Source organism: Henckelia pumila, chromosome 1 (assembly GCF_033568475.1).
Source record: "Henckelia pumila isolate YLH828 chromosome 1, ASM3356847v2, whole genome shotgun sequence".
Classification (NCBI taxonomy): Eukaryota; Viridiplantae; Streptophyta; class Magnoliopsida; order Lamiales; family Gesneriaceae; genus Henckelia; species Henckelia pumila.
In genome coordinates, this window is record NC_133120.1 from 9308708 (window position 1) to 9380796 (window position 72089).

The following is a 72089-nucleotide window of genomic DNA, read 5'->3' on the forward strand; positions in this document are numbered from 1 at the left end:
GGGCTTGGCTTGTTGGGCTTAAGTTATGGATTGTGGGCTTTAAGGAGTTAGAGTCCTAACACAATTATAACTTAACCTAGTCTAGAAATTATCTATAAATACATGTAGTGGGTTCGAAAATTGTGTGTGATTCAGTCTTAATTTTCGAACACTGCATATTATTTTCTAAGGGTTTTTCGAAAATCCTTGCTCCTTTTGAGAAAATTCGGATTGTGATTTTTGTGAAAAATTACAATTCTGAATTAACAGATCATATCTGTTTATTCTCTACGCAAAACTTCTGATTGATTTCTAGTGCAGTCAATCAGAGGGTTTTTGTTTTCTGTTCGTGGACCTTATTCCGGTGATTGATCGTGACGCCATTAGTTCCCGGGATTTATAAGAAGAGCAGATTAAATTCTGTTGGAGTCCATAATCTCGTTTCGAGATTTAAGGTAAAACATTAATTGTGATTATTTGTTTTACTTGTATGAATTTAATCGTAAAAGTTTTGATACCCAGATATGGAATCGTTCCATATTAATAAAAATAAATTTTTAAACTTCCGCTGCACCGGATATCAATTCTAATTGATCTGAACACCGTTTTCCAACAGTGGTATCAGAGCCAGGTTGCTCAGATCAAACAATTAAATTAATCGATTGTACAAAATTTTTAAGCCTCGGTTTTTGAAACAAAACAAATTTTTAAAATAAAATTTTTGACGGGCAAAACACGGGCAGCGATTGTCGCTGCCCAGCCCGAGCCCCGGTCGGGGCACGGGCTGCCCGGGATTGTCCCGGGCGGCCCGGAAAATTAAAATTTTAATTTTTAAAAATTTTGAATTTTTTGAAATTCGAGAGTTTGATCCGATCGAAAATTGTTTTTGATTAGATCACGAGGCATCGGATCGAATTGTTCGAGTCCAAAATTTTTAAAATTGATTTTTGGATAAATTTGAATTTTTGGAAAATTTATAAATTTTATCCGTTAAATTAAATTTTATAAAATTAATTATTTTGGTATAATTGATGATAAGATATGATCTTATGGATGGATAAGATAAAATATGATTTTATCTTTTAATTATGATGCCACTGCATGTTTATCCAATTATTTTAATTATTGAATTAATTATTGGATAAAAGGATGATCGATTGCCATGACCAATATTATAGGTGTATGTTAGGTGATTTACATTTGTCTTATTGTTGTTGGTGTTTATTAATGGGCTTGGTTTATAGCCCAATATGATTGTCATATGTAATAAAAGTGGGCCTGGTTTATGGCCCGTTCCCACCCCTAAAAATGTATCACATATTTGTCATCGAAATTTATTGTAAATTTATTAGACTTAGTGGGAGACAAAGTTTTGAAGAAATGGTGGGCCCAGCAGACAATGAAGACCGAAGAAATGTAAATTGGAAGCACAATGTAATACGATTGCATTGCATACTTGCATAACACCTAGGATTGGACTTAGACTCGTGATTGGCAACCACGGGTCGATTAGTAAATGGGATCGATCATCCTTAAATAATATATGATATTATTGATGTATGCATGTTAGACATAAATTCTATGAATCCCGCAAGCATACATAAATTGCATGATGAGACAAATTTTCAAAATAAAATCCCTCATTTTAATTATGATTTAAAATTGATATCAAGATAAACAAAAGGGAATTTTAAATATTGTTTAAATATTCCTACCTTCCATCAACGATCAATGTATGTGATGCTACCCGCGGATACGGTCCGGCTCATATTATTGGGGGGGCCCGTTCATCGGAAAGCTGTACATTGGATCGACACATGTTGTAAGTTGGGTGGAACTCCCATGGGATTGGCTCATATTATTGGGGATCCACATGGCGACCGTCCATCACAACTTAATATTGATGGGTCATCTTGACATGTCACAATAAACGGCGTCATATTATTGGGCCCTTATTGGACATGAGGTAAAAACATAGAGGTTGCTTTGGAAGCAATTGGGCTCTACCTTTTGAAAATTATAATTGGCTGATATTATTCGGGACTATAGTTTGTCAATTGGACTCCATGTTCCCACTAAAGAAAATGTTTCTCGTTTTCACTAGAGGGTAGTGAAATCGTCAAAATAGTGGGAGTGTAATTCATAAAATGAAATTCGCCATATTTTATGTCTTAGTAAATTAATTGAACAAATCATTGATTATTGTCTGTTTCCTTTTCAGTATTTCATTACTATGAATTCGTGTAATCCACTACTCTCAATTCTCGATCAAAACAAGTTGACTGGCGCTAACTATACGGAATGGTTCCGTAAGTTAAAAATCATTCTAAATTCGGAGAAGGCTTTCTACGTGTTAGAGAAGCGTCCTCCGAAGGAAGACCCGACTAACACTAGTCCGGAAGAGTTGAAAAAGCTTGACGATTGGTGGGACCATGATGTCAAGGAAAAGAGTTATATGCTAGCATTAATGTCTGATGAACTCCAGAGGCGATTTGAGGATGCGGTGAATGCTGCTGACATTCACAGCGCAATCAAGGAACTTTTTGGAGCTCAGTCAAGGGCCGAGAAATTTGCGACTGTCAAAGAGCTCATGACTTGCCGCATGCGAGATGGGACTTCGGTCCGTGAGCATGGGGTACACATGATTGGGCTCATTGAAAAGTTGATAAAACTCGAACTGACATTAGAGCATGAACTCAATGTGGACTTGTTGCTTCTTTCACTTCCTTCGTCGTTTGATGGATTTGTGATGAACTTCAATATGAACAAGATAGAGGCCACCCTTGAAGAGATGGTCAATATGCTTGTGACTTATGAAGCCACACTAAAGAAGGATAAACCGGTACTCTTGGTTGGCTCCTCTTATAACTCTAAGAAAGGACCAAGTGGAAAGGGTAAGAAACGTTCTGCCCCGCCCAAGAAGATTGTACCAAACAAGAAGGGAAAGGCCAAGGCTTCAATTGAGATAAAAGATGAAAACGTTTTCCATTACTGCAAGAAACCCGGTCATTGGAAACGTAACTGCAAGGAATATCTCGAACAGTTGCGAACTGCAAAGGGTATGTTTTACATTGAAATATATGTTTCGCTTAATACTTCTTCTTGGGTATTGGATACCGGATGTGGATCTCATATTTACATGTAGCGGGTTCAAAAATTGTGTGTGATTCAGTCTTAATTTTCGAACACTGCATATTATTTTCTAAGGGTTTTTCGAAAATCCTTGCTCCTTTTGAGAAAATTCGGATTGTGATTTTTGTGAAAAATTACAATTCTGAATTAACAGATCATATCTATTTATTCTCTACGCAAAACTTCTGATTGATTTCTAGTGCAGTCAATCAGAGGGTTTCTGTTTTTTGTTCGTGGACCTTATTCCGGTGATTGATCGTGACGCCATCAGTTCCCGGGATTTACAAGAAGAGCAGATTAAATTCTGTTGGAGTTCATAATCTCGTTTCGAGATTTAAGGTAAAACATTAATTGTGATTATTTGTTTTACTTGTATGAATTTAATCGTAAAAGTTTTGATACCCAGATATGGAATCGTTCCATATTAATAAAAATAAATTTTTAAACTTCCGCTGCACCGGGTATCAATTCTAATTGATCTGAACACCGTTTTCCAACACGCGGGCGCGATGAATGTCCTCTCGAAGAAGACTGAGAATGATGTCGCTGCGATGGCTGCGACTGCTGCTGCTGCGAAGGCTGCTGCTGATACTGCTGTGGCTGATAGATAGTGGTCTGAGAACCACCAACACTCCCCGAACCACTCACTGTAACGGCCAAAGTGGGACAATCTCGTTTCATGTGACCCTCCTGGCCGCACTGAAAACAAACACCAGTGATATGTGGACACGGTTCTGGGTGATGCTTCCGTTTGCACTGACGACAACGCCGTGAATCACCAAAACGATGAACACCGCCAGATCCGGAAGAAGAAGAATAAGTACCACCCTGTCTCTTAAAAGACTGGGCCCTTGGACCCAAAGAGCTAGATGGTCTGGATGCAGAAGATCCGAAAGTCCTGTTCCTCTGCAGACTTTCCTCTGCCTGGTGACAATTGTTCACCAAATTCTCGAAGTTCCTCTCTCTGCCCACGACAACCAACTGATGAATGTCAGGGTTAAGGCCCTGAAGAAATAGATCGTGCATTGTCTCTGAGCTACTCGCAATATGGGGACTGAAAGAAAGAAGCTCAAAGAATTTTTGCTGGTACTCATCAATGGTCATAGTACCCTGTCGCAAACTCAGCAACTCGCTCGCCTTCGTCTGACGCAAAGCTGGAGGAAAGTAATGCTTATCGAAGGAAGACTTAAACTCAGCCCAAGTAGCGGTATCCCTGGCGGCAATAAACGGAGTAGAAGTAGCTCTCCACCACCTCTTCGCATTTCTCTCTAGAACAAAAGCTAAAGTCTCCATCTTCTGGGCTTCAGTACACTGATACTCCCGAAAACAACTCTCCATACGCTACAACCAGTCCTCAGCAACTGCAGGAGCCTCGCCACCCACCAATGGCTTAGGAGCCATCTGAAGAAAACGGTTCATACTAAAACGCCTATGATCCTCATGATGATGTCTACGGTGATGTTTCCTTGGTGGATCACCCCAACGACCACCGCTAGCCTGACTCTCGTAATCATCATCTGCCATCTGTCAATAACAACAGACAACTCTTAAAATCCGCTTTACAAATTCCCAGTTGCAATGCGCTCTGATACCAATGAATTTAGCGACCCTACCCGGATCCACTACCTAATCAGAGTGATTAGAGCAAGCAATAATAATTAAAGCGTTAAATAGCGGATAATTCCAAAGTACAACAAATCCAATCGGCAGAATACAACCGACGATAGAAACAGTGTATAATTCTTTATACAACCAAATCTGCACGGTAGCAACCTCAACCCTGCTGGGGACCACCAGGACCGTCCAGCCTCAGACCTGACCCGCCATAAGGTGTCCCAAAACACGAAACATAAAGGGCGTGAGCGACTACGCTCAATACGGAAGCAATGATATAAATACAAATATGAGCATGCACATGACTTTAAAAATCAGGGTTAAATCACTTTACTCATGGCGCCTGGAATACACAGTACCGGGCAAGAGAGCGACTCCGCGTGGTACTCGTATATTCCCAAGACACGAATCATCAGGAAGAATCACCTCGACTGATAGAAACTGTCATGACTCACATCATACCCGATGTAGTCTCCGTAAAAACATATGCATGTGCTAAAAACAGTAAAACATAGCCAATACAGCACATACATCATGCATCACACATATATGTATAAATATCATGCCGGCTATCTCGGTCAGTACTTACGTACCTCTAACACTGCAGGTCAACTCCTAGCACACCCGTCTAGGTCCAAAGACTACAAGTCTGCTCTATTGCGTCTACACATGCAAAAGTCCATGCATTACTATAAACGCTCTAAAAGCCTTAACTAAGCTATTTCATACTCTTAAATATTTTTAGGAAGCCAAATTATACCTTCGTCCATCGTCAGCCCGCTGGTGTAGAATCGTCTCAAAACCTAGGCACACCTCCGCTACGACGCCGAGATCGCTAGGCAACTTTTGGATTCCCAATAGGATGCCTAGAACTCCGTATATCTAAGTAAGAAGGTTCGAAAACCAGAGGAAAGGAGGGGAAATCGGTGCACAGAATGAGGGCTTGGACCCCTTATTTATAGACGGCGATCGGAACGTCCGATCCCTCATCGGAACGTCCGATCGCAAACGGAGCGTCCGATCGTGACATCGGAACGTCCGATGTCACCTCACGTGCGTAAGCAGTGACGTCATCTTGCTGACGTCGGTGATGACGCCATCTCTAGCCAGAACGGAACCTCCGATCCTCCAACGGAACGTCCGATCCCGATCGGAGCTTCCGATCCGTACTTCGGAGCTTCCGATCCACTTCGGATAATTTTAGGCAAAATTTAGTAATTAATTTCCTTAATTACCTTGATTAATTGCGGGTCACTACACTTATTTACCGCTTTATTTATTTTTCGTCATTTACTTTATTTATTACTGCATTTATTTTTTATTGCCCCTAATTTTTCTGCTTGAGTTTTTGCAAAATCATTTTAAATTGCTAAAGAGACCAATAAAACCTAATTTCCCCCACCCCCATTAGGTTATAACAGTACTTTCAAATCTTCCGGACCAAAAGAGATGGCCAGGCCTGTCGACACTACTTGATCATCGATTTCCAGGGTTGTAAATTTTTAACTGCTGGTCTTCCTTGCTCTGTTGGAATCTCCATTTGTTTGTCCCCCGAAAATCATGTTAATAATTCCTCTCATAGGTGGGGGCGGTCCTTGAGTGTTTTCGGACTGGTTTTGGTTCGGGCATTTGAATTTTCTCTGTTGGTGGTCGGGCTCCCCCCTTTGCTCAGCATGATAAGGACCATCCCGGTGTCTCTTGGTCTGCCTATATCCTCCCCATTGTCAAACCGATATGTTTTTCATCCCCGGTTCTTGCTGAATTATCCTCTCTATCTCTTGCTCCAACTGTCGACACTCATTGGTAATGTGCCCATATTCCTTGTGAAAGTCGCAATACCTATCCGATTTTGGCTTTCGGGGTCCGTGCTCAGTCCACGGAGGCCTCTATATGAGTTGCTTATGATCACAAATCTTGAGGGCACGGGACTTGCTCATCCTTAGAGGGGTGAAAGAGGCGAACTGCCCCAGCAGTTCGGATCGGGGTGGTGGTCCGCATCTCTGGGACATAACGGGAGGCCCGATATTTTTTGGGCTTTTGGGCCTGTCCTTCCTCTTGTTTGATCGAGATTCTTGTATCTCTTCTAATTTCACGTATTTTTTAGCACGAGCCAGTAATTCTTCATACGTGACAGGCGGATTTTTGATCAATGATTTGAGAAAATCTTCCGTAGTAATCCCTTGGATGAAGGCACTGATAAGCAAATCAGTCGTAGCTGTTGGCACCTCCAGGGCCAAATCACTAAATCATCGAATATACGCTTGCAAGTCTTCTAGATCTCATTTTTTGATAGAAAAAAACTGAAGGTAGTTGTGGGATGCTTTTTACTACTGACAAAGTGATGTAGGAAATCTTTGCTGAAGTCTTTGAACTCATTAATGTCTCCTGGGCATAGTAGGTTGAACCACTGTTGTCTTGGCCCTATCAACGTAGTGAGAAAGACCCGACACTTGATTGGGTCGGAATATTTATGCAACATGGCGGCGTTCTCAAAATGGGACAGGTGCTTCCGGGTCCCCTTTTCCATCGTATTCCCCTTTATGCGGAAACTTGAAATTTTTGGGGAGTTTTGCCTCCAATATCTTCGGGGAGAAGGGAACGTCGCGAACCGGCGTGGCTAGATACCCAGACTGATTTTTCCTCAAAAGCTCCATCTCCTCTTTATGTTCCTAATCTCTTCTAGTTGCGCATCTTGATTGGGAGGAGGCTGATTGGCCCACTCTTTGTCTGCTAGTGCTCGTTCCACAGAGACGGAAACCGGCTGATTGAGTACCGCCGGATCGACAGGTGGATTTCCTCCATTCTCATTAGCCATCTCAACTCTTTCTTCTTCAAATTCCCACAGACGGCGCCAATTGATGTTACCAAAATTTTACCTCGGGTACGGTCTAGTAGAGCGAATATTCAAAACTTCAACAAATCAGGTCGGGTCAGGTATGACGTGACTCTGCACAAACAGAAGCTAGGTTAGGGAGCACCGAAATTGTTTTCGGCATGACCCCTCCGGTGCCTAAGTCAATGCTCAAAAGATGAAGAGAGCAATAAAACAAGAATAAAAGTGAGTGAGTATGTGAACAAAAGTGAATGTGTCAAACCATAAAAAATACCTAGTATTTATAGAGGTTGGAGGGGTGAGTTACCTTGTTACATTAGAATTCTTGTTAGGGCAAAATTTTACCCAAGGTAGGAGACTAGAATAGATAGGACTCAGTCACAATGATGGAATTTGATTATTTTTGGATTATCCTTCTTGGTTATGGATTATCGGGTTTGGGTCGGACCAAACCCAAATTTTTTGGGGGCATCAAAATGTAATAACTATTTACATAAATATATTTTTTGGGTATCAAAACTCAAGGAATTAAAAAAGTAAGTGTTATATGAGTTAAAGATATTGTTGTCATTTTACTAAAATTAAGCTTGAAATCAATTTTTCTCCAGATACTCAAATGTTAACATGTATTTATTTCGTCCCGATTATATAGTCCTGATTTTTTCACAAAAATTAAAAAAAATAATTGAAAAAGTAAATTATATACAAACTATTTTATCCATATTTAATATATCACTTTAAAATAAGAAAAAGTTCTCACATACACTCTCTTAATCTTTTTCGGAATTGGATACGTTCAAATTAGAACACTTTTTAAGCCGACTCTCTTTGCAATTGACAAGAAATCACAAAAATAAATTCGACTATAATTAAATTTATGATGAAAATATAATGGAAATAATTATATATACACTTAATTCTAAAAAGACATCCAAATGATAATTAACATATTTTGTTTTTTTTTAATTAAAAAAACAAATCTCATGCATACAATATATTTTAAAATCTGGAACAGAACCAAGCCTTCTGCTTCTCCATCCTCGGCCATTCATATTTGTTCCTTTCTCTCTCTAAACCCCATTTTTCCCTTTATGCTATAACTATTAGTTGTACAACTTCTATGATCAACAGATCCATCAAGAAATTCATGAATTTCTTCCTCTTCAGATCTCGATCGACTTATTTATTTCATGGAGATTCATGGAGTTTTCGATCTCTTTAAGTATATCAGGTTTGGAAATTTCTGTTCATCTTACCAAAATTTATTTATTTTTACTCATATCCATGTTGATTACATTTTCAACTAGTGTATAAATAGATAAATAGGTAGAGAATGGAAAAAGAATATGTTTACCTGTTATAATTTCTCTCTCGGTCGAAAGGAGCTGTGCACTCTTAATTTTTGGGGAATTTCGGTATCTTTAATTAATGCCGTCAATTTCGATATATTACATGTCCCTCGTTTATGGGCTAGCTACATCGTAAACTAGTTAATTCAATAGATAAATAAATCTTTGATTTTATTATATAGTGAACAAGTTATGTGGTCTTGTTATGTCACATTTAAAATAGTGTTTTCAAAAGTTAATACGGTCTATTTCGAAATATCACATGTCCCTTGTTTATTGAGTTCATCAAGATAGACTATTGGACACTCAAGATAAATTAATCTTTGATTTTATTACGCATTGAGCAACTTATGTGCACATTTTAGAGATTTTTATTAAAAATTAATATCGTCCATTTCGAAATACCACCTGTCCTTCACAAGTATATATTGGCTAGAAACCTCCATCCTAGCTCGATATATTACACTTAAACATGGATTGAGAGATCCTCATACCGGTTTTCATTTGTCATTTTTGTAATGGATGAAACTTTATCCCAAAATAAAGAAGAAAAAAGATAATGAAATTAGCTTACAATTGTTTCATAGGTTGGAAATTCCACTTGTCTAAACACATAATCAGTTCCCACTTGTCTAAATATTTTTAACAAATCCCACTTGTGTGGGAATCCAACAAAAGTCTGAATATTGGCCACTAAAATTCTATTAAATATTATGATTCGTGATCTCAGTTAGACACCTGTCCCTCCGTATCTCCATTCATGGCCATTTTCTAACAAGAAAAAAGCATTTTCAAAAGGAGGGAAAATAAAAGATTTTGGAATATGGAAATGTTATTTATCAAACAATAAGTTTTTAAAAATATCCCATCTTCACCATGTATAGATCCTGCAGAAAGATGAACATATTATTTAAATTTTGGAAATTCTACATATGCCCTCACATTCACACATGGAGAACGAGAGTAATTTTTTATTTCAAAATGTGCCCATAATCTTATTTTTCAGCTCATTTTTACCATCATCCACACAATTGTTATTTTAAACTCAATTTCTTGACCTTACGTACGATACTATAAGGTTTAAAAGATTTGATCAATGGTGATAACCGTACCATACTATGCCGAAAATCATATATTATATATTATTCTGGAAAGTACAGCATAAGAAAATATATTTTGATATCGTATCGAATCTTTCAGTATTTGGAGTCTCGGTATATCGAAATTTTCAATACATTAACTAACATATTGATTATATCAAAATTTTGTTGTATACCGAAATGTCGGTAGGAGAACAATATACCATTTCATACTGAAAAAAAACTTTCTATATTTTTTTATTAATAATTTTATTATTTAAAAATAAGATATATTTTAAATTTATATATATTGTTTCGATATATCGGTATGTATCGAAACTTCTAAATTTTATATTGTTATCGTACTGAGAAGTTCGGTATCCTTATCGTACAATATCAAAATATTCGGTATATTGAAACCACTGTTTTTATAACCGGATCGGTGATCGAACCGATTTGCCTTAATAAAAATAGTCCAACCAGTCAGTCCGTTTTAATCAGACGGTCAAGCGAAAAATCGTTTATATATATAGTATAATATAATTAATAATATATTTAAAAATTTTAAAAACCTAAAAGATGTTTTACGCCCCGAAACTCGGCGTTATTTAATATTTTCACATTAAACAACAAACATCGATTTCCATAAACTCAAATACCAGTCTATTCGTTCATGAAAACTGAAATGCAATGTCATTCATAAACTGAATTTATAATGTCTTTATAATGCATAAACGAATAACATAATTCGATCCATAACTGATCAATAACAGAGTCTTAACGAAGCAGACAGAAAATGAATCTAATGAGTCTTCTTCTCCTTCACCAACTCCATAACTGAATTTGATCATCTTCATCTAGTTCTTTCTCGTTATTATCTGAGATGGTTTTGGGTGAGTGAATGATTTGAGTCACTCAGTAAATGGGAAAAATCATCTCAACTTTTAAAATCATTTTAACAGTAATCTCATAGACAGAAATATATCCAAACAGAATAAAACAGAACAAAAATTCGGTATTCATCAATAATGACATAAATCGATTTTATGCACTAAACTGTATTATGAATTTGTGGCTAACTGATATCAGTCCCTTATATGTTAACCTCTAAAGGATGAGGCCAGTAATCCGTAATCAGAGTTCAGTAGTGTTCAGAATATATATTCTCACTACTAATTTACAAGATTCAGTGCCTCAGAAATCAATAGTTCAATTTTCGTAAAATTGGGATTTTGAATACAATAACAAGTTGGAATCAGTTTTAAAACATATAAACAGAACTTCGGTACTTTTAAACGACCACTTACTGGTTATTGCTAAAATATTTCGGTTGCCTTGGAGTTTTTTTCTTCACTTAACCAACTGAACGCTCAACTGGACTCCCTCAACTGAATGCTCTAATTCGAGTTGTACAGTGTTTTTGGTCAAGCTTTTGTGTAACATTTTCTCCTAATATGACTGCTATTTATAAGCAGAATTCTAACTGTTAAGTTTCATATTATTCCCTTAATTGTCATAATTGTCATTAATCCGAGTTAATGTGTTAGTTACAAATATGGAGTAACTGCTTTCTGGGATTTCATTCTAGCTACTCATCAGTTTCGTGGAGCTGGAATGGTCTAGGTCAACTGCCAACTGGTTGTTGTGAAAAATACTAGCAAGCGTACGAGTGTCAAGTTTTAATATAGTAATAAAGAGAGTGTCGATCCCACGAGGAGTAAAATGAAATATTCAATACTTGTAATTAAAATAGTCTTAATTTTATTTAAAAAAATAAACTTTAAAGAGTTGCTGACAAATTAAATTAATAATGAAGTTTGTAAAGCGCGCACACACACAATACTTAAGATATTATCAAGCAAAGAGAAATAGTCTAGAGGTTTTGATCTCACCTGGTCTTGACAATATTCATTCCTAATTAATCTATTTTCATGAGTTCATTTCAATTAATAGACAAGAACACATAGATTATACTATTTCCCTCTCCCGAGTATCAAATAGAGTGTATCAATTACATGTCGATTCCAATATCCCTATTAAAAATCTACTTGTAATTATATTTTTAAAACAATGTTCTTTCTAGGCTTTATTAAAGTTATAAGCTCTTCCGAGTCATATAAACAATTAATAGTGTGAATTCTGTCGATCTTATTCTAAATCCCCTCTCCCGAGTGCCGGATTCTAAATAAATATGACAAATCAATTTATGGCCAGTAAATTGAAAAAACTTTTAAAACTAGAATCACAACTAATTTAGAAGAACTCAATTCAATAAAATAAAAAATTCATAAACATATCTTGACTAGGTTCCATCAACCTCTAGACTCTAAAAATTTAGTTAATAATAAAAAATAGTTGAAAGCAATTCATATTCATGATACTAGATATCAAATCAATAATATAAATTCAAGAGAAAGAAAACAAATCCAAATATTCTATCTTCCGTGTCCGGAACGATCTATCTTCGTCTTTGTTCTTTGATGTTCTTCCAACTTGTGCATAATTTTCTCTTCTAAAGTCTCCAAAATCTTCTCTCGATCGATCCTTGATGTGTTTCTCTCTATGCGGCGGCTTCTCCTTTAATTGTGTGCAAAATAATCCCTTTTATGCGTGCTTCAAATCCAATAAATAAAAGCCCACGAAAGTCCAAAGGTTTCCTTCCCGAAAAACCCTAAAAACTGACTTTCGCGATGGCGTGCCCGCGCCTGAAGAGAGGGGCGCCCGCGCATGTCTCTCTGTCTCCTGGATGCTCAAAATTTCTCATCAGGCGCGCCCGCGCATGCCTCTCGGGTAGGGATGGCAATGGAGCGGGTCGGGGACGGGGATGCCTTCCTCATACCCGAATTCAAATTCGATCCCCATACCCGCCTCGATCCCCATTAATTTTTATCGGGGATTCCTCGTACCCATCCCCGCGGGGATCAAATCCCCATACCCATACCCATACCCGGAAATATATATATATATATATATATATATGAATTGGTAAATTTTATTATATAATAATATAAAAATTATTATTCAATTTTATAATAAAATACCTAAAATATTTTGGGTCAAATTTTTTATTATAATATTAACTTTTAAAATTAATAAAAATATTTTAAATACAAAATATTTCTATAAATCAAAATTATTATTTAAAAAAATACTATGTATCAAAAAATTATTAAGATTATATATTGTTTCTAAATTTATCAAAATAAATAATATATATATATATATATATATATATATATATATATTTAGACTAATATAAATACTTTATATGTGTACGTAACATGAATTAGATTCAAATAATATGTTTATGCTATAAAAAACTACGTTATCATAAACGGATGTATTATATATAATTTATAAAAATATATATAAACGAAATAATAATACTTTTAATTTTATTTTTTAAATAATATTTTAGATTTAATAAAATTGATAATTAAAATATTTGTATATTAATATTATTATTATTATTATTATTATTATTATTATTATTATTATTATTATTATTATTATTATTATTATTATTATTATTATTATTATTATTATTATTATTATTATTATTATTATTATTATTATTATTATTGAGGCGGGTTCGGGGATGGGGATAGCATCCCCATACCCGCTCCAATATATTTCGGGATTTTTAAAAATCCCCGAACCCGCACCTATACCCGAAAGTTCTCCCCCAAACCCACCCCGTTTCGGGTTTTCCCCGTGGGTACCCAAACCCGCGGGAAAAATTTCCATCCCTACTCTCGGGTATGAAAATCTCGCGCGACAAGTTTAAAAAAACTACATCTCACAATCTAACCGTTGGATTGAGCTGAAATTTTGACATTAGCTTTAAAACATCCTAAAACTTATTATGAACGGTGAAGATTGGATTTTGATACCTCAATAATTCCCAGTAATTTTCTGAAATTGATACTCCATAATGCATCCTTCCGCTTCTTTTTTCTACTTTTGCGTCAATCCTTTCAACTCACAAAAACAAGTACATGCATAAAATCCAGTCGATACATCACAAAAGTCAATTCAAATCATATATAAATTAAATGCATAAATTGCACTTATCACTGGTCAGTTCAGTCTACCTCCTTTCAGTCTACCTCAGTTCAATTTACCTCAATTCAGTCTACTTTATTTCAGTTTACCTTAGTTCAGCCAACTGAAATTTCGGGTTCTCACAAGATGTATATAATAGACGAAAATATATATTTATCATAGTTTGAAAACTAAATAACCATATAAATATATTCAAAATATTAATTATAGTTATATATTTTTTAAAAATAAATTAGTTAATTAAAAAAACTCTAATATTACTAAAATAATTATTTTAATGAAGTACAATTTCCAAATAATCATGTATATATATAACAAAATATTAAATTAAGGTTTAAAATTTAAGAAACTAATGGAATATGACTAAAATTTGTGTTTACACTAGTAGAATTTCCTTCATTTACTTCGGTTATTAACTGAAGTCGTAGATAGATAATTACCAAAATAGTGTCACATGAAGTAATAGGGTACTTTTTTACTTACCGAAGTCTTTGGTCGGTTCATGGAGCCAAAACCGGTTCAAGATTGGGCCGGTGCCGAAGTAGCTTTTACTCCGAAAATTTCATTAATTAACGAAGTAAAAGAAAGTTGTTTACTTTGTTAATTTCATAAATTACCGAAGTAAAAGAGATGATTTTAATTCGTCGATTAATGAAATTTCCGAAGTAAAATAAATGCTTATACTTTGACAATGCCACTAATTGACGAAGTAGAAGAAAGCCTTTTACTTCGGCAATTTCACTAATCGACGAAGCAAAAGAATGTCTTGTACTTCGGAAATTTCACTAATTGATGAAGTAAAATGCATTTGTTTGCTTCGTCGATTAGTGAAATTGCCGAAGTAATAGTAGATATATGACTATAGCATTTACATGTACTGATGAAGTAAATGCTTCGAACGACTTCATAGTTATGGATTTTTGGTGAAATAAATTATTTATTTAACTTCACCATTTAATTTTAGTGATTTAAATTTAGATACAATAATGCCACAATATAAATATATTTTTGAAAATTAAAATAGATTAATAAATTATCCATCTCGAAACTACAAACATCCATACATCGAAAAGTATATCCACCAAAATAACCCAAAAATATGCATGTATCCACAAGTATTTCCCCAAAACTATAAGTGTATCCAATGAGACAAAACAAAGTATTATCCCAACGTACATGACACATTTAGGCACCTATATAGGAGGTAGATGATTCACACTCCATTCACTTCTAACTTCATGAAATTGATCTTGGTTGTAATGTTCTTTATGGATCCTGCAAACTAAAATGTAAAAAAAATAGCTCAACATCAATAGGAATGTCATCATCTTCAGGAAACAAGTAAACGTATATTGTTTTCTTGGTGAAGTCACTTGAAAGTAAAAACATCTATGAGATTGCAATCTTGATGCATAAGATGATACATGCTTATAGTGTGGGCTTGCACTATCTTAATTTAGAAAATAGGACACAATTAACTTAAATTAAAAAGGTTGCATCTTTCATGCATGATAGTCCAGATGTGAAAAAAATGAGATTGTACTGTCTCCAAACATGATGCAGTGGGAGTGTCACCTGAATAAGCACATATTCAACTTAGTTCCCAAGCATGTGTATTGATTCAATAATGTAAAATAAATGAGAAAATCAGAGATATAGACACATGCATACCAGTTCTGTGCACTGTTTCAAAAACATTTCATGATCGTTTATTAATTTATGCATGTTATGCGTACGAATTTTTCCAATAATTGTTGCAGCAAAAGTTGACCATAAATCAAGGAAACCTCACAAAGTAAAAGTAAAAGTAAATAAACTTCTGATCAAACTTCCTATTAAAATTTGTTTTAAAAAAACCTAATATATCCCTATAATATATATGTTAACTTACGTGTGCTATTATGTTAAAAATTTGCGATAATTAGCTGCACTGTCTTGTCGTTGGTATTACAACAACAAGTACGACACTGCCTGATTTCACATAACAAACCACGTACAACATTACTTTCACGTGGCATCAGAGCCATCACTTGACTTTACTAAGTGAGTTCCTGGTTTTTGTTACAGGTTTGTTATGGATACTCCGTACACTAATGTTGCAATTCGCCCTCCAATCTTGGATGGAATAAATTACGGCCCATGGAAACTGAAGATGAGCATATATATACAATCAATTGATTCCATGACATGACAACGTGTGCTAGATGATTGGTCACCACCAATGAGAGATGATGATATTCCTGGACCCAAACCAATAGCACATGGACAGCCGACGAGATCACCTCGTCTAATTATAATGCAAAAGCCATTAATGCTATTTTTACTTCTGTGGATATGAATATGTTTAATCTAATTGGTACTTGTACTTGTGCAAGGGATGCTTGGGAGAAACTTCAAACTCGCTGTGAAGGCTCGAAAAGTTTTAAGAAGACAAGGATGCGTCTCCTAACTTCAAAATTGGAGAAATTAAGAATGGAGGAAAGTGAGACCATCATGGAATACAATACCAGATTGAAGAGCCTTGCTAATGAAGCATCTGTTCTCGGTGATCCTATCTCAAATGAACGATTAGTGAGTAAAGTATTGCGTTCTCTCCCAAAAAGGTTTCACACCAAAGTTTGTGCTATAGATGAAACCAAGGATAGATCTATAATGGGTTTGAATGAATTAATCAGCTCTCTACGCACATATGAGATGGAGATGGAAGTAGAACATGATCACAAAGGTAAGTCTATTGCTTTTCAAGTATCTAATGATACTTACAATGATTTTTCTGAACTGAAGAAGGAAGTGAGCAGATATGATCTCGAAGATGGTTCAATTGCCTTGATCTAAAAAAAATTTACTGATTACCTCAAGGTGATGAAAGAAAAGAAGAAAATTGAGAAAAGTGCACAACCATCGAAATTTCCTAGTTTACCTACTTCGGAGAAGCCTCAGAAACCAACTACTACTCAAGGACCTCGTAAAAGGTATGAAGATAAAAATCAGTCCTCAAGTAAGAGTTTTGATAATGTTCAATGTAGGGAATGTAAGGGATATGAGCATTATGCGTATGAATGTGCCAATCGACTTTGAAAAGGTATGAATGTTTCCCTGAGTGATGAAGATTCTGAGGAAGAACAGGAAAAGACTAAACAGGTAGATCTTATTTCTTTTACTGCTTTGATGGAAGGTAAGAAAAATTTTCATATCAATCCACTCGATGTTGGCTCCGGTATTGCAACACCTGGGCGCAACACAGTTCAAAAATCTGTTTGTTTTGTTTCCTCTAACCTTGATAATTCTAGTGATCATGAAGAACAGGTAGCTGAAGTATATACTCTGGAAGGCATCCAGAAACTCTATGAGGAGTTGTACACTGATTGGACCAATAGGAACAAGTTAAACAAAACTCTTTCTAAAGAGAATACTGAATTGAAAGCTGCTGTGGCTAGGCTGGAGGTTCTCATGAGCAAGAAAGATCTGGAATTAGGGTTGCTGAATTCGGAACTTGAAAGAGAAAAAATAGCTCTTGATATATTTAATTCAAGTTCGAACAAACTTGATTCTCTTTTGACCATGGGCAAAGATGATAAGTTTGGACTTGGTTTTAAAGATAGTGTGTTTGAAATAGGTGACTCTTCTAAATCACCGGTGTTTGTTAAGGAAGGTAGCAGTAACACTTCTAACCAACCTTCAGTGGCTTCCCAAGGTAAGAAACCTATACCAGAGAAGATTGTTTCTGTCCCAAAGCCAAAACAATGGAAGCATCATGTGTCATTAATGTCTCAAGCCTGGTCACATCAGACCATTTTGTCGTAAGCTTAAGAATGACTATCTTTTGTGGGAATCTAAGCAGGTATTGCCTCCCATGTTTCACAACACCAAGCGCAACACTGGCAAAAGAGGACCTACTGTGAAGAAAATTTGGGTACAAAAGTCTGATGTTAAGTGTTTTGTTATTTATACTTCCTTGAAAGCTAACACAGCAGAAACTGATACTTTGATAGTGGAAGCTCTCGGCACATGACAGGTTTGAAAGATCACCTCACAGACTACATTGAACAAAATTGTGGTAGAGTGACCTATGGAGGTGGTGCAAAAGGAAGAATTGTTGGCAAATGAACACTCAATGTGGAAGCACTACAAGAAAAATGTACAAACACAACACTTAAAAGACAACGCTTTTAGTGAAAAATGTTGTCTTTTTTTAAAAGACAACTCTTTTAGTGAAAAGCGTTGTGGTTATATGTTTTTTATTACTCAAAGACAACGCTTTTTTTAAAAAGCGTTGTCAATCAGCGTTTTTTTTGGGTCAAAGACAACGATTTTAAAAGTGTTGTCTATTAGCGTTTTTTTCCCCATGTAGCACAACACTTTTTAAAAAGTGTTGTAGAAAAAATATTATTTTTATTTAAAATAAAACATAAAATAAATAATAATACCCAAATCCCCAAATCAGACCCCTTCTCCCATTTCTTCTCGATTACTTCTCCCCTCTGATCCCTTTCTTCTTTTTCTCTCATTCAACACCGACGCTCCCCAACACTGCCGATCCGGCAGCTTCTGTAGCTCCATACGTTTAATTTCAGTCTATTCTGCCGATCCGACAGCTTCTGAAAACTCCGTACGTCTTCTTGTCCCTTATTTCTTTTGTAATTTCAGGCTTGCATATATATATATGTACTGATTTCATCTTTAAAATTTAATGTATGGCAGTCTTCTGAGGACGACGGGGAGGTGGCAGGAGGAAGAAGGGCGTGAAGGACAAGATCAAAGACAAACCCATGTCACTGCTGTTCTTACTCGGGCCGTCATCACCTGACTTCAACGGTTAAACCCTAAAAAATCCCACTTCTCCCCCTTCTCCTCCAAACACATTTTTGCTGTTGGATGATTTGAGACGCCGTTTCCCCGCAGGCAGCAGCTGTCTGGAAAGTCAAGGTTCCAGTTTTTTCATGCCTGCTGTTTCGATTATCGAGTTTTTGACGTGTTATATGGATTTTGGGCTTGTTCTACTTCATATTTAGCGAATAATTTTGAAATTAGTTGTAGTTATTGTCATCATGAGATGTATTTGGATGAGTTGAGATATTAATTTGATAAGATTTTATCTTGTAGTAAGTGATAGCATACTAAATAGTTTTGAAGCAAAGGAAAGGGGTGTTCGTTGGGGAGAGCCTGATTAGTTATAATAAACATATAAAAATATGATTGAAATTACTAGGAAATACCATTTATTCTTCTGTGAACCAGCTTCTTTGTGTGAAAGTTTTCTTTAGTGGTTTAGTTAGAAGCTGAAGGCTAAATAGTAGTATCTGTTTTGCGGTTCTGAAATGTTGACTTTCATGGTATGTTATGTGTGGAATTATATTTCTTAAAAAATTGTATCACTTTTTCAACTATCAAGATTAAAATGATGATGTAGGACAGCTTGAGAATGGGTTGATTTTAACAGGAATGGTGGCCCAGAGGCCAACGCTTGTTAGATGTTCACAGCTAGCATCTGTATTATTTTCTCAGTAATACATTTTGTATGTTACTTTTGATTACTCGGCATCAATAGCAAACATTTAGTTTTCGTTGCTCTTGATTGGATTATATCCTTGAATTTAACTAGAGGTTAATTTTCCTTTACCAAATACCAATGAATGTTAAAAATGACAAGCTGCATGCTAATGTTAATGTTAGTTTGTAGATGTCACATAAAATTCATGGAATAAAGGTAATTACCATTATCAGAATCTTAAAACAAAGGCCATATTTGGTAGATAATAGTGCCCAAAAATTTGTTTCTAGTGAAATGGATGTTCTTAGCTTGTATGAATGTGAGGGAAGGGGTCTTAATGTCTCAAAAAGGATGAAGAATGGGAAGGAACTAAGGCTGCATTTGGATGAATGGCTTTCAGGGTAAAACATATAAGATATTTAGTTGAAATTTGCACAACTTATATGGATAGTCTTCTCCAAATCAACTGCCCACATAAAATGATTTAATCCAAATCAACTGCCAATAATTTTATAGTTTAACTGCAGGAATCTTATAGGTTCAATGAAATGATGTAGGTTATGTATAGTCTCTCAGTCACAAAAGGTGTTACTTGAGAGTTTAGTCTGGTGAATAAAAATTGAGACCTGCGTTATGCGTCTTTTTCATTCTGCGTATAACGTGAGCATTCATATGTATTTTACACACCTGGATACCTCAGAAATTTATGACAGCAAGCCTCAGGCCGAGGCTCGTGCAACCGTGATTGTATCAGCCGAGATTTTGCATTTATTATTCTTTTGTTTTAAGTTTTTGCTGAATAAAATCTCCATGAATGGGAAGGAACTACCTAAAAAGCGTTGTCTTTTCCAGAAACGACAACGCCTTTTCCGCGTTGTTTTTGTCACAAAAAAGAGTTGTCGTAGTTCAAAAGATTTTTAAGCGTTGTTTTTTTTAGTAACGACAACGCTTTTTCCACCTACGACAACGTTTAAAAAGCGTTGTCTTTTCTCAAATAAAAAACAAAAAAAAAATATAATTCACAAATTTTCAATATTATCACTCAATATTCAAATTTTTTGAAAATTAAATATAATATACAATATTTCAATATTATAAATCATTCAAATATAACAAAAATCATTCAAATATAACAAATAATCGAATTCTTCATGTTCATCTCGGCCATTTGCGCTATGCTTTCTGCCTCAAACTGGAGTCGGCGATCATACCAACTCTCAGAATGCTAAATCCATTTGGAGGACTGGAAATGGGCTGAACAATAGCAGCAAACAAGAATAACATTTCAAAGTCAATGTTATGAATGTCACAATAAATCAAACATCAAAGAAGAAAAGTAAAATGGAAACAAATACATAATCCGCATACTGAAAATGTGCTCCTCATCATCCAAAAGCTCCAGCCCCGCATCATTTCAAGAAACCTTCTTTTCCAATTAATCACCTCTCAGGCTTGACGAACGTTTTGAGAGATAATTTTGTCTAATAGTTTGAACCTGAAACTGCAAGTCTGAAGTTTCAGACTAGCATTCCACACAGAATACAATAAAACAGTAGTAGAGATAAAAAGTTCAGTAATGAAAAAATAATTATTCATAGCCACAGCCTAAGGCTTAATTTCAACTTCGAAAACTGCATATTTAATCCATATAGAAGAAATAATTATAGCATTCCTTTAAATCCAGATTCAGAAACGTTTACGTACACATACAACGGATTACCATTTGAACCCTCGCGATGAGACTCATTCTTGATTTACCCCAAATATTTTCAACTGACTAGCTCTGTTCTTCATAAAGTTCTGGATCAGTTATCCTAATGAATCAATCCAAATCCACAAATTTTCAAGTGTGTTATATATATTTATATGTAAACATACGTGTTGAGATCACAGGTATTTATAAAGCTAGCTTAACATGTGGAAGAAAATGCTAATATATGAGGCAATTAAGGAAGAAGTAAAATTGGGCAATAGATCCAAATTTTCCTTCGTAATTTGCTTGCTTTAATATAAAGGTAGGATTCATCATAAGCCCCATATTATCTTATGGGCATTCTATAGAAATACACGCATGATAAAATATTGGATGAGAAGATGGTAACAATCACCATAAATCAAAACAAATGCACACACGACTAAAACCCAAGAGCTAGTAGTGATTCACAATGTATGTCCCAAAAAAGTATGTGGAAGTCACCTGTATAAAGTAAATTGCGCAATTACTCGAAATATAGAAAACTCTCAGTTTATCTGTTGGCAAACTTCTAGCCTGACCAAGAACAACAATTGAATTGTTAGTCAATTCTTTATGTAAAATCAAGTTAAAAAATATTTGACACACCAGTCAAGACAAGGAAAGTTATTCCATGTAATTATTGTGTTCACGAGTATTACCTGATGATAAATCTCTGCCCGAAAAAGGACAAGAAGTGTGTATGTGGAGAAGAACAGAAGGCCAGGAAGATCCAACAGTACCAAAGTGAAATCCTGAAAAAAAACATATATAAATACACATTTCATCGATTAAGAATCGATCATGACAAGTGTCCAGTAACTTCAAGGCCTAAAAATGCAAAGTAAATTCACAAATTGTCATAGGTATTAATCTCATGTTCACATGGAGGGGCATGACACATGCTGCCACATGAAAAGAACATTGCAATTGGACTAGCTATCTTGGACCTTTTATCCGGACCAAACAATTCTATAAGGCAGTGACACCGCAACTTGTATGTAAGATGAAGCTCTCCTCTATTTCCTCCGTAATCCCAACAAAAAAATTTGCAGTCCATAGAATTATCAAGCCGCTAAAAAGGTGTCACAAATAATATCATGCTAAAAGCGCTTGTTGTATGAATGAACCCGATGCATCAAGAACAACATCATCAAGGCAGAAAGCAACCAACAATGGACACTAATAGAAAATGTTGGAACTATTGTCTGTATATGGTATACCATTTATAGAATCATAGGAATTCCAACCTCTTGGACTAAAATAATTCAAGGAAAAGAAAGTTTGAAGAAAATGTGGTGGGAATCAGTTAAGAAGTACATTTATAGTAGATATGGAGAATCTTACCTTGGGATGCAACAAAAAAACTAGCTTGTGAAATCCAAATGAAACAGCACGGGGTGCAATTTGTAGCTTGTGATTAATCTAATGAAATATGAACACAAGAAAATCGAGTAATTTGTTTTAATACTACCTCCATTCAAAATAAAATTCATGAAGTGGAAAACCTTCTGAGTGGTCCAACCATACTCAGCACCCTCCGTTCAATTCTTATTAGTTGAATCTGCACAAAGTTCACACACACTCAAGTTGGAATATTCAAAATAACCTAGCAAATTGATTGCAACAGAATACAGTAGTACATAGATAGAAACAGGAATACATACTGAGAAACTAATAGAACACAATAGTTCACAGATAGAAAGGAATCTGAAAATTCAATAAAAATATATTATAAAATATCAATCTTCAACAGTTGCACATGCACAACTCCAAAAGGATCAAATCAATTTTACTCTATGTTTCAACTTTCAATCAGTTTGAGTGATACGACGACAAAAACTACGGTTCGAAATTCATAGTAAAATTTAAACATCCACTCGACCAGTCGATATAATGCTATTGCTATTCAAGATTCATCAATTGCACCTGCTCCCCTCTGCATTCTAATAACCATAACATGAAAAGGTAGAATTTGAGGATGTCAACACGTAATAATCATGCTGTCTGACTTAAATTACAGAAAATAAGAAGAAATATAAACAAACATAAGTATAAGACATGCACTGTCTAAATTAACCAAAACCAGTGTTGCGATTCAGAGAAAATGTTAGCCTTAATGTCCAATATTTCTTATAAATATATATAGGGTAATTGAAAATCTCACAAGTCACAACTTAATTAGATACCATAGAACGTGTTAGTTTCTTATAAACTAAGTAAAATATATTGTATTTAGTTTGAAGAAATATGTCCAGGCACATAAGATTCCTAGTCATGCCACAAAACAATTTCAACGTGGAACATTCTCAAATTAACAATTTAGCCACACACAAAAAGCTAGTAATTCCACACCACGTGATATTCCTCAGAAAAATGAAATGATTCAGGATAAAAGAAAATGAGCAGGAAATTACAAGCAAAGGGAACTTGCCCTGCATTTTCGCAATTTTATTCCAGTCAAGCAAAACATGCTCCCTCCCAAATCCTTCTTCGATCTGAAGAACTGATTAAATTATTCAACCAACCTTTTTTTTCACAAGCTAATTTCCTACACAACAAGAAGTAAACGCACAAAAAGAGCCACTTTCAGGAAGTATAAATAAAAGAGAGTAAATACAAAATCACCCACATTTCATCCATTTTGGCAACCTCCTCCGGGTCATCCACCGTATCCACATTCAAAGAACCCTGATCAATTCTTTCCGACCTGAGCATTACAGAACGGATGAAATCTGATTTTGAAACATCTAGGACTCTTTAAACTTAAATGCGGAAAACTTTTTTTTTTTATATATACTATACATATATGTATCACATTTAAAATCAACTACTGCTACACGTAGTAATTTAAATAAATATAAACAATTAAATAATTTAAAAGGGTTTCATGCATGAAACAAAATAGTAAGTATTCCATGTTTAAAACTCAACATAATAAAATAAATGTATCTTAAAACATCCCATAAAAACTGCAACGGTCACGGGGCCACTGTTCCGTGAACTCATACGTCCTCAACACCGGTAGGAGCTACAAAAGTATCATCTGACTCACCTGCACCATATAAGCGTAGTGAGCCTAGGGGCTCAACATGTCTAAACATGGATAACAAGTTTTAAAATAATGCATCACATAATCATAATAATACATATACATGATACATGAGCATGCATGTAAACATTTTTCATAACATAAATGCTGAATCATAAATCTTAAGCATAACATCATCTTTATTCATCATACATAACATAGTTGAGCATGATATTTTTGAAACAGTCTATGGTCCTATCCGTAAGTGTGACACTTATCTGTGCCGACTGATCAATCTCATAAACCAACGTACGTGGCGGTGATAAATCACCTCCTATGGTAGTAAACTACCGCATAAATCATATATCATATGGTGGATAACCACCCTTATGTCACACTACTTCAATTTCCATCAAGAAAATATTTTTGCTCAACTCATACATAATCATAATCATATCATATAAAAATTTCATGAATGCATGCACTGAAAATTGTCCGTAATATATATTTAATTTATTTTTCATAATAAATATACTTATACTTAAAATATAAACTTCATGCATAAAAATAATTAAATATATATTCCGGACTTAGTTATTTTCCATGGGTTGGTCCAGACTGCTGGTCTCTCTACTAATCCCCTTAACTGACTTAAAGCCCATTAACTAACTTAAAGCCCATAATTAAATAAATAATTTTAAAAATTATAATTTTTACTAAAATAAAATACTTAAATATTATTGGGCATAAATAAAATATTTAGGCCCATTAACTAATTAATTAATAAAAGTTTATTGACTGGCCCATAAAATCACTGACTGACCCAAAAATTCCTATGGGCCCACAAGCCCATAAAAATAATTGGGCTAACATAAGAATAATTTTGAAAACCAAATAAAATTATTTGGAAGCCCAAATAATTTTATTTCTAATTAATTGGCCCAAAAACCAATTAAAACACTAAATACTTAAAAATTAAAATACTCGAGCCCGGCCCACATAGCCCGGACCCGAACCATCCTAACCCAACCCATGACCCCCTGACCCGACCCCGGACCCAACCCTCACCCAAGAACCCGACCCAGCCACTCCCCAACCAAGCCCGACCCTTCTCTCTCCTAGATTCCTCTCGTCTCAGCGGCAGTCCCCATTCCCGGCATTCGTCCGGCCACCTTCAGCCACCAAATGCTGGAGCACCACCACCAACAGCTAGCCCACATCCAGGGGGTTCCAACACAACAAGAATCAGACCAAACCATGGCCCGAGGAGTGAGAACGAAGCTCTGCACCAGACACCTTCTTCCTCCTCGTGCGCAGACTGAGCAATCCCCAAACTTTCGATCGTGCGGTTTCCTCCAACCACCAAAGAACGTGAAACCACCTCTCAATGTTAGACAACATCTAAGGATTTCAAACCCAACAAACCTCACTCAAAATGGTTTTCCGAGGAAGGAGAACGAAGTCTTCTTCCTCAGAATCCTAAACTGCCCGATCTGCTGCACCCAACTTGAACAGCTTCGACTTGGACCTTTCCAGCCCCAAAACAACCACATAGCTCAACCATGAGGACCCTGAGACACCCCTTGACAACAGCCATCAGCCTGGACCGCACCATGCTACGAAGAAAACGTGATTCATGTACAAGAATACACAACTATATGCAACAAACAATTCATATCTTGCAATATTCGAACCATAACTGATACCTTCTACAACAAAAACATCATGAATGGATAATAGCTTATATGGTGGCCAAATAAAAGTTTTAGACATGCCTTGACAATTCTAGGATGATAATTGAAGTGTATACGAGCCTCCGGGACGACGAACGGACCAAAATCTTCAAAGAGATAGGTTGGAACGACTATGGAGGATGAGTTTTCTGAAGAAATCGTGAAGAAAGGCTGAAGATGATGATAGGAGGCGGCTGATACGTTTTTTGTAGTAGCCCGTACCCTAATTGAGTAATTAAAGGATTAATGCTAAGTAAATAAATTGGGTATCGGACGGATCGGAAGCTCCGAAGGCACGATCGGAAGCTCCGAACAAGATCGAAAGCTCCGATGAGCGATCGGAGGCACCGATGATATTACATCATCCATGACGTGTGGTTAGATCGGAAGCTCCGATCAGGATCGGAAGCTCCGATCACCCCTATCCGGAGTCAACAAGTGATATTTTGACACGTGGCAGATCAGGATCTTCGGAAGCTTCGATGGCAGGATCGGACGTTCCGATCGAGGATCGGAAGTTCCGATCGTTGTTTATAAATAGAGGGCCGAGGCTTCATTTCCAATTGCCAATTCCGAGTGTTTCCCTCTCCTTTCTAGTCTATTCGAGTTGTTCTAGCCTTCCTAGGCTTGACCCAGCGGTCGGCGAGGCGTTCGAAAGTCGTAGAAGAGTTATGCCCAAGTTCTGGAGGCATCGACATCAAAGGGCTAACGATGGACAAAGGTATAGCTTTTGCTTCCTATAAATATTTAGGAGTATGCAATAGCTTAGTTAAGGCTTTTAGAGTGCTTTAATGATAGTAGTATCATTTGGTAGTGTAGAGCAGACTATAGGCGTGAACCTAGAGTTGGTAGAGCTTGCACTGATTTATGGTACGGAAGTACTGTTCGAGATATCCTGACTAAGTATACATGTATTATGTGACTGCATGGTTTATATGTCATTGATTTATGCTGCATTCATTTGCATACTGAGCTATCTCCTTCGAGATGTCTGTTAGTAGGGTTTTTCCCTATCCTGTTAGTGGTTGGACTTCCATCGATTTGGGTCCGGCATATCCACTGGTATTATGGTATGGGAGCCACCTCCTGAAGCGACGGCACAGCGTGCTACATACCAGGGCCCGGTCTGTCTCTGTTATCTGATCTTTGACCTCGAGTTTATAGGGAGTTCACTTTGCATGCATGTATACTCATACTCTCGTACTGAGCATTTTATGCTCACGTCTCATACTCTGTGTTTTTGGACACCCTATTCCATGGGGAAGGTTTGCGATTGGACGAGGCGGGTGGATACAGGAGGGGCTAGTCAGTGGTTGACCAGCTGGAGCTTCGTCTAGGTTTTATTTCTGTTGTTTTGAGGTTGATACAGCTATTCGATTTGGTTGTATATTATTTGGATAAATTACAGATTCCTTTACTTGGGATTGTATAATGTTTATGGTTTCCGCAGTTTTATTCTGATATCTGATTAATTAAGTTAATTGCATGCCTAAGTTCTGTTAGTAGGTGATCCGGGTAAGGGTTACTACATTTATGGTATCAGAGCATGCAAAATTATTCTTGGGATTTAGTCTCATCATGAGGTATTTTTGTAGATGGAAAATCATGATGACCAGAGTTCTCATGGCAGTATTGGTGGGCGTTGGGGTGATGCCGACCGAGAGCATCGTCGAGAACGACATCATCGTCATCATGACGACGAGCGTTTTGCTGTGCGTCGATTCTTAGCTATGGGTCCTAAGCCCTTAGTTGGAGGTGAGTCTCCGGAGGATGCAGAGAACTGGTTAGACCGTATGGAGACGACTTTTCAGACTTTCCACTGCACCGAGGAGCAGAAGATGGAGACCCTTGGCTATCTTCTGGATGGGCGAGCCCGTAGGTGGTGGAGGTTTACTTCTGCACCCTTTATTGTGGCGAGAGGAGTGGCCACCTGGGCCGAGTTCCACACAGCTTTCCAAAAGCGGTATTTTCCTCCTGCACTCCGTCAGTCGAAGGCAGGCGAGCTACTGAGTCTGCGACAGGGAGCCATGTCTATCGATGAGTATCAGCAGAGGTTCTTTGATCTGCTATCCTATTGCCCCGAGATTGTTGATAGCTCAGAGATGAAATATAATCTGTTCCTTCAGGGCCTTAACCCTGAGATCCATGACTGTGTGGCGGTTGGCGACGACATGTCTTACGAGGGTTTGGTGAGCCGTTGTCACCAGGCGGAGGACAGCATTCGGCGGAACAGGTCTTTCCCTCAATCGAGGCCTGCTAGTTCTTTTGGCCCCCGTGCCCAAACTTTTAAGAAGTCTGGATCTACTTCTTCCTCTGGTTCTGGAGGTGTTGTCCGTTTCGGTAAGAAGGACAAGTGTGATCACTGTGGGAAGAACCATCCATCCGACAAGTGCCGCAGATCTTTTGGAGCTTGTTTCCGTTGTGGAGAGACTGGTCATATCCGGAGGGATTGTCCACTATCTGGGGGAGGCGGTTCTGGTTCTAGTTTAGGATCTGGTTCTCAGGCCACCGTTCAACAGAGGTCGCAGGGACAACCTGCTGGGAGTTCTCATTTGAGGCCACGAGCTTCTGGCCAGGTGTTTGCCTTGAGGCATGATCAGGCAGTGGAGGAGAATGAGAAAGTCATCGCAGGTACATTTATGCTTTATGGTATACCTGCTCTTGTACTTATTGACACTGGTGCATCGCATTCCTTCATTTCTGCACGTTTTGTTAAGAGGCATAAGTTACCATGTATTGCACTAGACGTAGTGATGTCTGTTTCTACTCCGACGGGCCAATCTGCTTTGGCTAAGCGTCTAGTGATGGGTTGCCCTTTAGAGTTCGAGGGTAAAATTTTGATTGCGAATCTCATGGTCCTGGCGATGGACGACTTTGATTGCATTCTGGGAATAGATATGTTGACTAACTATCGAGCTTCAGTGGACTGCTATCAGAGATTAGTACGCTTTCATCCGGAGGGGAGTGAGAGCTGGTTTTTCTATGGTGAGGGAGCGCGACCCCCGATGCCTTTGGTATCAGCTTTGAGAGCCTGTCGAGCTCTAGAGTCTGGCGGGGAAGGTTACCTTATCTATGCAGTTGATTTGTCCACTGAGAGTATTGGGATAAAGAGCATTCCTGTTGTGGATGAATTTCCAGATGTATTTCCTGATGAGATTCCGGGTTTTCCTCCTGCTAGGGAAGTCGAGTTTGGCATAGAGTTGATGCCGGGTACTTCACCTATTTCTCGAGCACCGTATCGTCTGGCTCCGTCAGAGATGCGTGAGTTGAAGAATCAGCTACAGGATCTTTTGGACAAGGGGTACATTCGTCCTAGTGTATCTCCTTGGGGAGCTCCAGTTCTCTTCGTGAAGAAGAAGGATGGGTCGATGCGGTTGTGCATTGACTATCGGCAGCTGAATCGAGTCACTGTGAAGAACAAGTATCCGTTGCCTCGTATTGATGACTTGTTTGATCAGCTGCAGGGCACGTCAGTTTACTCCAAGATTGACTTGAGATCTGGGTATCATCAGTTGAGAGTTCGTGATCAGGATGTAGCCAAGACTGCATTCCGTACTTGCTATGGGCATTACGAGTTCCAAGTGATGCCATTTGGTTTGACTAATGCACCGGCTATATTCATGGATTTGATGAACCGTGTCTTCAGGGAGTATTTGGACAATTTTGTCGTGGTCTTCATTGACGACATCTTGGTGTATTCGTGTAATACGGAAGAGCATGTTTCTCACTTGCGGTTGGTACTGCAGACTCTTCGAGATGAGCGGTTGTACGCCAAGCTGAGCAAGTGTGAGTTCTGGATGGATAGAGTGGTCTTTCTTGGCCATATCATATCCAGGGAGGAGATTTCTTTTGATCCAAGCAAGATTGAAGCGGTACTTAATTGGTCGCATTCGACGACAGTTGCTGAGCCAGCTTTGTATTCGCGGATTCGAGATGCTCAGATGTCTGATTCGAAGACCCAACGTTTAGCTCGTCTAGCTAACGAGGGTAGCTCGTCTGGATTTCATTATCAGTCAGATGTCTTTTTGTGTTTGTCTGGTAGGCTTGTGATTCCGCAGGATGAAGAGTTGCGAGAGGAGATTTTGTCTCAGGCACATCGCACTAAGTTGAGTATTCATCCTGGGAGCAACAAGATGTACAAGGATCTACGTACTCGTTTCTGGTGGAAGGGAATGAAACGCAGTGTTTATCAGTTTGTTTCGAGATGTTTGGTGTGTCAACAGGTCAAGGCAGAGCACCGACGACATGGAGGATTGCTTCACAGTCTGCCTATTCCTGAATGGAAATGGGAGTTTATCACAATGGACTTTGTGACCCATTTGCCGGTATCCCCGAGGAACTGTGATGCTATCTGGGTTGTGGTGGACCGACTCACCAAGTCAGCGCATTTCATTGCCTATATCCGGGAGTACAATGTGGATCGTATGGCTCGGTTGTACATTCAGGAGATCGTTCGACTTCATGGAGTGCCTGTGAGAATTGTCAGCGATCGGGACCCCAAGTTCACTTCTAGGTTCTGGGGGAGTGTTCAGCGTGCGATGGGTACTACTCTCAGTTTGAGTACTGCCTATCATCCGGAGATTGATGGTCAGTCGGAACGCACTATCCGTACTTTGGAGGATATGATTTGAGCGTGCGTTATGGATTTTGGTTCAGCCTGGCAGGATCATTTGCCATTGATCGAGTTCGCGTACAACAACAGCTATCATACTAGCATTGGGATGGCACCTTTTGAGGCGTTGTATGGGCGACGTTGTCGTACTCCACTCTTTTGGGAAGAAGTGGGGGAGAGACAGGCTGAGGGACCGGAGTTTATCCAGCAGACGATAGACATTGTTGATCAGATCAAGAAACGGATTAAGACTGCACAGGATCGTCAGACCAGCTATGCTAATATCAAGCGTAGGCCTTTGCAGTTCGATGTCGGGGAGAAAGTTTTTCTGAGAGTGTCACCTTTCCGCAAGATTCTCAGATTTGGCCTTAAGGGCAAGTTATCTCCTAGGTTTATCGGTCCGTTTGAGATCTTGGAGAGCATTGGCGATTTGGCTTATCGACTAGCTTTGCCACCGCATCTATCCAGTATTCACGACATGTTCCACGTATCTCTGTTGCGACGATATGTGGCGGATGAATCTCATATTCTGCAACGGTCTGAGGTTCAGGTGAACAAGGATTTGACCTATGTTGAGAAACCTATTCGTATCCTGGATTATAAGGATAAGGTTTTACGGAACAAAGTCATTCCTTTGGTTTTAGTTCAGTGGCAGCGCCGAGGCACTGAGGAAGCTACTTGGGAGTTTGAGGACAGGATGCGTGAAGACCATCCTGAGTTGTTTTGATTTCATTCTTTAAGTTGTATTCAGTTGCAAACTCTGTAAACATTTGATTTGAATAAAGAATGTTTCTGATTTCTGTACATTCAGTACTTAAGATCTGATTTCGAGGACGAAATATCTTAAGTGGGGGAGAATGTAGTAGCCTGTACCCTAATTGAGTAATTAAAGGATTAATGCTAAGTAAATAAATTGGGTATCGAACGGATCGGAAGCTCCGAACAAGATCGGAAGCTCCGATGAGCGATCGGAGGCACCGATGATATTACGTCATCCATGACGTGTGGTTAGATCGGAAGCTCCGATCAGGATCGGAAGCTCTGATCAGGATCGGAAGCTCCGATCACTCCTATCCGGAGTTAACAAGTGATATTTTGACACGTGGCAGATCAGGATCTTCGAAAGCTCCGATGGCAGGATCGGACGTTCCGATCGAGGATCGAAAGTTCCGATCGTTGTCTATAAAGAGAGGGCCGAGGCTTCATTTCTAATTGCCAATTCCGAGTGTTTCCCTCTCCTTTATAGTCTATTCGAGTTGTTCTAGCCTTCTTAGGCTTGACCCGGCGGTCGGCGAGGCGTTCGGAAGTCGTAGCAGAGTTGTGCCCAAGTTCTGGAGGCATCGACATCAAAGGGCTAACGACGGAAGAAGGTATAGATTTTGCTTCCTATAAATATTTAGGAGTATGCGATAGCTTAGTTAAGTCTTTTAGAGCGCTTTAATGATAGTAGTATCATTTGGCAGTGTAGAGCAGACTATAGGCGTGGACCTAGAGTTGGTAGAGCTTGCACTGATTTAAGGTACGGAAGTACTGTTCGAGATATCCTGACTGAGTATACTTGTATTATGTGACTGCATGGTTTATATGTCATTGATTTATGTTGCATTCATTTGCATACTGAGCTATCTCCTTCGAGATGTCTGTTAGTAGGGTTTTTCCCTATCCTATTAGTGGTTGGACTTCCATCGATTTGGGTCCGGCATATCCACTGGTATTATGGTATGGGAGCCACCTCCTGAAGCGACAGCACAGCGTGCTACATACCAGGGCCCGGTCTGTCTCTGTTATCTGATCCTTGACCTCGAGTTTATAGGGAGTTCAATTTGCATGCATGTATACTCATACTCTCGTACTGAGCATTTTATGCTCACGTCTCATACTCTGTGTTTCTGGACACCCTATTACATGGGGCAGGTTTGCGATTAGACGAGGCGGGAGGATCCAGGAGGGGCTAGTCAGTGGTTGACTAGCTGAAGCTTCGTCTAGGTTTTATTTCTGTTGTTTTGAGGTTGATACAGCTATTCGATTTGGTTGTATATTATTTGGATAAATTACAGATTCCTTTACTTGGGATTGTATAATGTTTATGGTTTCCGCAGTTTTATTCTGATATCTGATTAATTAAGTTAATTGCATGCCTAAGTTCTGTTAGTAGGTGATCCGGGTAAGGGTCACTATATTTTTGATCGGCTAAAGGAATTAATTTTAGATTTAAATTTGAGTAGATAATGGGTAGATTTAGGATAATAACTAATATAAATTAATTAGGTAGATAATATAACATGAATATAAGATTTTAAACTTTTAAAAATACCTACTAATCTGATATATAATAATAAATCCCGAAATATAATATTAAAGGATTTTTAAAGATCAATAAAAGTCATTAAAATGACTTATTTTGGCCAAAAATCAATTCTTAAATAAATATATAAGTAAATACAAAGATTTTCTTGACAAAATACCTTATAATATTATTTTAAGGCTCATAAAACTCATAAAATATTTTTGACTAAAAATTTTGGTATCTCGTAAATACATTTAACCCTTAATTAAAAATTAATTTCTCCTAATTATGCATGCGGATTTACGTTTAAAATTTCCGGGTGTTACAATTCTCCCCCCCTTAAATTGAATTTCGTCTTCGAAATTAAAGTACTTACCCGAATAGCTCTGGGTAGCGAGTTCTCATGTCTGCCTCGGTCTCCCAAGTGGCTTCCTCCTTGAAGTGATTCAATCACTGGACTTTGATCATCGGTATGACCAGGGTCCTCAGTCTCCGCTCCTCCCTGGCTAAGATCCGAATCGGCCTCTCCTCAAATGCTAAATCCGGTGCTAACTGTAGAGGCTCGTAATCCAACACATGTACCGGATTCGAGACGTATCTCCGTAGCATGGATACATGGAAGACATTGTGCACGTCCGCAAGACCTGGTGACAAAGCCAAACGGTAGGCCAACGTGCCAACTCTCTCTAAGATCTTAAAAGGCCCAATATACCTCGGATTCAGCTAACCTCTTCGACCAAATCTCATCACCCCTTTCGTAGGTGATACTTTTAGAAACACATGATCACCAACAACAAATTCAAGATCTCATCGTCGAGTATCAGCATAATTCTTCTGACGACTCTGAGCAGTCCTCATCCGATTCCGAATCTGAATCACAACATCCGCAGTCTGCTGTACAATCTCAGTACCAAGTAGAATCCTCTCGCCAACCTCATTCCAATGCACGGGAGATCTGCATCTCCTCCCGTAGAGAGCTGCATAAGGAGCCATACCTATAGATGCCTGAAAGCTGTTGTTATAGGTAAACTCCACCAACGACAATCTAGTCTCCCAAGAGCCCTGAAAGTCGATGACACAAGCTCTCAGTAGATCTTCGAGAACCTGGATCACTCTCTTAGACTGACCATCTGTCTGGGGATGGAACGTCGTACTGAATAATAATCTAGTCCCCAATGCTGTGTGCAAACTCTTCCAGAAAGCAGATGTAAATCTCGGATCCCTGTCTGATACTATCGACACTGGTATGCCATGAAGTCTAACAATCTCCTTGATATAAAGCTCTGCATACTGTGTCAACGAGTAAGTAGTCCTCACTGGCAAGAAATGAGCTGACTTGGTGAGTCTATCCACGATCACCCATCTAGTTTCCAAGTTTCAGTATCCCAAAAGTCATGCTTCTGCTGCGCACTCTGATAAACAAAATATTAACTTTACTAATCATTTTTTTCCTAAACACAACAATCACACTATGCCAAAACTTGACTGATTTTATATGCTTATACACTCTACTTATCAATCCTCAAACATTCGTGAGCCGAACTTTTGTTCCCAAGTTTACTTATTAAAGCATATGATTACAATATCAACCCCAATAAATTCAACTTTTAAAGCTTATCCACACTCTAGCCTTCTATAACAAGTTAAACATCTTTGAGTCGAACATCTGCCATTCATCGCAATTTTCTTCAACTTATCCATTTACCACTACACTTTCAACTATCGAACGCTTGAAAATCTTAAATCTCGAGTGCTTTAAATCCATGAAACCCAAAAAGTGAATTTAGTGTCAAACGTCATGCACAACATAAATTCTCCTAACGTCAGGAATATGCTTAAAATATATGAATTCTAATTTTGTGGTTAGTTTAGGCTTAAGTCACTTAGATTCTCCTATTGGAGGAGTGAAATTCCCCAAATAGTATTTACATGTCATCATCTCTAAATAGCATAATAATATAACATTCAATAGTTAATTCCATATCATTTCCTAGTTGCCTCTATTTATAGTCCATGGAATCTGAACTCCTCAAAATCAAAATACTAAGTCAATTACCTAATAAACTGAATAATTCGCTCACAAGTAATACATGTTGGTCTCATGTACAGTCAAAACACAACCAGTACCTTTTTGCTCATGCATCCCAAAAATCTTGGTGGAGACACTCCTATAACATGACCCAATAATTCAAGTTTATACAACTCAAGGATATTGAAAGAACATCCATACAAATACTTATATACAATTAACCCCAACGTAAAACGAAAGTATCGAGATAACAATTATAATATCAAGTCATTACGCTGACTCGTGATTATTCCAAGTGCTTCAAATACCCATACGTGCGTAGAACCAACAACCCAAATTCTCAAATGACTCAACTCTTAACAAAAGAACTCACTCCATAATATATATATATATATATCGTCAACTCTTAGGTCATATCTAAAGCTTATATTACACTTGACATCGAAACCAAAATTTTATAACAAGTGTTATGCCACACCTGACCAATTACACAAGCTTATAAAAATTTATACCTTCATCATTCAGTCATCACAATATCTATAAGTCAGGCTGAAAAGTTCCCAAATCTATTTATTTAAACGTAGTGACTTGAACGTCAAACCCAATACAGCTTACTTGGTAACACCAACCATGCGAACCCTTAATTCTTATCAAAGATTACCCAATTCTTTATCAAACTAACTCCACGATTATTTTTTATTCTCAAAGATTCAAGAATCTAATACAAAACATATTTATCATCAATTTATACCTTATATAATTAAGAGTACAAACTTAAAACCACAAACCATCAAACTATAACCTTATGGTAGCAGTGTCATCTCCAAGAAAATCATGACTTCTATGTCAAGGAAAAAACCTTAATAGTTAAATGAATGACAATATGATATCTGTGAACCCACTAGCATAATTTGACACATACGAACTTAATTCCCAAAAATATATACTAGACTCTATAAAGTAACATTTTAAATTCACAAAGAAGAAAATGATACAACCCTCAATTAATCATTTTGCGAGGAATCCTACTCTTGCCTCAAGCAATAATTCTATTGCTAACACAAAAACTTACTACCTTTTATCAAAATTTACCTTTATTGTTCTATTTTTTGCTATACCTTCATAAAAAAAATTCCTAGATAGGCTCGCTACCTCTTACCATCACAAACCCAATAATTTACCAATGAAATTATTCTAACTTAAAATCAATAAGTTACTACAAAAATTCAAGTGACAATACATATATCATAAATATCAAACTTAGTTTCAACAAAAAAAAAACCAAATTCCCAAATTCGAAATTCCTTGTGGACAACCTGTCGTATAACATGTCTTGGGCATACTGCATCACCACACATTCTTCACGTAAATCTCAATGCATAACTAAGTATTTTAAAATTTTGCTAACATAAAGTCTTAAGTCATAACATATGCTCCTGATAAATCAAATAAAACATTTAAAAACTTACAGACCGATAGTGAGATTTCTGAGCTTCACGTGGCAGATGGACACCCTCCAAGGACCGTGCTTTGATACCAATTGAAACATCTAGGACTCTTTAAACTTAAATGCGGAAAACTTTTTTTTTTATATATACTATAAATATATGCCCATACATATATGTATCACATTTAAAATCAACTACTGCTACACGTAGTAATTTAAATAAAAATAAACAATTAAATAATTTAAAAGGGTTTCATGCATGAAACAAAATAGTAAGTATTCCATGTTTAAAACTCAACATAATAAAATAAATGTATCTTAAAACATCCCATAAAAACTGCAACGGTCACGGGGCCACTGTTCCGTGAACTCATACGTCCTCACCACCGGTAGGAGCTACAAAAGTATCATCTGACTCACCTGCACTATATAAGCGTAGTGAGCCTAGGGGCTCAACATGTCTAAACTTGGATAACAAGTTTTAAAATAATGCATCACATAATCATACTAATACATATACATGATACATGAGCATGCATGTAAACATTTTTCATAACATAAATGCTGAATCATAAATCTTAAGCATAACATCATCTTTCTTCATCATACATAACATAGTTGAGCATGATATTTTTGAAACAGTCTATGGTCCAATCCATAAGTGTGACGCTTATCTGTGCCGACTGATCTGTCTCATAAACCAACGTATGTGGCGGTGATAAATCACCTCCTATGGTAGTAAACTACCGCATAAATCATATATCATATAGTGGATAACCACCCTTATGTCACACTACTTCAATTTCCATCAAGAAAATATTTTTGCTCAACTCATACATAAACATAATCATATCATATAAAAATTTCATGAATGCATGCACTGAAAATTGTCTGTAATATATATTTAATTTATTTTTCATAATAAATATACTTATACTTAAAATATAAACTTCATGCATAAAAATAATTAAATATATATTCCGGACTTAGTTATTTTCCATGGGTTGGTCCAGACTGCTGGTCTCTCTACTAATCCCCTTAACTGACTTAAAGCTCATTAACTAACTTAAAGCCCATAATTAAATAAATAATTTTAAAAATTATAATTTTTACTAAAATAAAATACTTAAATATTATTGGGCTTAAATAAAATATTTAGGCCCATTAACTAATTAATTAATAAAAGTTCATTGACTGGCCCATAAAATCACTGACTGGCCCAAAAATTACTATGGGCCCACGAGCCCATAAAAATTATTGGACTAACTTAAGAATAATTTTGAAAACCCAAATAAAATTATTTGGAAGCCCAAATAATTTTATTTCTAATTAATTGGCCCAAAAACCAATTAAAACACTAAATACTTAAAAATTAAAATACTCGAGCCCGGCCCACCTAGCCCAGACCCGAACCATCCTAACCCGACCCATGACCCCCGGACCCAACCTCGGACCCAACCCTCACTCAAGAACCCGACCCAGCCACTTCCCAACCAAGCCCGACCCTTCCCTCTCCTAGATTCTACTCGTCTCAGCGGCAGTCCCCATTCCCGGCGTTCGTCCGGCCACCTCCGACCACCAAATGCCGGGGCACCACCACCACCAGCTAGCCCACATCCAGTGGGTTCCAACACAAAAAGAATCATACCAAACCATGGCCCGAGGAGTGAGAAAGAAGCTCTGCACCAGACGCCTTCTTCCTCCTCGCGCGCAGACTGAGCAGTCCCCAAACTTTCAATCGTAAAGTTTCCTCCGACCACCAAAGACAGTGAAACCACCTCTCAATCTTAGACAACATCTAAAGATTTCAAACCCAACAAACTGAACTCAAAATGGTGTCCCATGGAAGGAGAACAAAGTCTTCTTCCTCAGAATCCTAAACTGCCCGATCTGCTGCACCCAACTTGAACAGCTTTGACTTGGACCTTTCCAGCCCCAAACCAACCACATGGATCAACCATGAGGACCCTAAGACACCCCTTGACAACAGCCATCAACCTGGACCACACCATGCTAGGAAGAAAATGTGATTCATGGACAAGAATACACAACTATATGCAACAAACAATTCATATCTTGCAATATTCGAACCATAACTGATAACTTCTACAACAAAAACATCATGAATGGATAATAGCTTATATGGTGGCCAAATAAAAGTTTTAGACATGCCTTGAAAATTCTAGGACGATAATTGATGTGTATACGAGCCTCCAGGACGACGAACGGACCAAAATCTTCAAAGAGCTAGGTTGAAACGCCTATGGAGGATGAGTTTTCTGAAGAAATCGTGAAGAAAGGCTGAAGATGATGATAGGAGGCGGCTGATACGTTTTTGATCAGCTAAAGGAATTAATTTTAGGTTTAAATTTGAGTAGATAATGGGTAGATTTAGGATAATAACTAATATAAATTAATTAGATAGATAATATAACATAAATATAAGATTTTAAACTTTTAAAAATACCTACTAATCTGATATATAATAATAAATCCCGAAATATAATATTAAAGGATTTTTAAAGATCAATAAAAGTCATTAAAATGACTTATTTTGGCCAAAAATCAATTCTTAAATAAATATATAAGTAAATACTAAAATTTTCTTGACAAAATACCTTATAATATTATTTTAAGGCTCATAAAACTCATAAAATATTTTTGGCTAAGAATTTTGGTATCTTGTCCGTCCACGTTCCCGTCTACGCGATCAAAAATAATAAATTCCTTAAAAATCTAGAACTTCCATAATTATGGGTTAAATACTAAAATAAATTAAATCATGCATATAAATCACATAATATCACATAAATACATTTAACCCTTAATTAAAAATTAATTTCTCCTAATTATGCATGCGGATTTACGTTTAAAATTTCCGGGTGTTGTAATGAACTGGGCTGGCCCAGTTCATTCTTGTTCTCATGATCTTCTCCCCCCTGGTGCGGAGTTTTTGCCCTCCCCAGGATTCGAACCTTGTACTCTAGGTCATAAATGCAATGTTCCCTCAATCCTGGTACCATTAAGCTCAATGGTACCAGGATTGAGGGAACATTGCATTTATGACCTGAAGTGCAAGGTTCGAATCCTGGGGAGGGCAAAAACTCCCCACCAGGGGGGAGAAGATCATGAGAACAAGAATGAACTGGGCCAGCCCAGTTCATTACAAAAAAAGATTTAGTACAAGGGAGATCAACGGTTAGGACTGTTCTTATTCAAGATATATAAAGTGCGAGTACGCTGGTGGTTATTTGTTGTAGAATAGGAATAAGATCCGACGTACCACAGCGTGTCAACAAAATTAGTATTTTTCATACGCTCGATGAAAGAATGGGTGCCCGGTGAGCCAACTTGTGGCTAAGGGCTTTGATGACTCTTTGTATAAACAATCTTTTGTTTAATATAATTTACACTTTTATTAATGGCAATGACTTTATCTTTCTTCATATTGTTATATTGTGATATACTATTGTTGCTTTGATAAAGACCTTGAATATACTATAGTGTATGTAAGATGTGGTAGTACATGGGGATGTCTATCATGAAACACATCTTATAGTCACTGTATATTCTAAACTGTTCCTAGTCGATTCAGCCGTCCGATAATAAGGATAAGGATCGCTCGAGTTTGAGACTAGCATTTGCGATGCAGAGTACCACGTTTCATTGGTAAGGAACATAGAGATGTTCAAAGCATGCAAATGGATATTCATACGATGACTGATCGAACTACCCTATCTGGACTTTCCAAGTGGTTATCACTTATCGAGTGGATAAAGTCCGCGGTTTTGGTTGTACACCATTAGTCCTTACTACTTGAAACATCATTGAGACTCTATATGCTAGTACTGTGCTTTGACTCGTTTACCGACTCTATTGGGGTCATCAGGTGTCGGGATTGGGTACAGTTACAACACATATAGGAGTCGATGCTTTGTTGTCAAGGATTCACCACATACTTGCGAGTGTGGATATCCTATGCGATCTGAGGAGATATTAGTGTGACGAATCTCTGGCCAGAGTACATGATGTGTTTTAAGAAATGGTTTCTTAGTAGCACATGCGATGTCACTATTTGATCTTCAAGATGTATTGCATAGTTATCGAATCTCGAACGACTCTCGATTTACCAATGGTTGTTGATTCGATCGGGATATATGGATGAAGGGACCGTACTGTACGCTAACCAAAATCTATTGGTTCTTGCAGGCATTATCAGTGATACCTAGGGAATCATGGGGCGATGTTGCTAGGCGCTCTTACCATGATTCGATGGGCAAGTAGGAAATTGTTGTTCCGAGTCACAAGGAGTTGTGAGCCCAAGGCTAGCTGTATCCCTGAACCATTGAGGGTCACACAGAGTAATGGATTTTTAATCCCCGTTGAGATAGTTAAATTAAAAGAGTTAAATTTAATGAACAAAGAAGTGGGACTTCTTATTTAAGAGTAGAGGAGTAAGATTTCCTAAAATGACACAGGGATGAGCATTTTTGGAAATCACTGAATTCGGATTCAGAAAAATTTATCTTGACTTTAAAAGGTGCAGAAATGGTTTTTGTGCACATTGGTGAAATTGGTGTATCAATCTGAGTCACGATGAATTTTATATTAATTTCTGAACATGCGGGCTTTGCTTGTCAGGATTGAACTTATGACTAATGGGCCCTAAGCTGTTAGCAGCCCACATTATAAATAAGTTATTGCAGTACAGACATTACACAACAGAAGGTCACAAAATATTTTTGAAAACACTAGCCTTGTTTTCTCTGAAGTGGCCGCCCCCCTCCCCTCTGCTCGGGAAAAATCCAGCCTGTGAATTTTGAATTACAGTCTGGTTTAACGGATCAAATTCGTTAATTCTCTTCGTAGAAACTTCTGATAGATTTTCTAGTGCAATCTATCAGAGGGATTAAATCTCTGTTCGTGGACCTGATTGAAGAACAGTTCGTCCATCAGTTCCAGGGATATACAACAAGAGCAGAGTAATCTGTTGGTGTCCATAATCTCGATTCGAGATTGGAGGTAAAAATTTATAATTGTTATTTAATTTTTACACACACAATTTAATCGTAAAGTTTTGATACCCATTATGGAATCGTTCCATATAAAATTTTTAAACTTTCGCTACACCGGGTATCAATTTTGATTGATCTGATCGCCGTTCTCCAACAGTGGTATCAGAGCCAGGTTGCTCAGATCAAGCGATTAAATTAATCGATTGTACGAAAATTTTTAAGCCTCGGTTTTTGAAACAAAATAATTTTTTTTTTTTTTTTAAAAAATAAAATTTTTTTTTTTCGGGCAAAACACGGGCAGCGATGGTCGCTGCCCCGGGCAGCGCACGGCGCTGTGCAGAGCAGCGATCGTCGCTGCCCTAGGGGCAGCCGGGCTGCCCGGCCCGAGCCCTTTTGGGGCGCGGGCAGCCCGGGAGTGTCTCGGGCGGCCCGCGAAAAAAATTAATTTTTAATTTTTAAAATTAAAATTTTAATATGTTAAAATTCTATTTTTGGTCCGATCGAAAATTGTTTTTGATTGGTCCACGAGGCATCGGATCGAATTGTTCGAGTCCGAAAATTTTAAAATTGATTTTTGGATAAATTTGAATTTTTGGAAAATTTATAGATTTAATCCTTTAAATCAGATTTTATGAAAATTAATTATTTTTGGTACAATTGATGATAAGATATGATCTTATGGAAATATTGAGTAAAATATGATTTTGTGTATAAAATTGGATTTTATATGTAAAATATGATTTTATTTGATAAAAAGATAAAATATGATTTTGTATGTAAAATGAGATTTTATATATGAAATATGATTTTATCCTTTTAATTTAAATTGCCATTGCATGTTATCCAATAAATTAATTTTGAATTAAATATTATTGGATAAGGATGATCGATTGCCATGACCAATTTTGTAGGTGTATGTTAGAAATTTACATTTGTTTTTATTGTTGTTGGATTTATTAATGAGCCTGGTTTATGGCCCAATATGAATTGTCATATGTAATAAAAGTGGGCTTGGTTTATGGCCCGTTCCCACCCCTTAAAATGTATCCCCTACTTGTCATGGTTATTTATTGTAAATAAATTAGACTTAGTGGGAGATGAATATTTGAAGACGGAGGTGGGCCCAGCAGACAATAAATACAGAAGAAATGTAAATTGGAAGCACAATGTAATAGGATTGCATTGCATATCTGCATATTACCTAGGATTGGACTAAGACTCGTGATTGGCAACCACGGGTCGATTAGAAATGGAATCGATCATCCTATATAATATATGATATTATTGTTGTATGCATGTTTTAGACAAAATTGTGTGAATCCGGCAAGCATACAAAATTTTAAAATGATGAGACAAATTTTCAAAATTAAAATCCTTCATTTTAAATATGATTTAAAATTGATATCAAGATAAATAAAGGAAATTTAAAATTGTTTAAATGTTCCTACCTTCCATCAAAGATCAATGTATAAGATGCTATCCGCGGATATGGTCCGGCTCATATTATTGGGGGGGCCCGTTCATCGGAAAGCTGTACATTGGATCAACACATGTTGTAAGTTGGGTGGAACTCCCATGGGATCGGCTCATATTATTGGGGGATCCACATGGCGACCGTCCATCACAACTTAATATTGATGGGTCATCTTGACATGTCACAATAAACGGCGTCATATTATTTGGCCCTTATTGGACATGAGGTAAAAACGTGGAGGTTGCTTTGGAAGCAATTGGGCTCTACCTTTTGAAAATTATGGTTGGCTGATATTATTCGGGACCATAGTTTGTCAATTGGACTCCATGTTCTCACTAAGGAAAACAGTTTCCCGTTTTCACTAGAGGGTAGTGAAATCGTTAAAATAGTGGGAGTGAGATTCATAAAATAAATTTCGCCTATTTTATGTCTTAGTAAATTAATTAAACAATCACTGATATTTGTCTGTTTCTTTTCAGTATTTCATAAAGATGAATTCGCGTAATCCACTTTTCTCGATCCTCGAACAAAATAAATTGACTGGCGCAAACTATACGGAATGGTTCCGTAAGTTGAAGATTGTCTTGACTTTTGGAGAAGATGCTCTACGTGTTAGAAAAATCTCCTCCGAAGGAAGCACCAGCTGATGTAAGTCCAGAAGAGTTGGCCAAACTTGATACATGGTGGGACCATGATATCAAGGCCAAATGCTATATGCAAGCCTCGATGTCTGATGAACTCCAGAGGCGATTTGAGGACACCGTGAATGCTGCTGACATTCACGTACAACTCAAGGAACTTTTTGGGGCTCAATCGAGAGCTAAAAGGTTCGCTACTGTAAAAGAGCTAATGACGTGTCGCATGCGTGAAGGGACTTCGGTCCGTGATCATGGGGTATGAGTGATTTGGCTCATACAGAAGTTGGTAACGCTTGATTTGGTGTTGGAGCATGAACTCAACGTGGACTTATTACTTCTATCTCTTCCTTCTTCGTTTGACGGATTTGTGGTGAATTTCAATATGAACAAGATAGAGGCCTCCCTTGAAGAGATGGTCAATATGCTTGTAACATATGAATCCACTTTAAAGAAGGATAAACCGGCTTTCTTGGTGGGCTCCTCTTCTTCTGCTAAGAAGGGGCCAAGTACAAAGAGTAAGAAACGTTCTGCCCCACCCAAGAAAACCGAACCCGAGAAGAAGTACAAGACAAAGGCTTCAAACATGGAAAAGTCCAAGGATGTTTGCCATTACTGCAAGAAGCCCGGTCATTGGAAACGTAACTGCAAGGAATATCTAGAGCAGTTGCGAACTGCGAAGGGTATGTTCTATTTGAAATAAATGTTTCACTTAATACTACTTCTTGGGTATTGGATACCGGATGTGGATTTCACATTTGCAATGATTTGCAGGTGATGACAAGAAGTCGCAGGCTTAGAATGGGTGAGACCCAGCTGAGGCTCGGAAATGGTTCCAGAGTTGAAGCTAAAGCTGTGGGAGATGTTTATTTAATTTTGCAGAACGGTTTTAAGTTACTTTTGAGAGATGTTTTATTTGTTTCAGATTTGATTAAAAACATTATTTCTGTTTCTATGCTTGATAGAGATGGTTATTCTTGCAATTTTGTGAATGAGATTTGCAATATTTACAAGAATGAATATTTGATTGGAAATGGACAACTTGAAAACGATCTATATAACTTAAAATTAAAAGACGTTCCAATAAATTATGTTGATAAACCGACAACAACAAACAAAAGGAAAATCGATAGTCAAAACCCAGCAAACCTTTGGCATGCTAGGCTAGGTCATATTTCCTCAAGGAGGATGAACAAGCTAGTGGGAGAGGGCATGTTTGATATGTTTGATATTAACTCTCTACCTACTTGTGAATCCTGCCTGAAAGGAAAAATGACTAAATCTCCTTTTAAGGGGAAACCTGAGCGTAGTCAAAATCTGTTGGATTTGATCCATACAGATGTTTGTGGTCCATTTAGAATTGGTACTCAATATGGCCACACCTACTTCATTACCTTTACTGATGATTATTCAAGGTATGGGTATTTATATTTAATGAAATATAAGTATGAAACATTTGAAAAGTTCAAAGAATTCAAGGCTGAAGTAGAAAACAAGCTAGGTAAAAGTATTAAAGCACTTCGATCGGATCGAGGTGGAGAATACTTAAGTACCGAGTTTTTGAACTATCTAAAAGAGAATGAGATTCTCTCTAAGTGGACTCCTCCTATGACACCACAGCTGAATGGTGTATCGGAGCGTCGTAATCGAACTTTGTTGGACATGGTTCGATCCATGATGAGCTTCACTGAGCTTCCACCTTCGTTTTGGGGCTACGCGCTTGAAACGGCGGTATTGTTGTTGAACAACGTCCACACCAAAGCAGTGGACAAAACACCATACGAGTTATGGAATGGCAAAGCTCCTAAGTATTCGTACTTGAGGGTTTGGGGATGTCCTGCTTACGTGAAGCAGACAGTGGGAGATAAGTTGGATAGTCAATCCACCTTATGTTATTTTGTAGGGTATCGGAAGAATTCAATCGGATATTATTTCTATCATCCTGCTGAAACAAAGGTGTTTGTTTCAAGGAATGTCACCTTCTTGGAGAAGGAGTTCTTATTGGATAAGAAAGGCGAAATGATGGAACTCGAAGAAATTCGAGAAGAACCCGAAATACAAAATAATGATCCTACACCTCAGGAACCATTGATAGACACGCCTATACTTAGAAGATCCGAGAGGACTTCTAGACCTCCTATTCGATATGGTCTTCTTCTTGAAGGGGATCAAGATGAACCCGACGTTGGATGTGATCCAAGAAACTTCAAAGAAGAAATTTCTGATGCGGATTCAAATTTATGGCTTGAAGCTATGCAGTCGGAAATAGATTTGATGCATACAAACCAAGTTTGGTCTTTAGTAGATCCTCCTGATGGAATTTTTCCAATAGGGTGTAAATGGATCTACAAGAGAAAGCTTGGGCCTGATGGTAAGGTATTGACCTACAAGGCGCGATTGGTGGCGAAAGGTTATACTCAAAGACAAGGAGTTGAATATGATAAAACCTTTTCACCAGTTGCAATGTTCAAGTCCATAAGAATCCTTATTGCCATAGCTGCTTGGTATGACTATGAGATATGGCAAATGGATGTGAAGACTGCATTTCTTAATGGAAACATTAAGGAAGAGATCTATATGACGCAGCCTGAGGGATACACATCCATGGGAAGCGAGCATAAGGTATGCAAGCTTCAGAGATCAATATATGGTCTAAAACAAGCATCAAGAAGTTGGAACCAGAAATTTGATGAAACAATAAAGGATTTTGGTTTCATCAAGAACCCGGAGGAACCATGCGTGTACAAAAAAGTAGTTAAGGATGCTGTGATATTCTTAGTACTTTATGTTGATGACATCCTACTCAATGGGAATGACGTAGGGATGTTGCAGTCAACAAAGATAAGGTTATCAGGTAGATTCTCGATGAAGGATTTGGGTGAAGCATCCTATATTCTAGGGATACAGATCTATAGAGATAGATCTAAGAGAATGATAGGACTCACTCAAGCAACCTACATCGACACCATATTGAAACGGTTTTCAATGGATGGGTCCAAGAGAGGACATCTACCCACGTGTCATGGAGTTTCTCTATCCAGGTCTATGTGTCCCAAGACTGATGAAGAGATAGAGAAAATGACACATGTACCATATGCGTCAGCCATTGGTAGTATCATGTATGGGATGATATCTACCAGACCGGATGTAGCATTTGCTCTGAGTGTCACGAGCAGATATCAAGCTAATCCCGGTCAAATACATTGGAAAGCCGTGAAGGACATTCTTAAGTACTTACGAAGGACTAAGAATATGTTCATGGTATATGGAGGAAGAGAACTAAAATTGGAAGGCTATACCGACTCTAGCTTCCAAAGTGACGTGGATGACTCAAAGTCAACCTCTGGATTTGTGTTCATGCTCAATGGCGGTGCTGTCTCTTGGAAGAGTTCCAAGCAGGACACCACAGCGGATTCCACCACTGAGGCAGAATACATTGCAGAATCAGCTGCTGCTAAAGAGGCTGTTTGGATGAGGAATTTCGTCCAAGAGTTGGGCGTTATTCCTGAAGTTGTTGGTCCAGTCCCGGTGTACTATGACAACACCGGTGCCGTTGCTCAGGCAAAGGAACCAAGGTCTCATCAAAGATCCAAACACGTACTGAGGAAATACCACATCATCCGGGAGATTGTGGAAAGAGGAGACATCACTGTCGAAAGAGTGGCCTCTGCAGACAATATCGCTGATCCACTTACTAAGCCCTTTCCAGGACCATTATTTGACAAACATCGCGAAGCAATGGGTCTACGTAGTATGACTAGTTGGCTTTAGGGCAAGTGGGAGATTGAAAGAGTGGGTGCCCGGTGAGCCAACTTGTGGCTAAGGGCTTTGATGACTCTTTGTATAAACAATCTTTTGTTTAATATAATTTACACTTTTATTAATGGCAATGACTTTATCTTTCTTCATATTGTTATATTGTAATATACTATTTTTGATTTGATAAAGACCTTGAATATACTATAGTGTATGTAACATGTGGTAGTACATGGGGATGTCTATCATGAAACACATCTTATAGTCACTGTATATTTTAAACTGTTCCTAGTCGATTGAGCCGTCCGATAATAAGGATAAGGATCGCTCGAGTTTGAGACTAGCATTTGCGATGCAGAGTACCACGTTTCATTGGTAAGGAACATAGAGATGTTCAAAGCATGCAAATGGATATTCATACGATGAATGATCGAACTACCCTATCCGGACTTTCCAAGTGGTTATCACTTATCGAGTGGATAAAGTCCACGGTTTTGGTTGTACACCATTAGTCTTTACTACTTGAAACATCATTGAGACTCTATATGCTAGTACTGTGCTTTGACTCGTTTACCGACTCTATTGAGGTCATCAGGTGTCGGGATTGGGTACAGTTACAACACATATAGGAGTCGATGCTTTGTTGTCAAGGATTCACCACATACTTGCGAGTGTGGATATCCTATGCGATCTGAGGAGATATTAGTGTGACGAATCTCTGCCAGAGTACATGATGTGTTTTAAAAAATGGTTTCTTAGTAGCACATGCGATGCCACTATTTGATCTTCAAGATGTATTGCATAGTTATCGAATCTCGAACGACTCTCGATTTACCAATGGTTGTTGATTCGATCGGGATATATGGATGAAGGGACCGTACTGTACGCTAACCAAAATCTATTGGTTCTTGCAGGCACTATCAGTGATACCTAGGGAATCATGGGGCGATGTTGCTAGGCGCTCTTACCATGATTCGATGGGCAAGTCGGAAATTGTTGTTCCGAGTCACATGGAGTTGTGAGCCCACGGCTAGCTGTATCCCTGAACCATTGAGGGTCACACAGAGTAATGGATTTTTAATCCCCGTTGAGTTAGTCAAATTTAAAGAGTTAAATTTAATGAACAAAGAAGTGGGACTTCTTATTTAAGAGTAGAGGAGTAAGATTTCCTAAAATGACATAGGGATGAGCATTTTTGGAAATCACTGAATTCGGATTCAGAAAAATTTATCTTGACTTTAAAAGGTGCAGAAATGGTTTTTGTGCACATTGGTGAAATTGGTTTATCAATCTGAGTCACGATGAATTTTTTATTAATTTCTGAACATGCGGGCTTTGCTTGTCAGGCTTGAACTTATGACTAATGGGCCCTAAGCTGTTAGCAGCCCACATTATAAATAAGTTATTGCAGTACAGAAATTACACAACAGAAGGTCACAAAATATTTTTGAAAACCCTAGCCTTGTTTTCTCTGAAGTGGCCGCCCCCCTCCCCTCTGCTCGGGAAAAATCCAGCCTGTGAATTTTGAATTACAGTCTGGTTTAACGGATCAAATTCGTTAATTCTCTTCGTAGAAACTTATGATAGATTTTCTAGTGCAATCTATCAGAGGGATTAAATCTTTGTTCATGGACCTGATTGAAAAACAGTTCGTCCATCAGTTCCAGGGATATACAACAAGAGCAGAGTAATCTGTTGGTGTCCATAATCTCGATTCGAGATTGGAGGTAAAAATTTATAATTGTTATTTAATTTTTACACACACAATTTAATCGTAAAGTTTTGATACCCATTATGGAATCGTTCCATATAAAATTTTTAAACTTCTGCTGCACCGGATATCAATTCTGATTGATCTGATCACCATTCTCCAACACTCGAAACACTAGAGGGTACATACACACACACAAATACTTAATTGAAAGCAACAAATGTTAAAACAAAATAATAAATATGTCAAATAAAACAATATATAAACTATACAGAGATAATATTCCAAACAGATCATTACGATTGTCGGCTCTAAGCAATTGAACAAACTTGCTCGAAAACCAAGACATAAGAAAAAAAGTTCCTATATACAAAGAGGAAACAGGAAGTTTCTGTCCCAATCTATGCATACAATTCAAATTTTTAGAGCAAATTGGTGACAAATAGAGATACCATTGTAAAATTCTGCTATTGATTGAAATAAATGTCTTTGCAATAACTTCTTACCATTGGTTTGGCTTGCCTTCAGGTAGATTTTCAAATACACATTTCTCAAGAATATATAAAGCCGAGGACTGAGAAAAAAGATGCCCATAATATGTCTGTAGATAACTTTCAGGCAGCTGGCACACACACTGTAGGTTTGTGCCAAAAAGAACTTTGACCTTTGAGCAAAATTTTTCAGAAAGAGAGTCATCCAGATTGGTGTCAGAAAAAAACCCTCCGTTGGGACATAAGATATGCAAAATTCGACAAGTCTAAACAAGTTTGCCATTACTGCAAGAAACCCGGTCATTGGAAACGTAACTGCAAGGAATACCTCGAGCAGTTGAAAACTGCAAAGGGTATGTTTTACATTGAAATAAATGTTTTACTTAATACTACTTCTTGGGTATTGGATACCAGATATAGATCTCACATTTACAATGAGTTGCAAATGATGACAAGAAGTAATAAGCTAAGGATTGGTGAGACCCAGCTAAGGCTCGGGAATGGTTCTAGAGTCGAAGCCAAAGCTATAGGAGACATTTATTTAGTTTTGCAAAAAAATTTTAAGTTATTTTTGAGAGATGTTTTATTTGTTCCAGACTTGATTAAAAACATTATTTCTGTTTCTATGCTTGATAAAGATGGTTTTTCTTGCAATTTTGTGAATGGGATTTGCAATATTTACAAGAATGAATGTTTGATTGGAAATGGACAACTTGAAAACGATCCATATAACTTAAAATTAAAAGACGTTCCAATAAATTATGTTGATAAACCGGTAACAAAGAACAAAAGGAAAATCGATAGTCAAAACCCGGCAAACCTTTGGCATGCTAGGCAAGGTCATATTTCCTCAAGGAGGATGAACAAGCTAGTGGGAGAGGGCATGTTTGATATGTCTGATATTAACTCTCTACCTACTTGTGAATCCTGCCTGAAAGGAAAAATGACTAAATCTCCATTCAAGGGGAAACCTGAGCGTAGTCAAAATCTGTTGGATTTGATCCATACAGATGTTTGTGGTCCATTTAGAATTGGTACTCAATTTGGCCACACCTACTTCATTACCTTTACTGATGATTATTCAAGGTATGGGTATTTATATTTAATGAAATATAAGTCTGAAGCATTTGAAAAGTTCAAAGAATTCAAGGCTGAAGTAGAAAACAAACTAGACAAAAGTATTAAGGCACTTCGATCGGATCGTGGTGGAGAATACTTAAGTGCCGAGTTTTTGGACTATCTAAAAGAGAATGAGATTCTCTCTCAGTGGACTCCTCCTATGACACCACAACTGAATGGTGTTTTGGAGCGTCGTAATAGAACCTTGTTGGACATGGTTCGATCCATGATGAGCTTCACTGAGCTCCCACCATCGTTTTGGGGCTACGCGCTTGAAACGGCGGTGTTGTTGTTGAACAACGTCCACACCAAAGCAGTGGATAAAACACCATATGAGTTATGGAATGGCAAAACTCCTAAGTATTCGTACTTGAGGATTTGGGGATGTCCAGCTTACGTGAAGCAGACAGTGGGAGATAAGTTGGATAGTCGATCCACCTTATGTTATTTTGTAGGGTATCCGAAGAATTCAATCGGATATTATTTCTATCATCCTACTGAAAAAAAAGTGTTTGTTTCAAGGAATGCCACCTTCTTGGAGAAGGAGTTCTTATTGGATAAGAAAGGCAAGATGATGGAACTCGAAGAAATTCGAGAAGAACCCAAGATACAAAATAATGATCCTACACCTCAGGAACCATTGATTGACACGCCTATTACTAGAAGATCCGAGAGGACTTCTAGGCCTCCTATTAGATATGGTTTTCTTCTTGAAGGGGATCAAAGTGAACCCGACATTGGATGTGATCCAAGAAACTTCAAGGAAGCAATTTATGATGCGGATTCTAATTTATGGCTTGAAGCTATGCAGTCGGAAATAGATTCGATGCATACAAACCAAGTTTGGTCTTTAGTAGATCCTCCCGATGGAATTGTTCCAATAGGGTGTAAATGGATCTACAAGAGAAAGCTTGGGCCTGATGGTAAGGTATTGACCTACAAGGCACGATTGGTGGCGAAAGGTTATACTCAAAGACAAGGAGTTGACTATGATGAAACCTTTTCACCAGTTGCAATGTTCAAGTCCATAAGAATCCTTATTGCCATAGCTGCTTGGTATGACTATGTGTAGTAGCCCGTACTCTAATTGAGTAATTAAAGGATTAATGCTAATTAATTGAATTGGGTATTGGACGGATCGGAAGCTCCGAAGGCACGATCGGAAGCTCCGAACAGGATCGGAAGCTCTGATGAGCGATCGGAGGCATCGATGTTATTACGTCAGGCATGACGTGTGGTTGGATCGGAAGCTCCGATCAGGACCGGAGGCTCCGATCACCCCTATCCAGAGTCAACAAGTGATATTTTGACACGTGGCAGATCAGGATCTTCGGAAGCTCCGATGGCAGGATCGGACGTTCCGATCGAGGTTCGGACGTTCCGATCAAGGATCGGAAGTTCCGATCGTTGTCTATAAATAGAAGGCCGAGACTTCACTTTCATCTGCCAATTCCGAGTTCTCCTTTCCTTTCTAGTCCTTTTGGAGCTGTTCTAGTCTTCTTAGGCTTGGTCCGGAGGTCAGCAAGGCGTTCGGTAGTCGTAGCGGAGTTGTGCCCAAGTTCTGGAGGCATCGACATCAAAGGGCTAACGACGGACGAAGGTATAGCTTTTGCTTCCTATAAATATTTAGGAGTATGCAATAGCTTAGTTAAGGCTTTTAGAGTACTTTAATCATAGTAGTATCATTTGGCAGTGTAGAGCAGACTATAGGCGTGGACCTAGAGTTGGTAGAGCTTGCACTGTTTTGAGGTACGAAAGTACTGTTCGAGATAACCTGACTGATTATGCATGTATTATGTGACCGCATGATTTATATGCCATGATATTATGCTGCATTCATTTGCAGCTTGCTGTATCTCCTTCGAGATGTCTGTTAGTAGGGTTGTACCCTATCCTGTTAGTGGATGGACTTCCATCGATTTGGGTCCGGCGTTTCCACGGTTATCTCGGTATGGGAGCCACCTCCTGAAGCGACGGCACAGCGTGCTACATACCAGGGCCCGGTCTGTCTCTGTTATCTGATCCTTGACCTCGAGTCTTTAGGGAGTTCACTTTGCATGCATGTATACTCATACTCTCGCACTGAGCGTTTTATTCTCACGTCTCGTTCTCTGTATTTTCTGGACACCCTATTCCATGGGGCAGGTTTGCGATTGGACGAGGAGGGTGGATCCAGGAGGGGCTAGTCAGCGGTTGGCCGGCTGGAGCTTCGCTTAGGTTTTATTACTGTTGTTTGGGTTTATACAGCTATTCGATTTGGTTGTATATTATTGGATAAATTACAGATTCCTTTACTTGGGATTGTATAATGTTTTTGGTTTCCGCAGTTTTATTCTGATATCTGTTTTATTAAGTTAATTGCATGCCTAAGTTCTATTTAGTAGGTGATCCGGGTAAGGGTCACTACATTTATGGTATCAGAGCATGCAAAAGAATTCTTGGGATTTAGTCTCATCTTGAGGTATTTTTTGTAGATGTCAAATCGTGACGACCAGAGTTCTCATGGCAGTGTTGGTGGGCGTTGGGGTGATGCCGACTGGGATCCTCATCGAGAACGGCGTCATTGTCACCATGACGACGAGCGTTTCACTGTGCGTCGATTCTTAGCTATGGGTCCTAAGCCCTTAGTTGGAGGTGAGTCTCCGGAGGATGCGGAGAACTGGTTAGACCGCATGGAGACGACTTTTCAGACTTTCCAATGCACCGATGAGCAGAAGGTGGAAACCCTTGGCTATCTTCTGGATGGGCGTGCGCGCAGGTGGTGGAGGTTTACTTCTGCACCTTTTGTTACGGCGAGAGGAGTGGCCACCTGGGCCGAGTTCCGCACAGCTTTCCAAAAGCGGTATTTTCCTCCTGCACTCCGTCAGTCGAAGGCAGGCGAGCTACTGAGTCTGCGACAGGGAGCCATGTCTATCGATGAGTATCAGCAGAGGTTCTTTGATTTGTTATCCTATTGTCCCGAGATTGCTGATAGCTCAGAGATGAAGTATAATCTGTTCCTTCAGGGCCTTAACCCTGAGATCCATGACCGTGTGGCGTTTGGAGATGACATGTCCTACGAGGGTTTGGTGAGCAGTTGTCACCAGGCGGAGGACAGCATTCGGCGGAACAGGTCTTTCCCTCAGTCGAGGCCTGCTAGTTCTTTGGGTCCCCGTGCCCAAACTTTCAAGAAGTCTGGATCTTCTTCTTCCTCTGGTTCTGGAGGTGTTGTTCGTTTCGGTAAGAAAGACAAGTGTGATCACTGTGGGAAGAACCATCCATCCGACAAGTGCCGCAGAGCTTCTGGAGCTTGTTTCCGTTGTGGAGAGACTGGTCATATCCGGAGGGATTGTCCACAGTCTGGGGGAGGCGGTTCTGGATCTGGTTCAGGATCGGGTTCTCAGGCCACCGTTCAACAGAGTGAAAGAGTGGGTGCCCAGTGAGCCAACTTGTGGCTATGGGCTTTGATGACTCTTTGTAAAAAACAATCTTTTGTTTAATATAATTTACACTTTTATTAATGGCAATGACTTTATCTTTCTTCATATTGTTATATTGTGATATACTATTGTTGTTTTGATAAAGACCTTGAATATACTATAGTGTATGTAAGATGTGGTAGAACATGGGGATGTCTATCATGAAATACATCTTATAGTCACTGTATATTCTAAACTGTTCCTAGTCGATTGATCCGTCCGATAATAAGGATAAGGATCGCTCGAGTTTGAGACTAGCATTTGCGATGCGGAGTACCACGTTTCATTGGTAAGGAATGGTTTCTTAGTAGCACATGCGATGTCACTAATTTGATCTTCAAGATGTATTGCATAGTTATCGAATCTTGAGCGACTCTCGATATACCAATGGTTGTTGATTCGATCGGGATATATGGATGAAGGGACCGTACTGTACGCTAACCAAAATCTACTGGTTCTTGTAGGCACTATCAGTGATACCTAGGGAATCATGGGGCGATGTTGCTAGGCGCTTTACCATGATTCGTTGGGCAAGTCGGAAAGTGTTGTTCTGAGTCACAAGGAGTTGTGAGCCCACGGCTAGCTGTATCCCTGAACCATTGAGGGTCACACAGTGTAATGGAGTTTTAATCCCCGTTGAGATAGTTAAATTTAAAGAGTTAAATTTAATGAATAAAGAAGTTGGACTTCTTAAATAAGAGTAAGGGAGTAGGATTTCCTAAAATGACATAGGGATGGACATTTTTTAGAAATCACTGAATTCGGATTCAGGAAAATTTATCTTGACTTTAAAATGTGCAGAAATGGTTTCTGTGCACATTGGTGAAATCGGTTCATCAATCGGAGTCACGATGAATTTTATATTAATTTCTGAACATGCGGGCTTTGCTTGTCGCGCCTCAACTTATGACTAATGGGCCCTAAGGTGTTAGTGGCCTGCATTATAAATAATTTATTGCAGTACAGAAATTACACACAACTGGTCATAATTTGAGAGACAGAAAATCGAAAACCCTAGCTCTCTCTCAAAAGAAATTCGGCCGCCCCCCTCCCTTCTCTGCGTGAGAAATTCCGGTCTGTGATTTTGAATTGCAGTCTGGAATAGCGAATCAAATTCGTTTATTCTCTTCGTAGAAAACTTCTGATAGATTTTCTAGTGCAATCTATCAGAGGGATTAAACCTCAATTCGTGGACCTGATTGAAGGACAGAATATTCATCAGTTCCAGGGAGAGACAACAAGAGCAGATTAAATCTGTTGGTGTCCAGAATCTCGATTCGAGATTAAAGGTAAAAATTACATAACAGTTATTTAATTTTTACACACACAAATAATTTAATCGTAAAAGGATTGATACCGACACTATGGAATTGTTCCATACAAAATTTTAAACTTCCGTTGCACCGGGTATCAATACCGATTGATCTGAGAGCCGCGTTTTCCAACAATGGTATCAGAGCCAGGTTGCTCAGATCAAACGATTAAATTAATCGATTGTACAAAAATTTTTGAGTCTTGGTTTTTTAAAACAAAATAAATATTTTAAATAAAAAAAAAAAATTTTTTTCGGGCAAAACCCGGGCAGCGATTGGATCGCTGCCCGGTGGGGCAGCGACCGGGCGCACGGCGCCGCCCAAAGGGGGCGCACAGCGCCGCCCACGGCGGCGCACGTCGCCGCCTCGGGGCGGCGCTCAGCGCCTCCAGGGCAGCGCTCGACGCTGCCCAGCGCAGCACAGAGCGCTGCGGAGGGCGGCGCACGGCGCCGCCCAGGGCAGCGCACGACGCCGCCCAGGGCAGCGATTGTCGCTGCCCTAAAGGGGCAGCCGGGCTGCCCCGGCCCGCGCCCACGGGTGCGGGCCGGCCCGGGAGTGTCCCGGGCGGCCCGCGGGAAAAATCATTTTTTTTATTTAAATTAATTTTAATGTGTTAAAATTTTATTTTTGGTCCGGTCAAAAATTGTTTTTGATTGGTTCACGAGGCATCGGATCGAATTGTTCGAGTCCGAAAATTTTAAAATTGATTTTTGGATAAATTTGAATTTTTGGAAAATTTTAATATTTTATCCTTAAATTGAATTTTGAAATCAATTATTTTTGGTACAATTGATGATAAGATTTGATCTTATGTATATATTAAGTAAAATATGATTTTATCTATAAAATTAGATTCTGTAGATAAAATATGATTTTATTTAATAAAAGGTAAAATATGATTTTTTATGTAAAATATGATTTTATATATAAAATATGATTTTATCCTGTTTAAATTTAAATTGCCATATGCATGATATCCAATAAATTAATTTTGAATTAAATGTTATTGGATAAGGATAATCGATTGCCATGACCAATTTTGTAGGTGTATGTTAGGAATTTACATTTGTTTTATTGTTGTTGGTTTTATTAATGGGCCTGGTTTATGGCCCAATATGAATGTCATATGTAATAAAAGTGGGCTTGGTTTATGGCCCGTTCCCTCCCCTAAAATGTATCCCCTACTTGTCATTGCTATTTATTGTAAATACATTAGATTTAGTGGGAGATCAAGATTTGAAGATGGTGGGCCCAGCAGACAATAAAGACGAAAAAATGTAAATTGGAAGCTAATGTAATAGGATTGCATTGCATACTGCATATTACCTAGGATTGGACTAAGACTCGTGATTGGCAACCACGAGTCAATTAGAAATGGAATCGATCATCCTAAATATGATATTATGATTGTATGCATGTTTTAGACATAATTGTATGAATCCGGCAAGCATACAATAAATTGAAAAATGATGAGACAAATTTTCATAATTAAAAATCCCTCATTTTAAATATGATTTAAAATTGATATCAAGATAAATAAAGGAAATTTGAATTTGTTTAAATGTTCCTACCTTCCATCAATGGTCAATGTATGTGATGCTACCCGCGGATACGGTCCGACTCATATTATTGGGGGGGCCCGTCCGTCGGAAAGCTGTACATTGGATCGACACATGTTGTAAGTTGGGTGGAACTCCCATGGGATCGGCTCATATTATTGGGGGATCCACATGGCGACCGTCCATCACAACTTAATATTGATGGGTCATCTTGGCATGTCACTATAAACGGCGTCATATTATTGGGCCCTTATTGGACATGAGGTAAATACATGGGGGTTGCTTTGGAAGCAATTGGACTCTACCTTTTGAGAATTATGGTTGGCTGATATTATTCGGGACCATAAGTTTGTCAATTGGACTCCATGTTCTCACTAAGGAAAAAGTTTCCGTTTTCACTATAGGGTAGTGAAATCGTTAAAATAGTGGGAGTGAGATTCATAAAATTAAATTCGCCTATTTTATGTCTTAGTAAATTGCTTAAACAATCATTGATATATGTCTGTTTTTCTTTTCAGTATTTCATACAATGAATTCGCGTAATCCATTATTCTCGATCCTCGAACAAAACAAGTTGACTGGCGCAAACTATACGGAATGGTTCCGGAAGTTGAAGATTTTCTTGACTTCGGAGAAGATGCTCTACGTGTTAGAGAAATAACCTCCGAAGGAAGCACCAGCTGACGTAAGTCCGGAGGAATTGGCCAAACTTGATGCATGGTGGGACCATGACATCAAGACCAAATGCTATATGCAAGCCTCGATGTCTGATGAACTCCAGAGGCGATTTGAGGACACCGTGAATGCTGCTGACATTCACGCTCAACTCAAGGAACTTTTTGGGGCTCAATCGAGGGCTGAAAGGTTCGCTACTGTTAAGGAGCTAATGACGTGTCGCATGCGTGAAGGGACTTCGGTCCGTGATCATGGGGTACGAGTGATTTGGCTCATACAGAAGTTAGCAACTCTTGATTTGGTGTTGGAGCATGAACTCAACGTGGATTTACTGCTTCTGTCTCTTCCTTCTTCGTTTGACGGATTTGTGGTAAATTTTAATATGAACAATATAGAGGCCACCCTTGAAGAGATGGTCAATATGCTTGTGACATATGAATCCACACTAAAGAAGGATAAACCAGCTTTCTTGGTGGGCTCCTCATCTTCTGCTAAGAAGGGGCCAAGTACGAAGGGTAAGAAACGTTCTGCCCCACCCAAGAAAGTCGAACCCGAGAAGAAGCACAAGACAAAGGCTTCAAACAATGGAAAATCCAAGGATGTTTGCCATTACTGCAAGAAGCCCGGTCATTGGAAGCGCAACTGCAAGGAATATCTAGAGCAGTTGGGAACTGCAAAGGGTATGTTCTATATTGAAATAAACATTTCACTTAATACTACTTCTTGGGTATTGGATACCGGATGTGGATCTCACATTTGCAATGATTTGCAGGTGATGACAAGAAGTCGCAGGCTTAGAATGGGTGAGACCCAGCTGAGGCTCGGGAATGGTTCCAGAGTTGAAGCTACAACCATTGGAGATGTTTGTTTAATTTTGCAGAACGGTTTTAAGTTATTTTTAAGAGATGTTTTGTTTGTTCCGGATTTAATTAAAAACATTATTTCTGTTTCTATGCTAGATAGAGATGGTTATTCTTGCAATTTTGTGAATGGGATTTGCAATATTTACAAGAATGAATGTTTGATTGGAAATGGACAACTTGAAAACGATCTATACAACTTAAAACTAAAAGACGTTCCAATAAATTATGTTGATAAACCAGCGACAACAAACAAAAGGAAAATCGATAGTCAAAACCCGGCAAACCTTTGGCACGCTAGACTAGGTCATATTTCCTCAAGGAGGATGAACAAGCTAGTGGGAGAGGGCATGTTTGATATGTCTGATATTAACTCTCTACCTACTTGTGAATCCTGCCTAAAAGGGAAAATGACTAAATCTCCTTTTAAGGGGAAACCTGAGCGTAGTCAAAATCTGTTGGATTTGATCCATACAGATGTTTGTGGTCCATTTAGAGTTGGGACTCAACATGGCCACACCTACTTCATTACCTTTACTGATGATTATTCAAGGTATGGGTATTTATATTTAATGAAATATAAGTATGAAGCATTTGAAAAGTTCAAAGAATTCAAGGCTGAAGTAGAAAATAAGCTAGGTAAAAGTATTAAAGCACTTCGATCGGATCGAGGTGGAGAATACTTAAGTACCGATTTTTTGGACTATCTAAAAGAGAATGGGATTCTCTCTCAGTGGACTCCTCCTATGACACCACAGCTTAATGGTGTATCGGAGCGTCGTAATCGAACTTTGTTGGACATGGTTCGATCTGTAACGACCCTCACTACTAGGCTATCAGACTATAATTAAAATAAAGGAAAATTACGGATTTTTAAAAATTTTGCCATGACCTATTTGTAAAACAAATAAGCCATCAAGACTCAAACAGCAATTTAAATAAGGAAAGAAAATTGACTTCAAAACTTAAGTGCGTTAAACATAAACATGCAATCCTAGTAACCACCTCCCGGTTACAGCATAAAGTAAACTAAAGCATTTAAAATTAATTCCAACGGTAATCATAAACTTGCAAAAGCGGAAAACGTACTTCAAAACATAAGCTGTAGCACAGGGAATGCACATCCTGGCTATAAATACTACAAGATCTCAAATAATACTTCATTATTACAAATTTGATAACTGTGCGGAAAAACATAAACTAAAAGGAAGCAACGGTCACTGGGCCTCGCACTACCGATGGCCTCATCCCAGTAGATCACGACCCTCCGTCTCCTCCACAAAATCCTCACCTGCATACATTCAAGCATAGTGAGTCTAAAGACTCAACAAGCATAACTAGGATAATAACAAGGGTTTAAAATACGTGATGCAAAAACTCAACTTAAACTGTAATATGCATGAAACTAGAAAGATATAGAAATCATGCATTAATGAACTCACACTAAGATAAACTTTAACTTTCATAACATTCAACTTAGACTCATGCATAACTGAAAGACTGACATCAATGCAAAACGAGTCAACTAAAATTGTGAAACTTTAACTTTTAAACTTTTCTTTACTTTTTCCTCTTAGAAATCCGATCCCTGATTTAAGAAATGGTTTCTTAGTAGCACATGCGATGTCACTAATTTGATCTTCAAGATGTATTGCATAGTTATCGAATCTTGAGCGGCTCTCGATATACCAATGGTTGTTGATTCGATCGGGATATATGGATGAAGGGACCGTACTGTACGCTAACCAAAATCTACTGGTTCTTGTAGGCACTATCAGTGATACCTAGGGAATCATGGGGCGATGTTGCTAGGCGCTTTACCATGATTCGTTGGGCAAGTCGGAAAGTGTTGTTCTGAGTCACAAGGAGTTTTGAGCCCACGGCTAGCTGTATCCCTGAACCATTGAGGGTCACACAGTGTAATGGAGTTTTAATCCCCGTTGAGATAGTTAAATTTAAAGAGTTAAATTTAATGAATAAATAAGTTGGACTTCTTAAATAAGAGTAAGGGAGTAGGATTTCCTAAAATGACATAGGGATGGACATTTTTTAGAAATCACTGAATTCGGATTCAGGAAAATTTATCTTGACTTTAAAATGTGCAGAAATGGTTTCTGTGCACATTGGTGAAATCGGTTCATCAATCGGAGTCACGATGAATTTTATATTAATTTCTGAACATGCGGGCTTTGCTTGTCGGGCCTCAACTTATGACTAATGGGCCCTAAGGTGTTAGTGGCCTGCATTATAAATAATTTATTGCAGTACAGAAATTACACACAACTGGTCATAATTTGAGAGACAGAAAATCGAAAACCCTAGCTCTCTCTCAAAAGAAATTCGGCCGCCCCCCTCCCTTCTCTGCGTGAGAAATTCCGGTCTGTGATTTTGAATTGCAGTCTGGAATAGCGAATCAAATTCGTTTATTCTCTTCGTAGAAAACTTCTGATAGATTTTCTAGTGCAATCTATCAGAGGGATTAAACCTCCATTCGTGGACCTGATTGAAGGATAGAATATTCATCAGTTCCAGGGAGAGACAACAAGAGCAGATTAAATCTGTTGGTGTCCAGAATCTCGATTCGAGATTAAAGGTAAAAATTACATAACAGTTATTTAATTTTTACACACACAAATAATTTAATCGTAAAAGGATTGATACCCACACTATGGAATTGTTCCATACAAAATTTTAAACTTCCGCTGCACCGGGTATCAATACCGATTGATCTGAGAGCCGCGTTTTCCAACACAGAGGTCGCAGGGACAGTCTGCTGGGAGTTCTCATTTGAGGCCACGAGCTTCTGGCCAGGTGTTTGCCCTTAGACATGATCAGGCTGTGGAGGAGAATGAGAAAGTCATCGCAGGTACATTTCTGCTTTATGGTATACCTGCTCTTGTACTTATTGACGCTGGTGCATCTCATTCCTTCATTTCTGCACATTTTGTTAAGAGGCATAAGTTACCATGCATTGCACTAGACGTAGTGATGTCTGTTTCTACTCCGACGGGCCAATCTGCTTTGGCTAAGCGTCTAGTGATGGGTTGCCCTTTAGAGTTCGAAGGGAACATTCTGTTAGCAAATCTCATGGTCCTGGCGATGGACGACTTTGATTGCATTCTGGGAATAGATATGTTGACTACCTATCGAGCTTCAGTGGACTGCTATCAGAGATTAGTACGCTTTCATCCGGAGGGGAGTGAGAGCTGGTTTTTCTATGGTGAGGGAGCGCGACCCCCGATGCCTGTGGTATCAGCTTTGAGAGCCTGTCGAGCTCTAGAGTCTGGTGGGGAAGGCTACCTTGTCTATGCAGTTGATTTGTCCGCTGAGAGTATTGGGATAGAGCATTCCTGTTGTGGATGAATTTCCAGATGTGTTTCCTGATGAGATTCCGGGTTTTCCTCCTGCTAGGGAAGTCGAGTTTGGCATAGAGTTGATGCCGGGTACTTCGCCTATTTCTAGAGCACCGTATCGTCTGGCTCCGTCAGAGATGCGTGAGTTGAAGAATCAGCTACAGGATCTTTTGGACAAGGGGTACATTCGTCCTAGTGTATCTCCTTGGAGAGCTCCTGTTCTCTTCGTGAAGAAGAAGGATGGGTCGATGCGGCTCTGCATTGACTATCGGCAGCTGAATCGAGTCACTGTGAAGAACAAGTATCCGTTGCCTCGTATTGATGACTTGTTCGATCAGCTGCAGGGCACGTCAGTTTACTCCAAGATTGACTTGAGATCTGGGTATCATCAGTTGAGAGTCCGTGATCAGGACGTAGCCAAGACTGCATTCCGTACTCGCTATGGGCATTACGAGTTTCTAGTGATGCCATTTGGTTTGACTAATGCGCCGGATATATTCATGGATTTGATGAACGTGTCTTCAGGGAGTATTTGGACAAGTTTGTCGTGGTCTTCATTGACGATATCTTGGTATATTCGCGTAATACGGAAGAGCATGTTTCTCACTTGCGGTTGGTACTACAGACTCTTCGAGATGAGCAGTTGTACGCCAAGTTGAGCAAGTGTGAGTTCTTGATGGAAAGAGTGGTCTTTCTTGGCCATATCATATCTAGGGAAGGGATTTCTGTTGATCCAAGCAAGATTGAAGCGGTACTTAATTGGTCGCGTCCGACGACAGTTGCTGAGATCCGTAGTTTTCTGGGTCTAGCAGGATATTATCGTCGCTTTATTCTGAACTTCTCTCAGTTAGCTCGACCGTTGACGCAGCTTACCCACAAGGGTGTGGATTTCGAGTGGTCCTCCATGTTGGAGAACGCGGCGATCAGATCAATCAGGATTGATACCCGGTGCAGCGGAAGTTTAAAATTTTTGTATGGAACGATTCCATAATGGGTATCAACCTTACGATTAAATTGTGTGTGTGTAAAAATTAAATAACGATTATAAATTTTTACCTCAATCTCGAATCGAGATTTTGGACACCAACAGATTGCTCTGCTCTTGTTGAATATCCCTGGAACTGATGGACGAACTGTTCTTCAATCAGGTCCACGAACGGATATTTAATCCCTCTGATAGATTGCACTAGAAAATCTATCAGAAGTTTCTACGAAGAGATTAACGAATTTGATCCGTTAAACCAGACTGCAATTCAAAATTCACAGACTGGATTTTACCGAGCAGAGGGGAGAGGGGGTCGGCCACTTCAGAGAGAAAATTAGGGTTTTTCGAAAATTGTGACCTGTTGTGTTTTATTTCTGTACTGCAATAACTTATTTATAATGTAGGCCACTAACAGCTTAGGGCCCATTAGTCATAAGTTCAAGCCCGACAAGCAAAGCCCGCATGTTCAGAAATTAATATAAAATTCATCGTGACTCCGATTGATAAACCGATTTCACCAATGTGCACAGAAACCATTTCTGCACCTTTTAAAGTCAAGATAAATTTTTCTGAATCCGAATTCAGTGATTTTCAAAAATGCCCATCCCTATGTCATTTTAGGAAATCTTACTCCTCTACTCATAATTAAGAAGTCCAACTTCTTTGTTCATTAAATCTAACTCTTTAAATTTAATTATCTCAACGGGGATTAAAAATCCATTACTCTGTGTGACCCTCAATGGTTCAGGGATACAGCTAGCCGTGGGCTCACAACTCCTTGTGACTCGGAACAATAATTTCCGACTTGCCCATCGAATTATGGTAAGAGCGCCTAGCAACATCGCCCCATGATTCCCTAGGTATCACTGATAGTGCCTACAAGAACCAATAGATTTTGGTTAGCGTACAGTACGGTCCCTTCATCCATATATCCCGATCGAATCAACAACCATTGGTATATCGAGAGTCGTTCGAGATTCGATAACTATGCAATACATCTTGAAGATCAAATAGTGACATCGCATGTGCTACTAAGAAACCATTTCTTAAACCACATCATGTACTCTGGCCAGAGATTCGTCACACTAATATCTCCTCAGATCGCATAGGATATCCACACTCGCAAGTATGTGGTGAATCCTTGACAACAAAGCATCGACTCCTATATGTGTTGTAACTGTACCCAATCCCGACACCTGATGACCCCAATAGAGTCGGTAAACGATTCAAATCACAGTACTAGCATATAGAGTCTCAATGATGTTTCAAGTAGTAAGGACTAATGGTGTACAACCAAAACCGCGGACTATATCCACTCGATAAGTGATAACCACTTGGAAAGTCCGGATAGGGTAGTTCGATCATTCATCATATGAATATCCATTTGCATGCTTCGAACATCTCTATGTTCCTTACCAATGAAACGTGGTACTCCGCATCGCAAATGCTAGTCTCAAACTCGAGCGATCCTTATCCTTATTATCGGACGGCTCAATCAAATAGGAAGAGTTTAGAATATACAGTGACTATAAGATGTGTTTCATGATAGACATCTCCATGTTCTACCACATCTTACATACACTATAGTATATTCAAGGTCTTTATCAAAACAACAATAGTATATCACAATATAACAATATGAAGAAAGATAAAGTCATTGCCATTAATAAAAGTGTAAATAATATTAAACAAAAGATTGTTTATACAAAGAGTCATCAAAGCCCTTAGCCACAAGTTGGCTCACCGGGCACCCACTCTTTCAATCTCCCACTTGCCCTAAAGCCAACTAGTCATACTACGTAGACCCATTGCTTCGCGATGTTTGTCAAATAATGGTCCTGGAAAGGGCTTAGTAAGTGGATCAGCGATATTGTCTGCAGAGGCCACTCTTTCGACAGTGATGTCTCCTCTTTCCACAATCTCCCGGATGATGTGGTATTTCCTCATTACGTGTTTGGATCTTTGATGAGACCTTGTTTCCTTTGCCTGAGCAACGGCACCCGTGTTGTCACAGTACACCGGGACTGGACCAACAACTTCAGGAATGACGCCCAACTCTTGGACGAAATTCCTCATCCAAACGGCCTCTTTAGCAGCAGCTGATGCTGCAATGTATTCTGCTTCAGTGGTGGAATCCGCTGTGGTGTCCTGCTTGGAACTCTTCCAAGAGACAGCACCGCCATTGAGCATGAACACAAATCCAGAGGTTGACTTCGAGTCATCCACGTCACTTTGGAAGCTAGAGTCGGTATAGCCTTCCAATTTTAGTTCTCTTCCTCCATATACCATGAACATATTCTTAGTCCTTCGTAAGTACTTAAGAATGTCCTTCACGGCTTTCCAATGCATTTGACCGGGATTAGCTTGATATCTGCTCGTGACACTCAGAACAAATGCTACATCCGGTCTGGTAGATATCATCCCATACATGATACTACCTATGGCTGACGCATATGGTACATGTGTCATTTTCTCTATCTCTTCATCAGTCTTGGGACACATAGACTTGGATAGAGAAACTCCATGACACATGGGTAGATGTCCTCTCTTGGACCCATCCATTGAAAACCGTTTCAATATGGTGTCGATGTAGGTTGATTGAGTGAGTCCTATCATTCTCTTAGATCTATCTCTATAGATCTGTATCCCAAGAATATAGGATGCCTCACCCAAATCCTTCATCGAGAATCTACATGATAACCATATCTTTGTTGACTGCAACATCCCTACATCATTCCCAATGAGTAGGATGTCATCAACATAAAGTACTAAGAATGTCACAATATCCTTAACTACTTTCTTGTACACGCATGGTTCCTTCGGATTCTTGATGAAACCAAAATCTTTTATTGTTTCATCAAATTTCTGGTTCCAACTTCTTGATGCTTGTTTTAGACCATAAATTGATCTCTGAAGCTTGCATACCTTATGCTCGCTTCCCATGGATGTGTACCCCTCAGGCTGCTTCAAATAGATTTCTTCCTTAATGTTTCCATTAAGAAAAGCAGTCTTCACATCCATTTGCCATATCTCATAGTCATACCATGCAGCTTTGGCAATAAGGATTCTTATGGACTTGAACATTGCAACTGGTGAAAAGGTTTCATCATAGTCAACTCCTTGTCTTTGAGTATAACCTTTTGCCACCAATCGTGCCTTGTAGGTCAATACCTTACCATCAGGCCCAAGCTTTCTCTTGTAGATCCATTTACACCCTATTGAAACAATTCCATCGGGAGGATCTACTAAAGACCAAACTTGGTTTGTATGCATCGAATCTATTTCCGACTGCATAGCTTCAAGCCATAAATTTGAATCCGCATCAAAAATTGCTTCCTTGAAGTTTCTTGGATCACATCCAACATCGGGTTCATCTTGATACCCTTCAAGAAGAAGACCATATCGAATAGGAGGTCTTGAAGTCCTCTCGGATCTTCTAGGTACAGGCGTGTCTATCAATGGTTCCTGAGGTGTAGGATCGTTATTTTGTATTTCGGGTTCTTCTCGAATTTCTTTGAGTTCCATCATCTCGCCTTTCTTATCCAATAAGAACTCCTTCTCCAAGAAGGTGGCATTCCTTGAAACAAACACCTTTGTTTCAGCAGGATAATAGAAATAATATCCGATTGAATTCTTCGGATACCCTACAAAATAACATAAGCTGGATCGACTATCCAACTTATCTCCCACTGTCCGCTTCACGTAAGCAGGACATCCCCAAATCCTCAAGTACGAATACTTCGGAGCTTTGCCATTCCATAACTCATATGGTGCTTTGTCCACTACTTTAGTGTGGACGTTGTTCAACAACAATACCGCCGTTTCAAGCGCATAGCCCCAAAACGAAGGTGGAAGCTCAGTGAAGCTCATCATGGACCGAACCATGTCCAACAAAGTTCGATTACGATGCTCCGATACACCATTAAGCTGTGGTGTCATAGGAGGAGTCCACTGAGAGAGAATCCCATTCTCTTTTAGATAGTCCAAAAACTCGGTACTTAAGTATTCTCCACCTCGATCCGATCGAAGTGCTTTAATACTTTTACCTAGCTTGTTTTCTACTTCAGCCTTGAATTCTTTGAACTTTTCAAATGCTTCAGACTTATATTTCATTAAATATAAATACCCGTACCTTGAATAATCATCAGTAAAGGTAATGAAGTAGGTGTGGCCATATTGAGTACCAACTCTAAATGGACCACAAACATCTGTATGGATCAAATCCAACAGATTTTGACTACGCTCAGGTTTCCCCTTAAAACGAGATTTAGTCATTTTTCCTTTCAGGCAGGATTCACAAGTAGGTAGAGAGTTAATATCAGACATATCAAACATGCCCTCTTCCACTAGCTTGTTCATCCTCCTTGAGGAAATATGACCTAGCCTAGCGTGCCAAAGGTTTGCCGGGTTTTGGCTATCGATTTTCCTTTTGTTTGTTGTTGCCGGTTTATCAACATAATTTATTGGAACGTCTTTTAGTTTTAAGTTGTATAGATCGTTTTCAAGTTGTCCATTTCCAATTAAACATTAATTCTTGTAAATATTGCAAATCCCATTCACAAAATTGCAAGAATAACCATCTCTATCAAGCATAGAAATAGAAATAATGTTTTTAATCAAATCCGGAACAAATAAAACATCTCTTAAAAGTAACTTAAAACCGTTCTGCAAAATTAAATAAACATCTCCCACGGCTTTAGCTTCAACTCTGGAACCATTTCCGAGCCTCAGCTGGGTCTCACCCATTCTAAGCCTGTGACTTCTTGTCATCACCTGCAAATCATTGCAAATGTGAGATCCACATCCGGTATCCAATACCCAAGAAGTAGTATTAAGTGAAACATTTATTTCAATATAGAACATACCCTTCGCAGTTCGCAACTGCTCTAGATATTCTTTGCAGTTACGCTTCCAATGACCGGGCTTCTTGCAGTAATGGCAAACATCCTTGGATTTTTCCATGTTTGAAGCCTTTGTCTTGTACTTCTTCTCGGGTTCGATTTTCTTGGGTGGGGCAGAACGTTTCTTACCCTTTGTACTTGGCCCCTTCTTAGTAGAAGAAGAGGAGCCCACCAAGAAAGCCGGTTTATCCTTCTTTAATGTGGATTCATATGTCACAAGCATATTGACCATCTCTTCAAGGGAGGCCTCTATCTTGTTCATATTGAAATTCACCACAAATCCGTCAAACGAAGAAGGAAGAGACAGAAGTAGTAAGTCTACGTTGAGTTCATGCTCCAACACCAAATCAAGGGTTACCAACTTCTGTATGAGCCAAATCACTCGTACCCCATGATCACGGACCGAAGTCCCTTCACGCATGCGACACGTCATTAGCTCCTTTACAATAGCGAACCTTTCAGCCCTCGATTGAGCCCCAAAAATTTCCTTGAGTTGTACGTGAATGTCAGCAGCATTCACGGTGTCCTCAAATCGCCTCTGGAGTTCATCAGACATCGAGGCTTGCATATAGCATTTGGTCTTGATATCATGGTCCCACCATGTATCAAGTTTGGCTAACTCTTACGGACTTACGTCAGCTGGTGCTTCCTTCGGAGGAGATTTTTCTAACACGTAGAGCATCTTCTCCGAAGTCAAGACAATCTTCAACTTACGGAACCATTCCGTATAGTTTGCGCCAGTCAACTTATTTTGTTCGAGGATCGAGAAAAGTGGATTACGCGAATTCATATTATGAAATACTGAAAAGAAACAGACAAATATCAGTGATTGTTTAAGCAATTTACTAAGACATAAAATAGGCAAATTTTATTTTATGAATCTCACTCCCACTATTTTAACGATTTCACTACCCTCTAGTGAAAACGGGAAACTGTTTTCCTTAGTGAGAACATGGAGTCCAATTGACAAACTATGGTCCCGAATAATATCAGCCAACCATAATTTTCAAAAGGTAGAGCCCAATTGCTTCCAAAGCAACCTGCATGTTTTTACCTCATGTCCAATAAGGGCCCAATAATATGACGCCGTTTATTGTGACATGTCAAGATGACCCATCAATATTAAGTTGTGATGGACGGTCGCCATGTGGATCCCCCAATAATATGAGCCGATCCCATGGGAGTTCCACCCAACTTACAATATGTGTCGATCCAATGTACAGCTTTCCGACGAACGGGCCCCCCCAATAATATGAGCCGGACCGTATCCGCGGGTAGCATCTCATACATTGATCGTTGATGGAAGGTAGGAACATTTAAACAAATTTAAATTTCCTTTATTTATCTTGATATCAATTTTAAATCATATTTAAAATGAGGAATTTTAATTATAAAAATTTGTCTCATCATTTTTAAAGTTTTTGTATGCTTGTCGGATTCACACAATTTTGTCTAAAACATGCATACAACTATAATATCACATATTATATAGGATGATCGATTCCATTTCTAATCGACCCGTGGTTGCCAATCACGAGTCTTAGTCCAATCCTAGGTAATATGCAGTATGCAATGCAATCCTATTACATTGAGCTTCCAATTTACATTTCTTCTGTCTTTATTGTCTGCTGGGCCCACCACCGTTTTCAAATCTTGATCTCCCACTAATCTAATGTATTTACAATAAATAACAATGACAAGTAGGGGATACATTTTTAAGGGGTGGGAACGGGCCATAAACCAAGCCCACTTTTATTACATATGACAATTCATATTGGGCCATAAACCAGGCCCATTAATAAAACCAACAACAATAAAAACAAATGTAAATTCCTAACATACACCTACAAAATTGGTCATGGCAATCGATCATCCTTATCCAATAACATTTAATTCAAAATTAATTTATTGGATAACATGCAATGGCAATTTAAATTTAAAAGGATAAAATCATATTTCATATATAAAATCTTATTTTACATACAAAATCATATTTTATCTTTTTATCAAATAAAATCATATTTTATCTATAAAATCCAATTTTATACATAAAATCATATTTTACTCAATATATTCATAAGATCATATCTTATCATCAATTGTACCAAAAAATAATTAATTTCAAAATTCAATTTAACGGATAAAATATTTAAATTTTCCAAAAATTCAAATTTATCCAAAAATCAATTTTAAAATTTTCGGACTCGAACAATTCGCTCCAACGCCTCGTGGACCAATCAAAAACAATTTTCGATCGGACCAAAAATAAAATTTTAACATATTAAAATTTTAATTTAAAAATTAAAAATAATTTTTTCGCGGGCCGCTCGGAACACTCCCGGGCTGCCCGCGCCCCAAAGGGGCTCGGGCCGGGCAGCGCCGTGCACTGCCCGGGGCAGCGACCATCGCTGCCCCCCCCCCCCCCCCCCCGGGCAGCGATCCAATCGCTACCCGGGTTTTGCCCGAAAAAAAAAAAATTTTATTTTTAAAATATTTATCCGAGCAGAGGGGAGAGGGGGTCGGCCACTTCAGAGAGAAAATTAGGGTTTTTCGAAAATTGTGACCTGTTGTGTTTTATTTCTGTACTGCAATAACTTATTTATAATGTAGGCCACAAACAGCTTAGGGCCCATTAGTCATAAGTTCAAGCCCGACAAGCAAAGCCCGCATGTTCAGAAATTAATATAAAATTCATCGTGACTCCGATTGATAAACCGATTTCACCAATGTGCACAGAAACCATTTCTGCACCTTTTAAAGTCAAGATAAATTTTTCTGAATCCGAATTCAGTGATTTCCAAAAATTCCCATCCCTATGTCATTTTAGAAAATCTTACTCCTCTACTCATAATTAAGAAGTCCAACTTCTTTGTTCATTAAATTTAACTCTTTAAATTTAACTATCTCAACGGGGATTAAAAATCCATTACTCTGTGTGACCCTCAATGGTTCAGGGATACAGCTAGCCGTGGGCTCACAACTCCTTGTGACTCGGAACAACAATTTCCGACTTGCCCATCGAATCATGGTAAGAGCGCCTAGCAACATCGCCCCATGATTCCCTAGGTATCACTGATAGTGCCTACAAGAACCAATAGATTTTGGTTAGCGTACAGTACGGTCCCTTCATCCATATATCCCGATCGAATCAACAACCATTGGTATATCGAGAGTCGTTCGAGATTCGATAACTATGCAATACATCTTGAAGATCAAATAGTGACATCACATGTGCTACTAAGAAACCATTTCTTAAACCACATCATGTACTCTGGCCAGAGATTCGTCACACTAATATCTCCTCAGATCGCATAGGATATCCACACTCGCAAGTATGTGGTGAATCCTTGACAACAAAGCATCGACTCCTATATGTGTTGTAACTGTACCCAATCCCGACACCTGATGACCCCAATAGAGTCGGTAAACGAGTCAAAGCACAGTACTAGCATTTAGAGTCTCAATGATGTTTCAAGTAGTAAGGACTAATGGTGTACAACCAAAACCGCGGACTATATCCACTCGATAAGTGATAACCACTTGGAAAGTTCGGATAGGGTAGTTCGATCATTCATCATATGAATATCCATTTGCATGCTTCGAACATCTCTATGTTCCTTACCAATGAAACGTGGTACTCCGCATCGCAAATTCTAGTCTCAAACTCGAGCGATCCTTATCCTTATTATCGGACGGCTCAATCGACTAGGAAGAGTTTAGAATATACAGTGACTATAAGATGTGTTTCATGATAGACATCTCCATGTTCTACCACATCTTACATACACTATAGTATATTCAAGGTCTTTATCAAAACAACAATAGTATATCACAATATAACAATATGAAGAAAGATAAAGTCATTGCCATTAATAAAAGTGTAAATAATATTAAACAAAAGATTTTTTATACAAAGAGTCATCAAAGCCCTTAGCCACAAGTTGGCTCACCGGGCACCCACTCTTTCACTCCGAGTGCGAGGAGAATTTCCGTGAGCTTCGACGGCGGTTAACTTCTGTGCCGGTGTTGGCATTACCGTCAGGATCTGGAGGGTATGTAGTTTACATGGATGCTTCTCTTCAGGGGTTAGGTTGTGTCCTGACTCAGAATGGGCATGTGATCGCATACGCTTCTAGAAAACTGAAGCTTCACGAGGACAATTACCCAGTCCATGATTTGGAATTGGCAGCCATTGTGTTCGCTTTGAAGATCTGGCGTCATTATCTGTATGGCGAGAAATTTGAGATCTTCACCGACCATAAGAGTCTCAAGTATTTGTTCACTCAGGCAGAGTTGAACATTAGACAGAGACGTTGGATGGACTTGCTTAAGGACTATGATTGCGAGATTAAGTACCATCCGGGAGCTGCT

General features: G+C 38.5%; 2 long non-coding RNA genes across 2 annotated transcripts; one reads left to right on the forward strand and one right to left on the reverse strand.

Moving 5' to 3' along the window:
* Positions 1 to 8587: 8587 nt before the first annotated feature.
* Positions 8588 to 19611, forward strand: LOC140873435 (uncharacterized). Its single transcript, XR_012148038.1, has 3 exons — positions 8588 to 8789; positions 16119 to 18660; positions 18753 to 19611. It is a non-coding gene; the product is annotated as an uncharacterized lncRNA (long non-coding RNA).
* Positions 19612 to 20614: 1003 nt separating this feature from the next.
* LOC140876256 (uncharacterized) lies at positions 20615 to 21890 on the reverse strand. Its single transcript, XR_012148720.1, has 2 exons — positions 20898 to 21890; positions 20615 to 20796 (listed from the first exon to the last, which is right to left on the reverse strand). It is a non-coding gene; the product is annotated as an uncharacterized lncRNA (long non-coding RNA).
* Between the last annotated feature and the right edge of the window lie 50199 nt (positions 21891 to 72089).